This window comes from Anopheles marshallii, chromosome 3 (assembly GCF_943734725.1).
Source record: "Anopheles marshallii chromosome 3, idAnoMarsDA_429_01, whole genome shotgun sequence".
NCBI classification, from domain to species: Eukaryota; Metazoa; Arthropoda; class Insecta; order Diptera; family Culicidae; genus Anopheles; species Anopheles marshallii.
Genome location: NC_071327.1, coordinates 70,804,028 through 70,864,975, shown reverse-complemented (window position 1 = coordinate 70,864,975; position 60,948 = coordinate 70,804,028). Strand labels below are relative to the sequence as shown.

Genomic DNA, 60,948 nt, shown 5'->3' with positions numbered 1-60,948 from the left:
GAACACCTTCTATCCACGCATCTCTCTGATCATTAGCCTCGATTCCCTTTTTTCCTTCGATGGACGGCCGTCCGCGCCTCGCATAGTGTGCTTTGTTGGAGGTTTTCTTTTTGAGCAACCGTCGCAGTGAAGGCTGTTACGGGGAATGGGAAACAAAAGCTTCTCGAACGCACGAGACACGACGAGTGACAGATAAATTGCTTCTTTTCCATCGAAAGGTTTCGATGCCGGTGCGTTGGTTGGGGGTTAGTTGTAAATATCTATAGATCATTTAAAGTACTTTTTTGGTGCCATAATTTGGGAACTAATCTATCATTCTTTCCATCTATGGATGGTAGGAGACCACACATTATCGAAACCTTGTCTCACTGTAACCGCAGATAACATTTGGAAATTGAATATTAACTGATGTATTTCACGTTTTCGTTTTTCCTTCCAGAACCGACACACATAAACAAGACAAACAAAATTAACACAACATAAAAACACAGTCCACGGCTGGAAAGAAGGCTCACACCATGGACGATGATCAGCAGTTTTGTCTTCGATGGAACAATCACCAGAGTACGCTCATCTCGGTGTTCGACACACTGCTGGAGAATGGAACACTGGTCGATTGTACATTGGCGGCCGAGGGAAAATTCCTGAAGGCACACAAAGTTGTGCTGTCGGCATGCAGTCCCTACTTTGCGGTAAGTGTATTAAGGCTTTTTTCTCCGTTTTTTTTTGCACTGTCGTTATGTGTGGCTGAAAGTTATAACTAACAACTACTTTCTTTTCTCTCTCTCGTTACAATTTTTAGACCCTACTATCCCAACAGTACGACAAACATCCAATCTTCATACTCAAAGATGTGAAATTTCAAGAACTGCGCGCCATGATGGATTACATGTACCGTGGCGAGGTAAACATCTCCCAGGACCAGCTGGCCGCCCTGCTAAAGGCGGCCGAATCGCTGCAGATTAAGGGTCTGTCCGACAACCGTAGCAGCTCATCGTCCGGCACGGGCGGTGGCGGTGTGCATCAGCAGCAACAGCAAAAGCAAGGCGATACACCTGCCGCAAAATCACTTCAGCCTCCCGTACCTGCTAGCAAGGTAGTGAGCGCCTTAGTTTTGGCTGTAGAAGTACTATATAACTCATGTGGCAAATGTGCTCTTTGAATATCTCTCTAGGCATCTGGTCTGACGATTGAGAACAAAAGGAACTTGAAGTCGGAGTTGCTCGAGTCCGATATGTCCGGTTCGCGGGAAGGATCATCTAGTCCCACGTCGCGAAAGCGTAAAAAAGTTCGCAGACGGAGTGTAGATACGAACAATCTAATAGGTAAGCATAAACGCCAATCCCCACATCCCGGATTTTCGATATGAAACAACTTCCCTTTGGTTCTCGACCGCATGAAGCACCGCTTTTCAAGCAAATGCAACCTTACTTGTGTTATGGTCTATATCTTATCTTATGTCGGAATTCGTGTGAATCAATCACAAACGCGCGGGCACTCGTTGTTTCTTCATCATTTCGAATTGGATGTGATAAATGTTCACATATCATGTTTTTTGGTGCGTTTCAACATTATCATGAATGCAGAAGAAGAAGGGACTGAATTTTATTAGCACACGGTGACAGTGTGTGGTGCTTGTTATCTGAACGCACTGTTTACCTACAGCTTCTTTGTTGCTGTTCGTAATTGATATGGTTGTGATGAAATGTTTCACAGGAATTTGTGTGTAATCGGCTCAATATAGAAGGAACCGTAGCGTAACTGGGTACTTTATGTTGTCTTTCTTTTTGATATGCCAGACACGAGCCATTTGGGTTGTTTTTTGCATTAATTTTAGAGTCCTTCTCTAGTTTTTTCAAATTGTAAAAAAGCGTTAAGTCTGTTAGTTCCAATGGCGGCAAAGGACGTAAAATTTAGCATACAAATTGAATATACTTTTCTGAGTCTTTTTTTTTCTTACGAATCAATACTTAACATGTACAAATCGTTTCCTTTATATTCGAAGCTAAAGTTAATAATTTTTCTCGATCTCTGTTCAATCTCCACCGATTCAGATAATCATGACCAGCATTCAAATTCCTCATCACATTCAATGCACACCGGTAGCGGTGCGAATGTGGCTGCGCTAGCAGTCACCGGCACCAGCTCCGCCAACGTCGCCGCATCATCTCTGTCCTCGTCCACGGCAGCCGCTGGTAGTAACAGCAGCGCTAACGTGCTGTCTGTTGCCGCCGTGGCCGCTGTCGCCGCACTCAAAAAGACTGAAACCGTTCAACAGGCTGCCGCGGAAACACTGAAACTACAGAAGCAACAGCAGGCGGCCGCGGCTGCAGCTGCAGCCGCCCAGTCCTCCGACGATGATGAACGATGCGGTGGCCCGGGCAGTGTTGCCACCGGCACGGAACACGACGACGGAAATGACCTTTCGGACAATGAGCACGATGGCGATGGCGGTTCTTCGGTAAAGTCTGGCTCGCGACATCATCACATGCGAGATGGTAGCCGGCGCGGTAAAATGTCTACCTCGTCCATGGGCGAAATGATGATCGAACCGAAAAGTGAATACGAAGATGTGCAGGATGAGAATGTTGAGGATTTGACAATGGACGATGAAGATTTAATGGACGAACTGGACCAGCCCGGACCGAGCCACGGTGGCGATGTATCTAGTCAAGGTAAAGTGTGCGGTGCTCTCTTTCGTAAAATTCCATTTTCTAAGTGAAACTAATGAAATTTTACACTCTCTATTCTATTTTTCGATTCTCTCTGGACATAAAATTTGGATCATACATGAATTTTGGCGTCAATATCGCAGGGTATGCACAATGGCCGATGGATCGTGAGCAGAACGAATCGTTTATTAACGCACAGGACGCAGTCGGTGGACAACATCGAGACGCACAAGGTAAGCGAGCGTTTCTAACTCTTCAAATTTGGTCAAGATCTACGATACATAAAACGTGCAACTATCCTACAGTAATGAATATTGTTCAAAGATGCATTTAATCGCGCTTCTTTACACATTAATCTATTAATGTGTGAGTAAATCATATCGAGAGATAATAATTATTATAAAAAAAGCAGATCAGAATGTAATCAACATAATTATAAAAAAATGAAATTTGATCCTTCCATTTCTAAGACATTAAATCTCAAGTTTGGCACAGCTGTTGCAGAACTAGTTGTGTCTCTAACGAACGCTCGTTACAATAATCTTTCTCTCGAATTGCATTTCTCGATCGCGTTGTGGGTGCTTTATGTACCGGTGGTTAATTTTGCTGGATAGTGTCTTATGCATCGTATGTCTTTCCAAAACGAAAAACCCCGTTCCCCCCAAAAAAAAGACATTGTAAATTTGTTATCTCTTTCTCTATCTCTCATAGTTTGTTTGTTTGGTTTTTGTATTATTATTACTATTACTTGCAAAATTTATCTCTTTATTTTTGTTGTTAAACAAAATATATAATTAAGGTATAATCACAATACAACACAAGCAAAAATAGACAAAAGAGCAATTTCAAACAATTTAATCTTTTCCCTTAGTATTAATAGTATTTAGTTTTTGGATTACCTTACCACCTCTCTTTACTTACCACCACCTTTCATTGCTTATCCATGATTAAAAAAAAAACAAACGATGCAAAACATTAATCCCCTTCCCCAACCAATTAATTACTCTGCAACATTATTCCCATCCGCGCATTCCTGCTGCTGTTTTACACGCAACTTTGTCCTGTGTGTATGTGTGTTAATGTCAACTAAATTACAAATAAGTAGCAAGCAAGAGAATAACTCATTAGCCTTTATGTGTGGACGGTTGTGGACAATTAGGAGCTTTAATTTATTTCACCTCTTGCTGCGCGGGCTAGCACTTGTAAGGTTGGAGAAGCTTGTCGTTATGAAAAATAAGATGTTACCTCTGGGTCACAGCCCAAACACCACACCACAGCCAATGGTGTACGAGAAGACACCTTCGCCCAACGAGCAACAAGTGACAGTCGAATATAAATGTCCTCAAAAAGCAACGATAGGTTTAAACTGCATACGCGCAAACCATTTCTACGTACCGAGAAAATGTACTTCTTTTATGACCAATGATCCTCTTCTCCGTGATTCTACCCTTCACTGCGGGGTGAAATCGGCTTTCAACCGATCGTTTCCTCCCATGTTGGGTGTGTACAAAACCAACCGTCCGCTTGCGCGCGGGTAGGTGGCAGTTTGAATTGATGCTATGGCATGGCGAGTTAGCTGTGTGTGCGTCATCGGTCGCTCGCACAAAGAAGACCGGTGATGATGATGGTTTTCTGAGCTCGCATGACCAAAACTCCCCTTCTGCATGTTGTATGTTTTGTAAGTCGCGTAATATACGTGTTTAATGTCCACCCACGGATTTTTCATCGGGTGTAATGCAGCGTTGTGCTGTGCTACTTACAATTGTCCGACGACTGCAAGAGATGGCCTTGTTCGAAATGTGTACAGAAAAATGCATGAGAAAGAACCCTAGCTGCATTTGGAAAGACAAGACTGAATGTGTACTATGGTACGCTGGTGTACATTTGTTGTTTTGTTTTAATAGAAGATAAATTTCTGTTTCGCAAGAATGACACAAACTTTGCCTAGTTGGGCATGTTGACAAGAAAAAAATAAAATGCTAAACCACATTCCGGTGTACCGGGTGGTATTGTGGTCATAATAATGTGTTAAATGTAGAGACGCGAAAAAAAGGGTTAAATTTTATATTTTGCGGATTGGAAGCAGGAATAACACAGAACAAATGCGCGTGTCAGAAGACGATCGTGTCTCACTCGCGGTGTGTGCGATGCGAAGAAATAAATGATCGGTGTTAATAACCTTCGTCCAAAGTTAAGTTAAAGTCATCTCACACACACCCGTGATCGCGCGCGCATACACTTGCTCAAAAATCCATAAAAATACAGCACGTTGCATTATATTGCACTGTTGCAATGAAATATATGAGAAGGAAAAAAAAAAAATGGCGCGTATGACCGCGGCCCCGACAACAACACACCGCGTCCAGCCTTTTTTGGACGATGTGGGGTAGAGCTCTTAAAACATGTGGATTGTGTTTTGTTTTATTTGCCCCCGTGCCTCCTCTTTGTATCTGCTCATCCCTTTCCCCTTTGGTTTCCCGCGACACTTGTATTTATGACTCCTCGATCCGGTCCAACGGGCGCGCGTGGGCGTAAGGAGTAAAACACATCACACGCGCGCGCGCATGCAATGCAACGCCATTGAGGTGTTGTTGCCCGCCGCAATGTGTCCTCTGCCGCATTTTCCGTCGTGTTGTTCACGGCCTATAGAATGACATTTACACCGACACACCATGCAGTTCGCTTGTAATACTCTACTGGCCTTCCTTTTTTCCTTCCCCAATGCAACCGACGGACAGCGTGTTAAGGGTAGTGCGCTCTTGTGGTAGATATTTCTCTGCCTTGATGCTGCCTTTTTATTTTGTTCCTTCGCCTTTAATCTTATTGTAAATCCATACACGTCCACCGATGATGATGGCCATCATCACTGTGTTCTCGCACACCTCTGCGCATGGTTGTTGTGAGTGTTTAAGAATGCATCCGATCATCATTATCACAATGCTAGCTTTTGTGCATGATGGTGATGATGATGATGATGGTGCGCTGTTCTTGAGAAGATGACAAATTAAAATGGAAGTCTCTTCACGTTGTTGGGCGTTTTTTTTTGCGCGAGACACTACCAACTGCCCTTTTTCGCGCAATGCTATTTATTGTTATTGCACCAAGAGGGTCCCGGCTTGTTTGGGACGTTGGTGGGAATCGGTTTTGAGATGAGCTTTGTGTGCGCGAGTATATATGTCAGGTTCAGTGTATTCTTGAGAGGATCCGAGGTGTGTGCCATGTCCTTCTATGTTTCTCCTTAAGCGGATCAGCAACCCAATCCATCGTTAACTGTAATCTTTGGCTTCGGCTTTGTTCGCGTTTTTTTGCCAATGGTGCTGAGGGCGGAGGCCGTGTTTCCTTTTTGGGGAATGTTTTCCTTTTCCGGTTTGCCGTCGCGAACTAAATTTAGGTTGAGAGATAGAAACATAGTGTTCCAATTTTATCAGGGTTCGTTTAGTAGTATGCCTGTATAAAACATTATTATGATAAGTTTTTTTTTGTATAGAGCGTAAATTCCAAATACGACTCGAAAGAATTATATATGAAATGAAGTTGATGTTCTTTGTTATCTGGGTCGTTTGCTTATCCGGCATTGGTCTGGTTAAGAATGGATAAACGGCGTACAGACCGTGAAAATGGCACATTTATTCGAGAAGTCCACTTGTTGCTCATTGGGACGGGATACTTTCACAAGTAATTATTGTAAATTTATAACACATACCTCCTATCAAACTAATGATGCTGATTCTCTTGCTGCTACTCGATACGGTCTTCTTCCTCTTGAAGAAAAGGGCCCTCGTCAAACCATACTATAATCAGTAGACTTTAATGAATGTTGTTATTTTTATAACTAAAACAAACATTTGCTCCTCGCATATCTATAAGGAAGTAATCATATACCTTCGCATTTGCGTATTGTGTACATTTCGTTTTGTTTTATTTCAAACTATTTGGTTTAATAACTGAAAATTTATTTTGGTGGTTGTGTAGTGTTGTGTAACTTATCTGCTCTTATACCGCGTTTGCAAATTTCGATATGCGTAGCACAATTGTCACTAGAAAAGAGTTTATTTTAGTTCATGAAATATTGACATAGTTTGTTTGATAAATGCATTAGTTTGTAAAAGCATAATTTGTGTTCCGTTAAAGATTTCTCACCGCCGCCTTTTCTCCTTCCTTCTCTCGTATGTTCTTTATTCTTCCTATTCAAATGATCCTTCTCATCATCCATACACAACCCCTCATCCTTTTCACTCACGTGTACCTCAAGATGCTTTTTTGGTTTATTTCGTTGTTTTTTTTTTACCTTCTACACACTTTCTTTTTTATCCTCCTCTAATCCTAATGCACTTTTTACACACTGCCCCCCCGAAAAAAACGCACACAATATTGGTTTTGTCTGCTGTGATCTATCACATTAATAGCTTTCCTTTGATTTAATTGAATGTTTTGTATGGCTTTTTTAAGACACAACTCTAAAACCACCCTGTTGCTGTTGCGGCTGTGCGCCACCCCCCCCTCTTTAGTGTGTAAGCTTTTCGTCAAAGCGCGCGGGGTAGCTGGTTGTGTGTGGCGTGGTGAATGGGAGCTTACTAAAATTCCAATGTTGGCGTTTGTGGTGCATTTCCTTTATTTTTGTGTTGTTGTTATTGGGTGATCGTAACCATTTTCCCGGATTGCCGATGCAAATGTGTGTAGGCTTTTGTCGCGCGTGTCGTATTCATTATTATAATATTGGTGGTGGTTGTTTTTTTTCGCGAGTCGAGATGTGATTTGTACTGAAGCCAAGAGGGCCGGGATGTCGCGTTCCCCCTTATTGCCATTCTATGTTGGCAGGTTGGTTGGATACGGTGTATTCTCTCCCCTCTCGGTAGTTTTGTCTATTTGGGGGTTTTATTTTTCGCATAAAACATTATCGCCGGATCAATCGTCAGTTGATGTGATGATCTGATAAGGTTGGGAAGGGAGAACAACGTAATGATACATGATGGGTTATATGCACACGAGCGCGCGTTGGTCAATTCAATTGCTGAACATCTTTTTTTTTTGTATGATCGTATGAGATTATTGTGCTACGAATATAATGCTCACATTCTTCAGAATCTTTAAAGCAAATGGTTATTGCGCGTTCTTATCGAATGTGAAGTAGCAAGTAATGTAACTAGATGATCCTCAAGTTAAAATGATACTGCTAGACACTATGTAGATGCAAATATCTGAATAGAACAATAATGAATCTTGCGAGCTTGTAGGCACTGTACAGTTCAACTGTCGTCTTTTTCGACGACACAATCACAGTTCCTTGACGATGCTTTTTTTTATGCCTAAATTATATTTCCTTTCTCGGATTCCCCTCTTCTAATTGATTTCTAATCTCCTTTCCTTTGCCTCCCTCTTCTATACGTTAAACATGATCTGTTTCGCTCTCACATGCCAGTAGTTTAGTTTAGTATTGCTTTTTGTTTCAACTTTATCACGAATTTTCTTTTATTAATTCTATAATAGTAGCTTATTAGTATGAAAGTTTAGTTGTTGCATGTATTTTTGTTATTTGAAAACTGCAAATCCGTGTTACGTTGCCTAGTTTTTATTTTATTTCATAATTGCACCAAAAAAAGGGAGGGATCCACAACGGTTATTACGTTCGGGTGACAGTAATGTTCGAATATAATCCCAATTTCCGCCTGGTTTCATTACAACACCGCCCCCCCAAAATGCCCTGGTTGCATCACCTCTCTTTCCTCACTTTCTGTCGCTGTGTTTCATCATTTTGCTAAAAAATAGTTATATCAATATCAAACCTTTTCTTTTGTGCGCACACACTCTCTATTCTACCTTGCTGTCATACTATCCCCTAGAGCGCAAATTTAATTTGTTAGTTTAATTTGTTTTGTTGGCATCTTTTTTTTTTAAGCATTGTGGAAGCGCCGCTTATTTCTTTGCGGGGCTGTGCACCTTTAAATCTCTGCTGCTCCTTACTAGGTTGTTTCCACCGTTCGATGGTTGGTTGTTCTCTGGTGTTGTTGTATTGCTGTTGTTTCCCCGTTCGGCGTTGCTCAACAGTTTCAATTTGCTAGTTTTGATTTTATATGTTTATTTGGCGATACTTTGCTTATTTTTTAAAGCATCGCACAGTGGAAAGGAAACATTTGTAGTGGTGGAACCACTCCATCTACTACTTTAACCGCAGATTTGCAGAAGAGTGTCGTTGCATTCATTATTGTTGGTATTGACATGCGAAAGGCGACTCCCTGGAACGTTGTATAACAGCTGTATGACAGTTTTATAACAATTGTACGACGGTTGATTTGCCCCTTTTCTAGTAGATGTTGTCGATGCTCTTTTGATTGTTGCAATGTCAAAGAGTAAATCCGGGATGTTGATATAATCATAACCAATTTTACCAAGTAGTTCTCACATATTCGCATGCCTTGGTATAGAGAATGGGCCTCGTTCCACAGGAAGAAGGCGCGTGATAGCATTAACAAAAAACCGGGTGTGCACAGTGATGTGTTCAACATCCTCAACGTTTAACGAGCGGTTTAATATATATATTTGACAACATATTCTCGTTAGTTCTCCCGTAGTTTTTAATCTTAAGTAAGAGGGATGGATGGGGTGTTGTTGCGGGTACGATTATTCCCCCCGTCCTCTGTCGTCTCGCTGTTGTTCTTCTCACTGTGTTCTTCATTGTTTCTCTATCACTGTGTACGGTCGTGTAGGTAGTTTGGTAGAGTAAGTAATAATGCCCGCTCACCCTGGTTGGCGTGCATGTTCTGTCAAATCTGTCAAAAACGTAAATCTCCAAATCTCCCGCCAGTCATCGGATCGTGTTCGAGAATGCGCGTTCATTTCGGTAACCGGTTTTTCCTGTGTACGCGGTGCAAAATGTATCGTTTTTACGTATAGATGTTTTTTTCCTGTATATTTTCTTTAGTATATTCGCGAATATATTTATCGTGTACGCGTTTCGGTCGATCATGCAATTCCGCGATCGCGCGCTCTCTCTCCCGCTCTCGCCCGCCCGCCTTTTCGCTGTCAAGTTCTCGCGTCCGCGTACCTTTCGTCTTTTTTGCGGTCTTTCTGTTTCCCTTCCATGCCAAAAATCATGCAAATGAGCTTACATCTCATTTTGGCTAGTAACACCACACTCTCTCTTCCGTTTTATGCTGCCTTTGTTCCCGAGGAGGGAAACGCCGGGAATCTGTGTGACGCGCGCGTCAGTCGTTCTGTCAATAAATTGCAAGTGCGGTTTTGTGTTACGAAGAAAACCAAGTGTCTGTGTGTGTGTGTGTGTGTGTATGTGAGGGGACTGTGTTACCCTGCTGCAAAGTGGTCATGTTGGTGATTTTTTGTTGTTGTTTGTTGAGTTTCTTTTCAAAAGTGTGCTGTGTGACCGCGGTGGTGTTTTAGTGGTGTTCTTCTTTACCATATCCGGTGTGTTGTTGTGTGACGGTTTTTGAAGGTGAAAATGGAGTTGATTTTCAAGTCGCGGGATCGGTCATTCAACTTCGCCCCGGCGCTGCATCGATCGCATCATCAGCGGCAGCGCGCGTCGTGTCGATGCAGCTCTACAGCCAGCACAGCGGCAATTCATCTCCTGCGGGTTATGTTTTTGTAGCTGCAAATCGGACTAAAACCCGGTTTGCAGTGAGGTAAATGGTCGGTCGCGTGAGGATTTCTTTGCATACGGACGGGGTGGGGGTGTAAAAAGGTAAGATTTTGGGGGTTAAATTGAAGGTGGTGTACGAAGCAGCAGTACGGCAAGACGTTTAAGAGGTTTATTCTTTCTGCTTTTTTATCAGTTACTTAATGACATGCAACTGATGTGTTCATGTGTTGATTAAATTTGCTAACCAAATTTGAAACTGAAATTGAGCTTGGCATTATATCAAGTTCTGTGATTTGATTTTCTTTCTAATGATGCATTCTAAGGAGCAGATGTATTTAAACAAGGACTATTATTACATGATAAAAATATAAACCTCTTATCCTTCTTTCCGTATTGCTCACATACACGACTTTCTATTTGGCATATAGCGTATTGAAATACACCCGCCGCAAAATCCATATTGCGGCTACGCAAAGAAATCTTGTGAAAGTGTTTCCTGTTGGAGAGTTGGCAGAAGAGAACAAGAGATAAAGGGAAACGGAATGGCAGGTAAGTACGCTTCCTGATGCAATAGTATCGTTGCAAAAATGGAAAATAGTAGTAAATCTTAAGCTAGTTTATGATTTACATTTATTACATGAATGTAAACGTCCTTTTCCTACCTACCCAAGTTTCCCACTGTTCCCCACGACACAAGAACACAAACCACCAATTCCATTTTTCCTTTCGCCTGACTTGAACTCACCCTACACTGGACTATTCGTTACAAATTCTTGCTAGCTAACTATTACATACTCTACTGCAGAAACGCTGTACTTTAGGACATTTTCGACTTGACGTAGACAGTGTTAAGATCGTATCAAATGGAAGTCTCTTTCATTTTCCTTTGTGGAATGATGCACTTAAGCTCACAAAAAAGATCACATAAGTGATCGTTGTGTTGCGTTGGGTGTATCACCAACCAAACCATTGTTTGTTACCTTGTTTGATATTTGATTTGTAATTAAATCAATTGACATTTATTGGTTGTTTATTTTGGTAATTGAGCTTTTATTTTTTGGCATATTTTCGTGAGAATGGCCAAGACCGTTCATGCGTGGTAGTGGCGATTTACTTGGACAAGTTTCTTACATACTGACAGGACATTGTAGCTGCTGAGTTCCTTCCAAATTCCTTCTCTCGAAAGACTTGAATGGCACTTGCTCTGTTGATTGTTGAAGTGAATGTGTGTGAATGTGGGATGAATGAATGTGGTTTGCAATGCGATACAGCTGTCATCGTTGTCCATGGACGTTTCGTTCTGTTTTTAACGCACGGCGTTGTGGAGGATTCCGTTCCGATTTGGATTCGAAAGAATTGGACGACGGTCGTCATGTATTTTGAATAAGGAACAACATATGTAAGTATAACATTGATGCCCGTACACAACACACCGATGATGGATGCGGTACACCGAGAGGTGTTCTTAAAAACGTTGACACATTTCAATAGAATATTTCGAACATCAAATTTTGTTCTGATCAAGAAATAGCGTGCAATGGAAACATTTGTGAAGGTTTTTAGGTTATCATTGGAACTTTACACAAAGAGGAAGGAAAGATTCCAATAGAAGAAATGAAAGGGCCAGTGAAGTTGCACTTGTTGCATATTGTTTCTTTTTGTGGAAATTATTGCACTCAATAATTGTTTTGCGTAATGCCCACAGATACGGCTTTGTTAATGATTTGTCTTCAATCAATGTAAGATTATGTTTCAGTTTGATCTGAAAGTTTAAAATATTATTGAGGATTTGAGCGCGAGAGTATATCATGTGAACTTAGAAATCAAATTTAAATGTAAAAAGTAAACGTATGTTGGGAGCAAATTTTCCGAGCAAAGGATTAATTTCTATTGCTTATTTTCACAAAAAAGCGAATTATTTATTTCGCCTGGGGTCAGCTAAATTCTATTAGATATAGAGGAATATTTAAAAATCAAGCCGTTCATTAGTAAATACTGAGGCTGAGGATAATGCCTAGAATAGGATGATGAAACCGAGCGGGTGTGTATTGATAGCGGCGCCGGTTTTCACACGACAGGACCGGTCCAAAATCCCATTCAGAGCAAACCTCCGTGGGCAGGACGGAATATCTCGCTACGGGTAAATAAAGTCAAAGAAAAACCAGGAATGACAGGCCTAGACCACTTGAGGTTGTTGTGCCGATGAAGAAGAAAATGCGTATTCGTGAGAATCAGAATATTCGAAGATGCGCTTTAATGCCTAAGGGGATGTGTTCCATGCTATACCTATCAGGCATTCCAGGCACTGTTTTTTTTTAATAGTTGGGAAAGTTTAAAATGTGTGTCACTACAACAATTTAGTGCAGGATTTGGTGATCTTTTTAATAATGCGCACGGCGGAGGGATGAGCATCCATGTTGGGTCCGACAGCTGCATAAATCGACGTAAATTTATAGCCAATCGCTAGGCAGATGATGTCTTTTTCTTGTGGTAAATTTATTAAGATTGAAATCCTTTTGCACGGTGTGGAGCGCATCGGGAGATTTGTGCGATTTTTTAAACGTGCTCATTATTGCTAGCAATTGTGTCGCGTTAAGCCTAGGCGCGCGCGCGCACGCTCGCGCCTTGTGCACGTTGATTCGTATGCGGCATTAGTGGCGCACTGTCTCACCATTAGCTGCCCGTGATCACACCGTATGGTGCCCCTTTCATTGGAATATGAGGACGCGGTAATTGAAAGGATTTTTATTTTGAAAACTATGAATGTTTTCGATCGTAAATTGTGTTTCAATTAACGTCATCAGGTATGCAAATATGCATTCGATGCGTGGTGCGCGAAAAAAAAAATACACGAGGGTTGGCGTTCCCCTAGTGGTGGATGACCCCATCCGGATTTAGCGTGCCGTGCATTATAGTAACCGATGCGGCCCCAACAATAAATTACATACCTGTAAATGTTTACTTTTATTAGAAAATCTTTGTAAGAAAGCAACAGCCCCAAGGGTGTGTGCTGGTAATTGGCGATGGGGACTCGGCGACTCGATGTTGCTGGCTCCGGCGATCATTGCATTTCGCGGACGGAAACTTATATTTATTGATCATTATAGAAAAGAAGGCGGAATGGCTTAGGCTTGCTTTTCAGTATCACGGGGGACATATGCGTATAACGATCCTCGTATGATTTTGCTGAAGCGATGTGGATAATTTGCATCTCTAGTGTTATACATGTACTTGACATTCCATTGCATAGTCTCCACGCGCTGGTACGGATTACTAAAATCCCATCTATGCAAATGATCAATTTAACGCGTTTTGAAGCGCGCGAAATGTGATGCTGTCTTGCGTGAACTATCCCCTGTTCATAAAGCATTAGATAGAAAAGTTTATAGCCTCGTTTGCAAGGGACCCTGTCCTGGCCAATTGGATAAAGCTAGATGGTTTTGATCGTCGCCCAAACAATTGCACTTAAAGCATAAGGATATGTGGCGATCGTAAAGAAAGTAGCCTTGTGGTTTGATGTTCCAAATATTCTATAACACACGCAAACGGGGTGTGGTGTGGTCGTCTTACGTTTTACTCAAAAAGTACTGATTTCTTAAAAGAAGAAGATGGTCGAAATAAAAAGATTTTGTTTTCTTTTATGAAAAACTAATGAGCAAACAAAGTTTTGTGAAGCGTTTGTTCAATGGCACAATATGAAGAAGGGTAATATCACATTCAAACGAAATTTTAAGTTTCTTCTAACATTTGTTTGCTCGTTGTGCAGGGGGTGGTACCACCAACGATAGAGTTCTGTTTCGGCTCGATATTTGCTGCTAGGATGAGTTTACCCAACATTCGATTGCTATGAAATTGTTCTTTAAAAACGGTGTCAGGAGTTTTTGTTTCCTCGCTCTCTTATTCTTTGTTGCAATTTGTTTTAAAATGTTGTTGCTTTTAATGCCTCGTTTACTGTTTCCATCTACATGCTCTCCCCCTTTCTTCGCATATGTTTTTTGTCACACGGAAAAGATTCATTTATTTTTCATCCGTTAAAGTACGGAAAAGCAGTTGAAATTGATCATTTTTGTAAGGAAAGCTTTGTTGAACAGTGCAAAAGAAAGCAATGCTCGCTCGTGCGCGGTACCATACATTCATTCTTGTTTCTGTTTCTCGTACCAACATTTTTGCGATAAAAGGTGTTTTATATAAAATGGTTTAAAAATCTATCTGTTACGTGTATTTGTTGAAGAGTTTTATGCATAGCGTCTAAAGCTTTTAAATTGTTTCGTTCGTTCGACATAGTTCGCATCTCCGTTCACGCAACACACAACACTACCACCCCATTGTATTCTTTTGGTGGAAATCGTTTTCATAACATTTCATTTTCAAATTAATTTTGCTTCATTGGTTTTTTTGTATGGTAGACTCAGATTAGTTGTGTGGAGGAGAGGAAAAAGCTAAATTATAGCCCAATTGGTCCCTGACCTCTCAGGTCTTGGTAATTGAAGAGATGGATATTGGAGGTAACAGGATAAAGGGCACCAGAAATATTCCCCAAAAATGTATTTCACCGGCACATCCTCCTTTGCTAACATCGTTATTGAGATTGTTTTATAGTTTGTGTCTAAATGACTTTTGAACATCGTATACGAAAATCATGCGAAAGATGAAAGCAGCAATATTTGCTCCGTTCCCTTCCGTTCTTACTGTCCCTGAGGTTGTTATCAGTCTCCACGTCTATCATCATTCCGTTCGATCTTTTTCGATCTTCGTGTCGATGGTTCTCTACTTTCAGCGCTGACCACGGCGGCCAAATCAATGAAACATCCGTCCATTACACCACCCTGCCTTATGTCGCCCGATGTCTGCGGGCTGAGTAGCGTTTGTCCGCGTACCCACACGCGACGACTACTGAACGCTACGCTGCGTGCCGCGGCAGCAGTCGCTGCTGCCGCTGCTTCGACGACACCGACTACGGGAACCAATCCCATTTCCCAGCCCGCATCATCATTAAACCCACCGGAGGCGTTTGCGTGCTGCAGCAGTGACGATTCTGTCTGTGCCGGAAGTGGCAGTATCTGTGGCGGTGGCGAAGCTATCGACGAGCATGGAAGTTGCGAGTCAACCGTGACCGTATCGACTGTTACGGTCGCAGCATCGACCAATGCTACGTCGTCAGCAGCGGCCTCGTTTAAGTGTCCCCGGTGTCCCCGTGCTTACGCACTGTCGTACACGCTCGAGCGGCACATGAAGTATGAGTGCGGCGTGGCCAAACAGTTCGGTTGCTTCAAGTGCGGGAAACGGTTCTCGCGCAAGGACATCCTAAAGGCGCACATATCCAACACGAGGCTACATTGTGCCGCCGCTGTTGCGGCAGCCGCTGCATCTGCCGCTGTTACCGGCAGCGCTCTGCCCGAGGATGGCCGCCTTAGCCCAACGCCAGCGAATTCGCGTACAGGCGATGAATGATGATGGGCTTCCGCCGGGTGAACACTCCGGTCGCGGCGAATTTTATGATGTAAGGATTGTTGTTTTAATAACCGTTGCGAATGACATCCGTTTGAAAAGAAGAACAAAAGTCGTAACAAAAACATTCCACTGTTATGCCATTTATCCTTTTTTTAATGCGTTTGTGTAGCCGTTCGTACATTGACCTGTTGGTTGACCTGTAATACAGGGAGAATGGTGGTTGGCGGAAATGTTTGTAATGACTTAAATGCGCAATAAAAAGAAATTACACCAAAACGATAATTTTTTGTTTGTCTTTCTTTTGAAACCCCTCTGCAATGATGGTCCCTGTCACTACTTTGTCCCTTAGGGAAGAAGTATCCGTTGAGGTATCACGACGGGCCCCTTTAAGGCGAAACCCCTCTCAACCATAGATTAAATAAGAAACCAATAAGTATATGCGGTAAATAGAGGAAAAAAAACATCAGGTGAAAAGTTATACACTTGTGTATGTACAAAGAATGATATATATATATATAACTAGAAAAGGATAGGGAACTATAGAGGCCTTTTACAAAGCAACTGTAAAGTAAATCTCTCGTGGTGGTTTAATATGCTTAAGAACATCTCTGTAATATCTGTTTTGCATCTTTTATCCTTTTTTTAAATATAAAAGCGCACTCACGAACACAATCACACACACACACACACACCTCTTCCTCTCTTTGTGGGGGCGGACTGATGGTGAATCATTTTTTGATAACTTATTTCCCATCTTATGTGTCCTTCTTGTGTTTTAATGGGGGATTTTTTTTAATATACATATAAACGAATCGATGAATATTTATTTGGTTTAAATATGCTAATGTTTCTTTTCCTACTTTTGTTTTTAAATTTTGGTGAACTTTCTTCTTTCTCATATAATTTGCACACTCGCCTGTTCTCTCACTTGTGTTGGTGTATTTATATTTTTTTTGTTGATCTAATTTTTGTTGTTACAAAAAAGGACGTAGTGTGCGCCTTGGGTGTCTGTATTTCTATTTAGAATCGTTGTTATCCTAGTTCCCCCACTACACATTTGCCCCCTTTTTTTTGAGTGCCTTGACATAACTATCTAAATATGGTTATCGAAAAAAGGACATATTGTTGCAAGCGAACGAACACTGAGCGAGAGATAGAGAAAGAGAAAGATTCAGACCCCACCAAAGGTTGAATTGAACAATCTTTATTGTTTCTTTTTTGTTCAAACTTCAACGTGCTGATTCCGTTTGCTTATGCTTGTTGGACCCTTGCCAATGGGTGTGTTCTTTTTACCATTTTGATTTTTCTTCGATAGATGCACTTGCAGGCATGATGCTGTCCGCCTACCATCACCATCGCGACGCATCAGCATTGTCCGAGGGACCTATTCCAATGGCCCCGGCCGAGGTGCTGTTGCTTTCGCTGTCCACCTCACCGGTACCGTCCCTGGCACGGCAGGAACATCAACCGCACCAGCAACCGCATCAACGGCATGCGCTACCATCCGGAGGTGTCGATAGTAGTACCGGTGGTTGCTTTAGCGTGAGCGCTTCTTCTTCATCGTCTGCCGCCCACGCGGACAGTCCGCGTGGGAAGCAGCAGGGACAGGATTGGGTGTGCTCCTCCAAAGTATCCGCGGGTCGTGATCGCACGCTGGATCCGCTAAGGATCCGGTCGATCATGCCCAACCATGGCAAATCCACACCCGGCAGCGCGAGAAACGAATGCTCGGCACTGCTGTCGTCCACCAAAAGCGATGAGATTAGTCTGGTGCGGCAACCGTCGGGACGGTCGACGGTTGCACGCGGTTCGGCCCGTATCGCTGCCAGCAGCAGTGGCAGGATAACGGTTGCATCTGGCCTACTGCTGCAGGCTGGTCTGCATGCGGCAACCGGTAGTGATTGCGGTACCGCTCACGGCAAACGGTTCCGCTGTGATTACTGTCCATTTGCGTGCTCTTGGCGCTATGATTTAAAGCTTCATCTCAAACAAAAGCACGGCATTCACAAGAAGAACGTCTAAGTTTGGATCGTTGGAGGGAGGGAATGCGTTGTTTTAATTGTTTTTATTTATGTTTTTTTGTAAACATAAAAACTGTTCCTTAAGTGCTCAATTTAGGAGGGGAAAAAACGGGACGAATTTAGACCCAGACAGATTTAGTGTAGGAAAATGTAGGAAAATTGTTTCCAGTACGCTTTTTGTCTTTTAAGCTTTTTATTTTAGAACAAACGAAACATTATTTATAAAACACACACACACACACACACACACCGGTGTTTACGCACACTAGCTTGTGAGGTTGTTGGTTGCGCAGCAGCAGCATACGTTAGCGACATGAATAAGTTAAATAAAACCAAACGGAAAAGCTCAACCAGATGAGGCAGAAAAGAAACCCGGAATAAGCGTTTAATGTACTGCAAAGTAGTAGTAAACCCAACTTGATAATAATGTACATCACACTTGGTATAGTCTTTTTCACCGCAATTTTCTATTTTCCAAATATTGCTTATGTTGGTTTTATTCTTCACTACTCTCTCCCTTCTCGTCTTTTTCGACTTGTTCTGACTTGTTTGATGCATTCGTTTCGCGATATAAATGGGCCAACAAGATTCGTTTCGTCGTTTCTCCCGTTTTGTTGAACGTTTACTGTTAAGTTACAATGTATTAGTTAATTTGTTACCTTACTTTCTTATTATTATTTTGAAGTTTTGTTAAGTAGATATTATTGTTTTTTTTTTGTCTCATCACGTTGTGCACGCTATTCATGCAGCGATATTATTAGAGACGGGTGTTGCCCATAGAATGTTCTCGCCCGGAAGATGAATGTAAATGTATGTTGGAGACGAGAGAAACTGTTGTTGTTTTGGAGCAATGCCCCGCTCATCTAGCCCCCATAGCCAGGAGGACCATAGTTTCCGTATTTAGTTTAGTTTCTCCGTTTTATGTTTTGATTATGTTTTAGTTTAGTTATTGTTTTTTTTTTGTTAATGTTGTGTTATGTAGGTTGTGCAGAAGAGAGCCCGTGTTACGTTTGGTTATGTTTAGTTTACCGAAAGAACTATTTCCCCAACCCGTTCGAAAATGGTTACTGTTTCTTCGATAAATGGAATGTTTTAGATGTTGCTAGAAACATACAAATCCTAGGTTTAGCATATAAACATTGAGAGATAGTGCCGCGTCGTGGCCAGCTCTACTTGTCCTTTAGTGTGTTTGTGTGTAGTTGGTTAGGGTAGATCAAAAAGAGATATTGCTGAGCCAACTTTCAGACATTATGTTTTCGTTACAACAACTGTACAACCTCACTCAACACCGTTTCTGGTATCATTTCGTTCTTTTTTTCTTCTCTTTCCTCTTCCGGTACCTTTCTCCGTTCCGGTTTATGTACGCGTGTCACCCGTGGTTATGATTTCGAACAAACACGAACGTAAAACACGTATGGTTTCATTATTGTTTCTGCCGTGGTTGTTGTGTGTGTCTGCAACCGCAACGTTCTCATCATCATCACCATCCATCGACGTCATCACCAACATCATCATCATCATCATCTTTAAATTATAATAACGCCTCATCGTCGTCCTGTGTGATTCGTGCCCGTGGTCATGAACATCTTTGTTGATTGCAAAAAACAAACAAAAAATCCCACACGTCCGGTATGTTAACTTTGTAGATTATAAAATGACTAGCCTCCTGTACAGTAACTTCCTAGACATCACGATGCAACGGTTCCGTTGTGCGGTGTGCGATAAAAGCTACCTGCGCAAACGGCACCTGCAGCGGCACATGCGCGACGAATGTATCGGCATACCGCCCCGCTTCCACTGCGACCACTGCGAGTCCAAGTTCCGGCGCAAGTATCATCTGGTCCGCCACATGCTTTCCAAGCACGGCATCCAGATGGAACCGGGACCGATGAAACCGGGCGGTTCCGCCTCGAACGGTGGCGGCTCGGGCAGTGGTACCGAGGGTGGTGGCGGTGAGATAAAGTTTACCAAACGTTCGGCCGCGGATGCCGAGCTGACCGATGGCGATGGTGGCGATCTGGCGACGATCACGGCAGTCGCGGCCACCGCTGCGAAGGGCAAGGGCAAGGGGAACCGGATCGGCAACAACGGTACGGCGGACAGTCTCGATGAGAAGTTCGCGGTCGGTACGCTAATGGTGAAGCAGGAAGCGCTGGAACCGGTCAGCACCTCGCAGACGATGATGTACCAGAACTTTAAGAATCTTTTCTTCGACTATGCGCTCAAGAACGTTCCCGCCCAGATGCAGTAGTGTGTAGGAGTAGAAGAGGAAGAGAAGGAGGAGGAGGGAATGCTGCGTGCATTAGCAAGAAGGATAGGAAACGCCGAAGAATGTGGGGCACAGCCAGGGAACTCTCTCCCCCCCACGTGTGTGTGCCATTTGTGTTTATATAAGGATCTTACTTTCTGCTTCGGTTGTGCTTTCAATCTCGCCCGTTCCATTCACGGGGACGGTGTGACGATATCTCAATGTAATGTAATGTGTGCGTTTACTTCATTTCGTTCTACTCAATCGTGTACGGTCGTTTTAGCATTATTTTCTTCTTCTTCAGTAATTTATAGCCGTGTCGTAAGCTGCTTTTCGCGGCTCACACACATCACTACCGGAAGGAAGAAGGAGTTTACCGGAGGCTTTTGTTTTTTTGGTAGAGCGATTCTTTCTTTGAGACTTTTTTAACGTTATATAAGCTATCGTTTTTTTTTCCAAACGTGTATACCTCAGGATGTTAAGAAGAAGCGCGTGTACTCTGCAGATAGGAACGGATGCATTGGAGGTTAAGATATTGTTTTTTTTTAAACAACTTGACACGTCGCTAAAGTGATACGAAACGCAACTACTGCTAATTCCCACGTGCCTATTTCTGCGCACACAAAAAAAAGCAAGCAAAACTGTCCTGTACCACGACGGTGGTTCCCCTGATATATTAATATTAGCGGACAGTAAAAGGAAAAGAAAAGCAAGAAGTAGAAAGCATCTTATTAATTCCCGGTAATTAATTAAACCCCGGTATAGCAGGGAACGATTGATCTCACTTTGTCGTTTTGGACGGGCACCGGTTATTGACAATCTGCACACCAAATTTAACGTAAATATTGCGCCATATCTGCTTATCAATAGGATTACGCCTTACGACGACAAAGAGTAGCATTTAAACGCAAAAGCCTAGTGGCTGGGGATGGCAAACAAAAAAAAAAAACAAACAAGCACAAACAGACACGGGAGTTACACGGAGTTTAGGTAGCGAGGTAGCGATATTGATAGTTCTAACACTGTGGAGGCTCAATCGTATTAAGCAAATGTCAAGTCAGATATTCAGGAAGGGGCGCATCAATTACTTGCACAACAAACCATTTCATTTCACTCTGTTGGTTGGCCATATTTTACCTACTCTAGTTATGGAGGAAAGGGGGGAAAAACTCCCTTTTTACAAGTGATTCCTGAAAGTGTATAACTCACTTCGAGTGTTCTTTTTTTTTTCATTAGGAAGAGAGAAAGTGGAGGAGAAAATTGTCGATAGCGTTCGATAGAACCGCAGGAGATTAACATATTCGGGCAAACTTTATATTTAATGTAGCGTGGAGTAAAAAGCGCTCCCCTATCCAACCATCCCATTTTTATGCATTCTTTTATACTACGTAAGGTTTTTTTTTTATTTTTATTTTGATAACATCTTATGAGGCGCACTCACCTTCATAAGGTTTAAGATCTTTCGTTCGCAAAGCTTAGCACACTTATCGGGAGATGAGAGCTATGATAGGTTAGCATATACCGTAGGTTATGAGAATGGAGACTAAAGAGAAGGAGGAGGAACAGGTGACAGCAGCGCGGAAGTCTTCATTTATGATATATACATATACATACATACCTAGAGCCGCGCGCCGTCTCACACCCGCTGCTCCCTCCCCCCCCAAAATGTCGTAACTGAGAAAACCATACCAATAAATGTGAGCCAAATTATTTTACGATAAATTGTAACTAAACAGTAAAAAAAAAAAACCCAGCCAAGCGCCAGCCGTCGTTTTATTTTATTTCACCAAATTGTCCCCAAGAAAACGTTGTCTTCGCTGTTCGTTTGGCGGTTTTGTCTGTTTCGCTAGTTTAGCTTGCGGCCGAGTTAAACGAACGAACCCGTGTTGGGGATCTTTGCTACATAGCTATAGTGGGTTGACTAATGTACTGTTCTTCAGTTTCAGCCTGAATTCTCTGTCGTCCCCAGATGGTACCCTTCAATCATGATCGTGATCATCTCTCGCATTCACACCTATCCGCTCGCGCCATACCGAACACAATACACACACAACATCCACCGTAGAGTGTGATTAAAACCGCCTAAAAGTCCCTATTTGTTGTGTGTGTTCCGAAAGCTAAACAAATCCTTCTCCTTGCGCGCGTTTGTCCTCCCCACAGGGGGGCCCGCCCTATATCTGCAGAATGCCTATCTAGTGCGTGTGTGTGTGTTTGAGCCTATTGTTTGAAGGACGCTGTGATGGCTTCAAAAGAGCACAAAAAAAAATCCACCACGTGGAATAATAATAATTGAAATCATGGTTTTTGTTTTATAGGACACTTAGGCGCGCATGTGATCTTTCGTGCGTTTTTGTGTGTGTGCGTGCTGTGTTTTGAGTGTTGTTGCTCCATTGTGCAAGAATACATTTCGCGTGGTGTGGTGTCTCTCCCCCTTTTGTGTTTGTTGTATTAGCTCAATCTCTTCTTCGCAAAGCAAACCCTGATAACAAATAGCTTCCTTTTTTTTTTATTCTAAATCGATTAATTGAATTTATAGACACGCATTTATGTATTACTTATGATCGGATGCAATCATTGGAAACACACACACACACATACACACATCCTTGAGACGCTTAGAATTATTTATCCCCTAGAGTGTCCCAATATGGAATCAATAGAAGATATAGCAGAAAAGCATTGTTATTGAGGATTGATGTTGGGTTTTTTGTTTGTTTAATATATGTGTTCTATACATAGTATAAAGTTATGAAAAACAAAAATCTCCTCCCCCGTTACCCCACCCAAATTCACTTATCCCATCCCTCCTTCCTTCTAGTATGTTTTTCAATACATTGTGTCGCGCGCGTGTGAGATATGTTACGTGTTATTTAATTGTTTTAAGTAGCGTGCTATTAATGTGTGCGTGTGTGTGTGTCCCTGCGTGTTCAACACATGTGCGGCCAAAATGTGTGTTCATTCTTTACAATAGTTCCTTATTCGTGTATTATTGTTTTTGTTCAATCAATCATGATGCCCCCATCCGTCCCCCCCTCCCCCCACGAAAAGAAACAATTCGATCGACAGGGTTAAATACACACACACACACACACTCAGAGAACTCATCCTGAACACACATGTTTTTTTTCCACCCACCAACCCCCCCAGTTCCATTTGTGTTGTGTACGTTCAGTGTTTGCGTAAAAAAAAAAACAAGACAGTGAGAGGTTAGTTGTTGAACATGTGTTCCTCCTGGATTCGTTTCTCCCTTCTGTTGCCTAATGCAGGTGGTTCGGTGGTACCGTCATCTACTACGACCTCATCGTCCTCGTCCTCGCTGGCGGTGGTTGCTGCTGCTGGGACTGGTGGCGGTCGTCGCGGTGGTGGAGGAGGAGGAGGCCCCACCAGTACGGCGCTGTCGGACAGTGGCCGGCGGAGCCTTCTGCAGTTGAACGACTTCCTGTACGATGTAAAGTTTTCCGATCTGTCCAAATATCTGAATGCCGTCGGGCGCTACGAGTGTCCGCGGCGTGATTGTGATAAAAACTACAAAGATGCCAGTTCGCTTCAGCGACACATCAGGTGAGAGCCTTACCGGGCAAGCCGTGGAAAAATGTGTGGGTGTGTGAGAGGTTTTGTCACAATAGGTGGGAAAGAGGTTATTAAGAAAGACTATTACGCGATCCAGCTCCAGTATTGAGTGATATAATTTATTTCTTCTTCTGTCCATTTCCTTCGTTCTCATAATTTGCTCGTTCGCAGGTACGAGTGTGGCGGGATGAAGAAATTTCGATGCGTCATGTGCGGGAAAGCGTTCTCGCAGGGATCGCATCTGAAACGCCACCTGGAGTCAGGTGTTTGCATTAAGTACTACTTCTAGCAGCGTCAGCAGCACCAGCAGCAGCAGTATCTGCATCATCAGCCCCAACACCGTGCTTCGCCTAGTGATCTTTGTGCGTTCATTTTAAGTGCCAACCAGCGGGTGGACAAAGCATGACTGAAAGCGAGAGAAAATGAACAAACAAGTTAGAAAAGAAAAGAAAACCACCTATATATAAATATATACTTTTTTTATAAAGCAGCAGTGGTGAGGCCGTTTGTGTGCAAAGGATGTGCAAACGTTATTAACATAATTATACCCTTGCTCTAGTCGTTTTAGGTTCTAATTGCCCGTAAGCAATCTAAACTTACGATGGAAACAGTGACAGAAAAACAAAATTTAAACAAAGCAACACACACACACACATACAAATCGGTTAAGATCGGTTCACTTTACACATATCATTTGTGTGCGGTAATACGGCGTGTGGATGGTTCGCGAGCTTATTGTGTTGTGTATGGTCAAGGGTGTACCCCACAACCGTGTTGTTATTTATTGTTTATAGATCAACATTGCGTACTGATAGGAAAACAGGAAAACAGAAGACAGCATTAGCTAGGGGAAATCGTCTCTCATCGGTTAACTATACTTCTATACGGCCATATTTTACGCACATTAAAGACGCGTGTGTGCAGCATTACTATCCCGATCGGTTTTGTATATCCCCATCCGTTCCCTTTACTTACGCGGGGTGGTAGGGCCATGTGTATAATATGCTTTGCGACACGCAGATACGATCGAGAAAAGATATACCTAGTAGAGAAAGTGTGATATATATCATAGATAAAAAAAAACACCTCATTAAGTCGTTTTGTCGGTAGAATTTTGTGCCAGACAGTTGTTGTTGTTACGTTTGAATAATGTAGTATCAAAAGATAATCATCCGTAAACCAAAAAAAAAAAACAAGGTGAGAACACAGTTGTGTGTGTAGTGCAATCGTTAAGAATGATTTGATGCCAAACCCGTGCAAAACGTACGGATGCAGGGAAGGAGGAAGAATGGGAGGGGCAGCAAGAACAAAATAGTATCATGTCGAATAATTAGTGCCATGGGGCGGTTTGAGAATTTAAATACAGGAAACAGCTGATGCTGATAAAACAAAGACAAAAGCAAAGCTGTACTTAAACGATCGTTTTTTTTTGTTTAATAATTTGAATTGTATTAATTTTATGTAGGATAGGGTTTATATGTGTTTTCCTGCAGCTGCTTCGTGCCTGTATTCATCCGGATGGGTTTGTATTGGAAAGTGTTTTTTGTAGACACACACTGTAACTTGTTGTATATTCTTGATTCCTTCTCATATGCTTTATGTTTATTTGGCTGATAAATAACATTTTTACTTTCTCTCTTCTCTTTTTCGGTACCGACGTTACATTTGTGCGTGTATGTGTATGAACACCCGCTGGAGGAAAATGCTAGGAACGGAACGGATATTCCTTTTCCAAAGAATATGGAACCATCTCATCTAATGAACCTGCAACTTCGAAAGGAATAGGTGATGGATGCCCCTTTGGCGTCGGGTAAAATGTTTGTTACGAGGAAGAAAAACAATAATGCAAAAAGAAGACCATTGGGCGAGGTTCACTATTTACGTTCGAATATTTATTGCCAAACTGACATACACTCATTTTGCTAAATTAGAATGACATCCGATGTGCATAGATCATGTAGGGTTTGCCTCTATCATTAACTAGCATTGAGAATTAACAAGAGTAATGCAAATCGGTGATGTTTTGCACAGCAAAGATAGGTAATTGCCCCTTGAATGTTAATGCAGTTGGCAATATTACTTTGAACTTTCTTTAATCCAGCCATCACATTGTCAAGATACTTGAGAAAGAAGGGATGCTAATACATTGAAAAGTGTTATACTTTCCCCTAAAGAGAATAAATAAAGCTAATACAACAAAATTGCTTATGAGATTTGCTTGTTACATATCGTTATGTGTAATGTATATCTGTTGATATAGTTTTGATTTTTTATAAATTTTAATTTCAACATTCCATTCCAAAATTTCCATTCCATTGGCTTTTAAATATTGTTAGCTTTAACTGGGTGTAACACTAATTGTTTTTTTTCCTAAATAATTTTCTAATAACTTTAGCTAAGATGTTGCAATATTACAGTAAAAAAAGGAGCGTAATTTGTGTAACAAAAGAAGTATACCGCGTGCGTTTGAACATAACACGCAATTGTCTAAATAGATGGGGCAATTTGTTTTTCTTCTTCTGTAATATAACTATCCAAACTGGGAAAAATGTAAGATCGTAGCCTGAGAATATAAGCTGAACAGCAAAAACCAATGCGGTGCAATAAAAACTCGTTCTCAAAACTTCTGTTTGGCCGTGTGTTGTGATGTGATGTACATAACTGTCCATATTAGCAAGTATTATTCAGTTTTTGTTCTACATTTCAGAGAACGCAATACCTGGTTTATTAGTACAAGCGGATATGGGCTCTCTCTCTCCCCCCCTCAATGTGATGGATACACGAAAATATGTCAGCTTAACTTATAACGGGTGTTTGTGTCGTACAATGCTTCTTTGGCCAGACATGTGTTGATTTTTGTTCGTATTTCTTTTTATCTCTCTTTCTATTTCCCTTTTTTAAATTATCATGTAATTGTGCGTTCCGTGTAACAGATATCGTTCGTCCTACTTTTAGCTTTGTATTTTGGTTAAATGATAACACAAAGTTTGAGTTTTATGTTGCCAAATCCAAATGTTTACTGCACTAAAGGGTAAAGAGAATTGTGGTTATAAGTTTACAAATCCTTAATGAAAAAAGAAATCCTTACACACAAGAGTTAAATTTTTTTTTGTACTATTAAAGTTCCTCTGAACAGTAAAAAAAAACACTTAAATAGGTGCTAAACACTGAACCAAAATGAAACATTAAATGCAGTATGTGTTTCAAAACAAACATGTAACAGTGAAAAGTAAGATAAAACACTCATCCGGGTTACACAAAAACCCGGAACACATACAAACATCGCACACAAAAGTGAACATAACGCGTAGCAATTGGTGAAAGTAGCTATTTGTGGGGATGTGTACAACTCTCGATGGGTGCGACGAATGCATCAGGTGTACTAACGTCTCCCAACCATCTTTGTTTCGTTGCAGGCAAACGTAAAGTCGTGATACTGTCGTCAAAGAGACAGGCTTCCGGTGGTTCATTGAGTGAGGCTGGTAGTGTGACCGGTGCGAAAAAGATAAAAACCATCACGGTTACAACAGCGGAACCTGCGCTACTGCTAGACGAGAGCGATATTCCTATCCTTACCCACCATGAAGAGGTGCGGCAACTACGGCAAACGGACCGGCAGCAGACGAACGATATGCTAGGCAGTAATGTGTTGTGCGACACTAGCGGAACGTCCGCCGGTACAACCATGACCATAACGGCAACGCTGGCCGAACCGAACGAGGGTGGTGATGTTGATGCGACACCTGCGACGCTTATCACACACGCCACCCCGGTCGTACTGAACGACTGTTTGCTGGAGAGCAAAAACATCGTCGTCACAAAGAAGGACAACAACTACATCCTCTTTACGGCCGATCCAGATCCTTCGCCGGAACCACCGAACGGTAGTAGTGCCGCCGGCACGACGGTTATGTTGCCTATGCGTGGTGCGACCCTGGTCGCAACTGGTGGTGGAACAACGGCGACTGGTAATACCACCACGGCCACCATTATCGACGCAATGCGGATAGAGGATCTGCTCAAGAAGGAAAAGATTATCAAACAGACGGAACTGCATCCAGACGGCACGACGGCGACGACGTACATATTCGATGAGTGCGGTAATACAAATCAAAAAAACACAAACCCCACCACACCACATATACTCTCACACAGAAAATTCTCCCAAACATTGCTATATACTATTCTGATATTCGTTCCTTTTTGCACATTAACTCTCATCTGTCGGTTTCTTGTTTTTGGTTTCGCTTAGAAACATTTACATGGTTTTATATATACGCGCGGTGTATGATTACCTGATCATACACGGGCAATACAAAGCTCATACTGTTTTGTATGAACCACCTGTATTTTTTTTTCTATCTCTTCTCTACACTACTCTACACTTGATCGCGATCGCTGATCGTTAGCCAGCACCCTGTCACTATAAAACAAAATTTTTGTATTACATTATTGCAAGCGACAAACATACGATCGCTAAAGAACATACATACACTGCAGCATACTTCACATCACGTTAATCTTTTGTTTGTTTCATTCTCATCGAAATAATTTTATCATGTTATTTCTTTTTTTTTTGAAGCTATTTGTTTTTGTTCACTTTGTTCTGTTTATTTTCGTAGTTAAATATCCGTAGCTTGTTATTGTTCTGTTATGTGATATTGTTTATTTGAGAGCAAATTGCATAAAGTACAGCTTAGTTTTATTATTTCTTAAACAGGGAAATTAATTGTGATGTGATATGTGCTAGAGTACATGTTCATAAATATCTCTTTATTTTTGTTTCAATTTTGTTCTGATGTTTCGGATCAAATCTTACTGCTAGTAATATGATAGCCACTTTCTTTTCCCACTAACACTAATTCACTTAAGTGATAGATAGTTCGTTTGGGTTTATGAAACATTGATTGGTGATTGGCGGTTGTACCGGCGCACGTTATTTCATCATGGTTCAATGATGTTTGGCTGCAACGTCGCACAACTCTCATGCTTTACTAATCAATGGACAAACGGGCGGGATAAATCATGCCAATTGAAGCTCTCTTTATAACACATTCTCTTCATGTAAAATCATTTGCGTTTAATAGTTTCTAATAAGAGAAGCGGGGAATTGTTAATTTCCCCTTTTTTAATACTAATTTTGTGGTGGTTTTCCCCTTTGTGTCTCTCGTTATTGGTATTTATTTTTCTCTCTGTTATTTCCGCATTCTCGTTCTCTTCTTTTCGATTTTCGCACTCTCTGTGATTAGGTGATTTGTTTAATGCATTAATTTCTTTAGTCGGTGGTGTTCAACTGTGTCGGGTTCTCGAATAAAACATTTCATCGGTGGGGAATTCTGTTTGTATTTTATTCTTTTCCTTGCGTTTCTCCAATTATGGTTATCTATGGTTTTTCTTTTCCTGTGGTGTTGCGGTACTTTTATTTATTATCTGCAAATATTTATCGGGTGCAGTTGGGTTCTCTATTTACGGAAGGTTTCTTCTAATGTTTAGTTTATAGCATTAATATTTATTAGCTGATAAGTGCAAATAGTACATTTAACTAAACAACTACAAAAAAAAACAACAAACTTTATTTGTTTGGCCATGCAGCTATTGAATGTTGAGATGAAGAAAAACTGATTGCTGCTAATAATTTGGTTATGTTAATGGCGATACTTATGTTGGATTTAATCTTTTCGTGTTGTTGTGTGCATATGTTTTGGCTTTCTTTTTCGATTTCTCCGTATTATTGTATTGATGCGCCTGCATAGTGATTCGTTCTAACAACTTTTGTATTTGTTTTTCTTTTCTTTAATAACTCTTTTCCATTCTATTATCACTACTATTATTACTTTTAACTGTGTTTTCTAAAGTATCTGCAGTAACATACTATGACATAAGGCTATCAGATTTTTGTTTTTTTATTAAAGGTATGAATTTTTGTGTGAATTTTTCTTAACTTTCTTTTCCTGTACTCCATATGTTATCGTGTGTTTGGCTTGTGATGCTGTTTTAAATCATCGCGTTTTCACATTTTTATTTGTTGAATTGTACACACTTACACTACTTTTACACACTTACATCAAACAAAGAACATTTTTCCACACGTACAACCATTGTTTTCTACATAGATATAGATAACTTCTAACGCAAAACAGAAGCAATAATTTCAGCGCTCTTTCATAACTCCTTCAGAGAACACTGGGCATAGATTGTTTGCTTTGCGAAAAGCATAGCTCTGTGCCGTGTTTGTTCTCGCTTGAGTTTGAACAGTTCACATTTGTTAATGTTAAATCTGTTCCTGCCGCACACACACACACAAAATATGGTTTACATCTGTTCTGTGCTTCGTCAAGTGTGATCTAAACGGTTCTCGTCCTTAAGTGTACGATTGTACTATGGCACGTGTGTGTGTGTGTGTGGCAGTGCATGAAAGTAACATAACAGTTTTCTTCAAATTATATTAAATAGGGTTGCGAAATTGTTTGTTTCTCAATTTTCTCCATAGAGTTGAGAAGCAAATAGTATAAAAAAAAAACAAAAAACCCAACGAAAAATCGTTTAGAACATGTATATTCATGGTCCCTTCTTTTTCTTTCTTTTTTCCTCTCTCATCATTCTCATTGGCTTGTTGTGTACCTTGTGGGTTAATGCGGCCATCCTTCGGCTAATGTAGATATCTTGCCGATCAAAACAACGACCGGTACCACTATCGCGAAAGGAAACGTTACACTATCACCGGGAACAGTCGGTACGGCGATGGTTGGCAAGCGCGTAACGGCCGGTAATGGTACGTCTACGGCGGGCACCGTCGCTGGAACATCGATCGTCAGCGCCGCTGGTACCATTGTCACCACACCGGTTGCTATCCACAAGCTGGAAGCTTCCCCAAACGAGCTTATTGTGCCGACCGTGCTGAAGAGTGAAGGAGGTGGTGTGCGGAAAATGGTACCGCACGGTACGCTCAGTGCACCCGGCAAACCGTTAAGCCATCCTCGCATCAAGTATTCGCGTGTAAAGAATCCTTACAGCACACCGGCGGCAATAGCGTCATCCACCATAACGATGCCGATCTTGACGATCCCAACCGTAACGCCATCGCATGCTAACGCCGGCAGCAATGCCACGGTACAGTTGCAGGAAGTTTCCCAGCAGATCGTTCCATCGACGACGACCACCGCGACGGTGGCAGGGACAGAGCGGCAGCTGCTAAATTTTTCCCTCTCGCGGAAACTGCCTCAATCGCAACAGCACGTCACGATTACCGGTGCGGGAACACCGGGTTTGACGGCGATTAACGCTTCGGCCATACAGCAGATCCCAATAGCGGCAATTAGCGCTAGTGCACGCGGCAGTTCCGTCACTACGCGGTACACCGTGAATGAGTACGAAACGTCCGGATCGAACACGTCCCAGAGTGCCGATTTTCCGCCGGGCATGATCGACGATCTCGACTATTCGGTGATCGAGGATATCGATCTGTCCGATGGGGTGTCGGCGAATTTTAGCAACGTCGTTGCAGCTGCCGCCGCAGCAGCAGCCAACACCTTGACGTCCTCCGGTCAACAGCAGCAGCAGCAACAACAAACGACACCGTCGACTATGGGCCTCGTTACCGGGGGCAGCAAAATGTCATCGGATGCGGATAACAATGGATCTCAAAGTGACGACGATGATCAGGACCTGATGGACGAGGGCGGCGATGATGGTAGCGGTGACCTGGGTGACGACGATGACGAACACATCACAAAGTACAGTAGCAAGATGATGAAGTTGAAGAAGGATTGCGGCCAACCGGGTGGAACGAAGCTGCTGAACGCTTCGGCAGGCGATAGCAAATTTGCGCTGCTTGCGAATCCGAACATCATGCGCAACTTCGAGTACACGGTGAACGAATCGACGGTGGTAAGTGATACGGACGATGGGGAGGTACGCCAGTATGTGTGCCGGCACTGTGGCAAACGGTACCGGTGGAAGTCAACCTTGCGGCGCCATGAAAACGTCGAGTGCGGTGGCAAGGAAGCGTCCCATCAGTGTCCGTACTGCAGCTACAAGGCGAAGCAGCGCGGCAATCTTGGAGTGCACATACGCAAACATCATGCCGAGATGCCGCAGCTCGAAAGCCGCCGCAGATCGAACAAATCGCGCCATTCGATGTAACCGATCAACTAATGTTTCCTTTTGCTCCTGCGCTGACGCAACACGCGCGGTGTTGTGGGTAGCTTCCCTTTTCCCCTTTTTAGGGACATTTTCTGATCTCTATTACTTACCCTTCGATAAACCCGAGACCCCAGTGAGCTTTCGCAGAATGGTGCACACTCTTCTTTAAATTAGTTTATTTGCTTTTATTTGCAACTACGCAACCCTTTTGGTGTTTTTTGACTTGCGGAGTCTCTAATAGCGTTAGCGTTGAGCCGAGAAATGACTTAGCGAAATCCTCACACTGATGAAACCTGTCTGTTGGGAATTGATCGGGAGAACTAGGTAGAATGTTGGTGCATTCATAATCCTGACGCGGAACGAACAATTTAGAAGATTGAGATCATTGTTTTGTTCTAAACGAATGAAATCTCGATGAAAATGAAGGCATAGACAACAACTGGTGCTTGATATATGGCACCTAATGGCTGCGGTTCAAGATTTGCACTCAACCCCGAGAGCGTCAGTTATCAAGTCGATCATTGCTTTCCATGTCCACGCAAAAAAATCATGTGTGGACGTGTAGAACTGTTTGGTTTCAAAATATTGGTTTTAACGTAAGTTTTGCGTGTTTTTTAATTCGGTTTTTATCATTATGACGTAACTAAAAAGAAAATGTAAACAAATAGCATGTCGGAGAAAAGCTATTGAACATACATTTTAAAGTCTGTTTTTTTTTCGTCTATGTCTCGACACGACCTATGTCTCTGTTAATTTTTTTTGTCTTTTATTTATGTATACTTCCGGCAATGCGTATGATATGCCTTTCGGTGTCACCCTATCATTTATATCTGCTATTAGCAACTAGGAGGGAAGGAAATTCCTTGACGCGTTTACGTGTAATACTTGAGATTTTGCCATCATTATAAAAAGAAAAAACGCGTTTTATGCAAACAAAACGACGACGGAGCCAAATTAAGGCGACTGTGTGGGTGTGTGTTTTCGGTGCGGTTTTGGATGCTCTCGGATCGGGCGGAAAGTGTTTCTATTTCACCTTCCTCGAAAGCGGAGAGCGTTGCATTTCCGGTCCACCACACAGTCGTGCTACATTTAAACGCAATCTTTTCTTTACGATTAAGTGAGCACTAGCGATTAAGACGTAACCTAATTTAAGTATTTTACTGATTGCTATTATTCATATGTTTGCTATATACGTATATAAACAAGTGTGTGTGTATGTGTGAATGTAGTGTGCGCTAAGTACTAATGCGGGTGGAACGATATTCAGTTTCCTACTTTGCGCGATGCGGATTTTGCGTCACCATTTCGGGTTTGAAACAATGCAATGGGTTGACGGATACGTCCGCACCGCTCCGCTCTCACATTTCGCTTTTCAAAGAAGTTCTCTTGCATTAAAACTTTTCACTAAATAGTATGTAATCCATATTGAATTGTAGCTTCCTCTCCCCCCTCTCTTACCCGTACATGTACTTTTTGTGTGTTGCATTACAAAACCAAACAAATCGTTTAAATGCATTTGAATTAGTTGCGTTTCTGGAAAGGAGGATAGCGGTCTTAATTATCGTTATACGATATACATATACGCCAGGAAGCATAGCGCGACGATCGTACATCGTGGTTGCCTCTGTTAAGTGTTTGTGTTATTTAAACTTACAGCGACACCGCTGCTAACCATTTGCTGGAGGTCGTACGATTCAAAGTATGCCTCAGGAGGGTGCATTTGTAAAAGCTGGAGCACACAATTACGCAAACAAAACACTACAGAAAGTTTATCCGTTTTTTTCATTCATTAGTATTGCATACAATTGCCATCTGCATTTTGTGTTTTTCTATGTTTAAGTTGCTTTCTATTTCACAGACACTGTATGTATATCACTTTATAACCTTAACATAAACAATGTTCCCGATTGATTTCATAATGATTGATGATCGCTCACACACACACCCACACAAACACAGTTAAAGTGACCGAGCGAGGTACGGTGAATTTTGTAGCTTTTGTGTGGTAATTCAGCAAACAGCAGTCAGTCACACATTGGACAGCAACAAGTAATGCAAACAAGTATTTGAGCTATAATTAATGTGGACACATACAAATTAGATTCTAGTGCTGGTAGAGACGCGCAACCGAGCGCAATGTTTAGCGGGATGTCAGAGAACAAAATATTTACGCAGTGTACGCGACAGTGTTATATACAAACGAAATTATCATCCTTTATCACATGACGGTGAATTAAAACAAAAAGAAAAAAAAAAACAAATCCACACACATAAAATGTAAAAAAAACACGATATTTTGGCCGAATGAAAATTTCGAATTGAAAAACAAATGAGGGAAGAAGGTGAACCAGAAGCAAACAAAAATGCACCAGTTATAAAATTATGAAGGTAAATGCAAAGAGATGTAATAATGGAAGGGTTTGGAATCAGTTGTTAGTTTCACCACACACAGAAAAAAGGGCATTAAAGTTAAGAATTTTATAAAACTCTGCCCCTTGTTTGCTCGTGCCCCGTAATAAGTAACATATAGCTGAACACGTGTGTATGTGTGCGCGTTAGCAGGATCAGCAGAAACTTATTTTTGTGTATAAAATAATATTGTCGTGCGTGCATACACATTTTATATATACATATAAAAGCTACACACACACACACACAGAAAACAAACAGCAAAACGAAGCCAAAAATATCGTCGAGTAGTGGGGCCGGCAATGAGAAAATATATCGGCACACGAACGTGTGGGACGATGCAAAAACCGTGCAAATAGTTGTAACAAACGCGTAAACAAAAAAAACCCAGAATAGAGCTATTTTAAACTCATAACATGTTAGAAAGGTAATTACATAAATGGTGAAAAGGAAGAAGAAGAAGAAGAAGAAGAAGAACACCGGTTAAAATGAAAATTAATATTGATCACACACACACACACACACAAACACACAAAGTACACAGATCATATAAAAAAGATTAAAAAAACAGTTGGTAAAACTAAAGAATTCATCATGTAAAACCAGCTTAATCTGGTACATCCAACTGCAACTCGATTGTGAGTACAAAAATGAAAGCAAACGTAGATGAAACCGAAAAAGGGCAAAGGAAGTAATATAAACACAAAGCAAAACCCCCTTCCTCTGAGTAGTGAAAATGATAAAGCAAAGAATCACTCGGAAGTGGAAACGAAAAACGGAACAAATAGCTGCGTAAGGCTCCCCAAAAAGAAACACATATATGAAAAACAAAACATAAAAACGGAAAAATGAGTTATCACAAAACGAAAGCCACGCGATGGCGTGCGTGTGTGTGTTTTTTTTAGTATTCAGTTCTTTTTTTTTTCAATGTAAAATCGCTTATTAGTAATGGGTGTGTAGTGTGTACGGCAGAGTGAGATACGCCTAAGAAACAACAAATATCACAAGCCCTCTGGTTCCATTTCGCTGTGCGGAAGGGGTTTTTGAGTGCTTGGTACGTCTGAATGGCAGGAGTGAATGTATGTGAACCTGTGTGAAAGTGGTTAGAGCTTAAGGAAAGCTTCCCAAATCTATAAAAAAATTCCCCGCGGGTTTCGATAAGTGGGGGTGGGGACAAAAGACACGGTACGATACAGTTTTATGAATGGTCAATGTGCTCTTGTTGTTGAATGTGTGCCTCTGACATATTTGTTCGGCTATCATTTATCATGTGTTGTTTTCATGTACGTCTTGCCTGTGTCGATGGAAAACATCATCATCTCCACATAGTTCCCTGCTCCAACTGCATCCCCACTCTCTATACCTTTTCCTTAAAAAAAAAAAAAAACAATGTAAGACGAAAATAATGCAAAGCGTTTTGTGCTTGTATTGGGCCATTTCATGTAGGACGTAGTAGAGGTTGTTAAACAATTTTACTAACATAAATCTTTTCTCTTCTTTTTCAGGTAAATTCACAAGCAAAATAGCGAAAAAGTTGCTGCATGAGAGAAGACCCCGGCATATACAGATGTCCAATGTGTGTTGTACAATGCCCAAAAACATAGCGGTCTTGTTGATGTTGATGTCAGCGTGTGGTGTTTAATGGAATAAACAAAAATAGCCTCCATTCTTATCTAACGCATGATGTATTTTTTTCTGTTTCTCCTGCATCCTCCTATTCCTATCCCTAAACACCTTCTACCACATTTCCACTTCAACACCCACCTTTTAGGACACTTCATAGAACCAACGTCCAACGCCGCGATGGCAGCAGCTGCAGTGGCAGCAGCATTGGCAACAGTAGCGAATAAGTCATCGTTCGCATCGAATGCTGCTACTGGGAGCAGCCTAAACGGGGACGATAATCATCACCCATTGCGCCAGCATGCAAACCAACCCTGGTTGGTGTGGAAGTATTTGGAAAACAAATACTCCCACACCTATACCGGTGGTGGTGGTGGTGGTGGTGGCACTGTTGCCGAAGTGGGAGCTCGAGCAGAAGCCACATTCTATAAATGCCGACAGTGTGGCAAGCTGTACCGTACCAAGTACACCTGGAAGCGGCACGAGCGTAAAGAGTGTGGCGTTAAGCCACAGTTCCACTGTGTACACTGTGATTTTGCAACCAAATACAAGCACAATCTGAAAACGCACAACCGCATTAAGCACGGCGAGGACGAGTGTCCCCAAACGCATCATCTTCCTAGCGATAGCCAGCCGGTATCGTTCGGTTTGGGGCATTTGGTTGGTGACGGCAGCAACATCAACAGCACCGCCGCCAGTTGCATTAATGTTCGGTGCGACGATGCTAGAAATTCTATCGAAAGCGATATTACGGCGGTCCCCATACGCATCAGCACAGCGAACGATGATAATAACATCTACGCTCATGATGTTGGTGCTACCGATGTGGTCGTCGCTAGTATTGCCGAAGATAGTAACCAAGCGATCGTTGGTACAGGCTCTGGCCGTAGTACTGCAACCAATACTATTAGTACCGTACCGTGTAGGGATAAAAGTAATGATTACAGCGAGCAAACGTTAGAACCAGCCACGTTGGCTGAAGTAAATGTTAGTGCCTTGTGTGACGTTAGCAGCAACAATAGTTCGAGCAGTAAAAGTTGAATACTGTAAAGAAACTTCGCTAGTGTCTAGATATTCGATAGCTAGCTCGCTTGCATTACAGATATATTCATGCTTTTTTTCTATTACAGTTTGGAGTTATCTTTTAAGTGCAAACCACGGGAGGCATTAGTTATTGCAGGATTTTGGTGAAACATGCTGTCTAGGGCCATTCCTTCAAAGTATTTCATTAGTTTCAGAAAAAATGTACTGTATCGAATGAGTGAGGGTTATTTCTACTCATATATTGTCAGTTAGATGTGTTATATTGTGTTACAGTGCTCATTTTGTTATGTTGTATGTTTTCAATTCGATTAATACTATAGTCGTCATTTTGTCTATTTCATATTGAATATTCCATTGTTAAGTTTCTTTTGTTGATTTTTTTATGTGATATCTGGAGCTAATTCTTTATTTTCCATGTTTGTTTCCTACTTAAATGGAATGCAATTTTAGTTTTTGTTTATAGCACTATTTTGAACATCCTAAACAGTTGTATAAACGGTTAGCATGTTAGGTAGAACATTTAGTAAGTAAAACACCAGAAAAGGAATAAAATTCAACCAGTCACACTATCGGAAAGTTTAAAGACCGTGTGCCAAATAAGCTTGAAATGTTATCAAAGCTATGAGTCTTACAGATACATGAGGAAGTGCATGGGAGAAATTTCTACCGCCAAGAAGATTCATTTCTATATCTGCTTTACTGTTTTGCAGCAACTTTAGTCAGTAGTGTAAGGGCAGTTTCGTGTGGTTCAACGTACACCTAGACAAATAATTGTAAGATCAACGATATGACCAAGCAACGCCGCTAGCCGCCAAAAATGAATGAAACGGAAGACACATTTGTAATTGGAGAGGGACAGGAACAAAATTTGATTGTTGGAATAGATACCCCAAAGAAAAACAAAAGGGGCAAACTCCCCCGAATAGAATTATGTGCCTATCTTCACATGTTTTTTTCTCTCTTTTACTTAATCTATAACCTACTGTGCCATTTTAGTAGAAAGTGCTTTCGCAAAACAATACTAATATACCTTTTGCTTACAATTCCAGGTGATGTGTGCAATTTAGATGATTCAAATTTTAGCTTCTTTTTTATCAACTGTTCCCGAAACGCTGTGCAAAGGAAAAAAAAAACAATTAAACCTGTATATATGGTGTACTTTAGGGGCTTGCAATTACAGATATATTAATAATTTCTATTGATAGTGAGTTATAGTGTGGGCTATGCAGTGGTGCTATTTCGTCCCCTAAAAGGAAGAAGCTTTTTGCTTTTTTTTTATATCGGTTTTCGGTTGTAAGGTGTTCTATGATCAAATACTAATACTTTCTTGTGCATTCTGTTTGGTTTATCCAACTGTTATTAATCGTTCTTTTCTCTTGTTGCGAGATGCGATGCCATTTATAAATCGATCGCACTACCTAAAGTTCTCTTTCCCTCATTATTGCTCCTTTGATTTTGTTTGTGTGATTGTGATGTACTTGAATTGAGTTTGCTTCTGTTTTTTTTCGTTTCATTTTCTCTTCTTAATATTTTAGATATAATTTAGCTAGATTGTTTTACAAAAACCCCCCTCCCTCCCTCCTCTTTAGTATGTATTATCCCTTTTCTAATTGATGTTTTCTTTTTTTTTTCTTTTACTTTTTTGTACCGTTTTTGTGTGTGTGTGTGTTGTTTATGATGTCGTTTTTTTTTGTTTGTTTGTTCCTGTGTTTGCGTTTGTGTTTTTGCGTGTGATATATACATGGTATGCTGTGTTGTGTTACGGTTTGCCGTCGCCATATTGGAATGCTTTATATTACGCCATTATCACACGGCGGCGCGCACCATCTTGCTGTGGGTGTATTCGTGTTGTGTGTGTGTGTGTGTGCAGCGGAAGATTTAAGCATCACAAAGCTTGCTGGTTTGACCTGGGACCAGCTGGACGCGCGTCTGTCCGGAGCACTGTTGACTGCGACCGGTGGTGGAATGCCGCTCATGACCACACTGCGCGAGGGTATCAACCCGTTGGTATTTCCCCGCGACCCAAGCGTCAGCCCGGTCAACGTGAAAAACTTCTCCGCGGTGTCGCCTGCCTCGTCGTCCGGCGGTGGTAACGGCGGTGGCGCCAGCAGTAGCGTTAGCAATAGTGGCATTAATCTGCTGAACAACAACAATAATACCACGAGCAACAACAACAACAACAACAACAACGGTGATCGGGGCGGCGGTAATAGCGGGGGCGAAGGTGGTGGTAACAGCAGCAGCAACAGCCTGAGCGCATCGTCGCTGCACTGTCCCGATCTGTGCGCGTTCGCCTGCCCGGACTGTGGCCGAACGTACAAGCTGAAGTCGTCGTTGCGCAACCACCAGAAGTGGGAATGTGGCAAGGAGCCCCAGTTCCAGTGCCCGTACTGCATATACCGGGCGAAGCAAAAGATGCACATCGGGCGGCACATGGAGCGGATGCACAAGGAGCGCTACTTCAAGATGGAAGGCGACAAGGTGATAGCGCTGGAGGATCCGGCCAGCGTGAAGTTGGAGCTCAACCACACGGTTTGAGTGGTGCCGCGCTCCCACCGATGTGCGATGGTCGCGCGGAACTTTGTTTTCCGGAGGAACATGTGCGCCTGGTAACGTGCGACATGCGAAAGGTAGGAAAGCTACCAATCACCACAACCATTAAACATTTAAGTGACAGAGTAATTATTTTCACTCGAAAGCAGAAACAAAACGGAAGTAAGGAACTACCGCTTTGCAGCCGGGACGGGCGGTGAACAGTGAATGAATGCCATTTAACATGCTTGTGTTTTTTTCTTCGATTCAGCAGGGAAAAAAAAACAACCACCATAAGCAGGAGAAAGTTTGTCAGGGAAGCAAAGGTGTGTGTGTGCGTGTGTGCGGAGTGAAGTACATCGGAAGCCATAATAACTTTTCACAAAAATTTTATTAATCGATTACAGTTAGGATGCAACAAGTATATATAAACGTATATATATATATATATCTATATCTAATAGTAACGACTTAGAGCGAATCGTCGATAAACTTCTCGGATGCACATAACAATGTTTGCAAGAGAGAGGGAGAGATATGTTTAGGAGATATTACGCATGTTGCTATCATTGCCATTTTGGGAATGAACTGACAATACAAACATTCAACTAGGAATAGTAACTGTCGACGGCCATTCCTAACCATGCAGTACGAAAAGGGACAAGTGAATTAAGGGGTAGAAGTTTTGCATTTAGTCAGCGTGTTTCGTTTTTGGGTTGATGAACTTTATTCATAAATTAAATTTGCTCCCCCCCCCGAATGGGTCACGCCATTACATTGGCGTTTAGTTCTATGAGGGATTCTTATAAAAGGACATCAGCATATTGTACACTTGTCGCAAGCCGCGCCATTGTTCGAACGAATTGCGCTATTGGCGTAACGAAGTAAGCGCATATCTCCTGTGTCCCGGGGATTGAACGGGAGCTTTTGCTCAAGCTGAAACTGCACATTAATCTGTAACATGTGTATACTTTACAACCAGTCTTCCACAGAGTGCAAAATTCAGTACACAAATTGCCCCTTGCTCGCCGTAACGAGAGAACGAACGGACGGACGAAACAAAATAAAGGAGGCAAAAACGTCAAGGCAAACATTTCATACATTTGTTGGCTAACTACGGGTTAAGTAAGTGGTAATTGTAACACTACAGTGTACAATTGCGCAGTTTTGTTGTATCATTGGGTTAGGCGTATTCTGCGTATCAAGAACTAAATCATTCCAGTAAGCAATTTGATTGATATAGTAGAAGCAAACAAACGGAACAGGGTTGGATGAAGTAGAAATGCGATAAATCAATACAGAAATCGATGGACAAACCATTTTGCGGGTGCGGTATATGTGTAGAACAGTACAGTGTCTTCTTGTATCGACTGTATCGTGGAGGGGTTCTTCCGTTTCTACACACGATACGATATTAACCAACGATTACGATATTACTAGAAAAAAAAACACAACTCCATCATTCGTACAAAAGACAAAAAAAAGACACGAAAGTAACGGAGCGCTGACACAGTCTTAAAGTTTATGAAACTTTACATACAAATACATTCCCTTTGTTGTTATCGATCGTAAAGTCGAGTAGCGTGTGCAGCACGACACAAAACTTCCATTTCCCGAAATGTCGATACATTTCACCAACAAAAAAAAAGACATTTTTGACGAGTGTTAAGCTGAATTTAGTTGTTTCTGTTTTTTTTTGTAGCAATTGTCCACAGGTCCTTTAGACGTTACGATACGTTACGAGACATTTGTCCACGTTCGAAAGTTTGGATGGTTTGCTATATATTGAACCCCCCCTCCCACCGGCCCCTTCAATGGGTGGGGAGGGTGACAAAGTGAAGCCTTTTTTTTAAATGAAATCTTGTTTACATATGATATCAGTATTTAGCATTCAGTGTAGTTACTTTTAACCTACCGTTACTCATATAGTTCCATAAACAAGCAGCAAAAGAAAGTATGCGAACGAATCAATCATTTAGGTTCAATCAGTTAAGTTAAACAAAATCGATCAGTTTACGGAGCAGAACGTTACGCGACTGAAATGGGCGCTTATACCAGAATTTATACAGAAGCGATGCATTTACACAAAGATACGTTTTTAACAGCAAGTAAATCAATTAGTTCAACGGGGATCAACGTGTGTTGGTCTCCAAAACGCGACGAAAACTTCCTTTAACCCTTGTGCACATCAGGAGCGTTTAGTTGCATAGACGAGGGCAAGGCCTCGTCTGCTTGTAAAGGATATACCAACCGATCAACACACTATATGCAACAACAACAAAAAAAGTGTGGTTTAACATTTCCATATTTTTGTTACAACAACTACCTACATGCTAACAACATTGCGCGCGCTGCACTGTGATAAGCACTTAAATCATATTTAAAATGGATTTTACGAAATCAGCGTTAAAGACCGAACGGGACAGAAGGGAGTTAAAGGCATAACAAAACAAAACTCACAACTAGTTCAGATAATTATCACTGTTAGGTTTAGTGCCAGGGCGAGGAGTTGTAGAGTGATGCAAAAGATGCACACCGGACAGTTTTGTTGGAAATTTGTTACCGTTTTACACACCCACTTTTAATTAATGTTAACATCTTTTTTTCCTCACTCTGCCTCTCTCTCTCTCTCTTTTCCCTCTCGGTACGATATAGTGTCAAATTAGCGAAACCTTCAAACAAAAGCAAAAAACAAAAGCAGGGCGGAGGGAATTATAAAGTTACGAACAATTAATTTATAATGCGATACAAGCTTTGTTAAGAAGGAAGGAAAGAAACAACGTTTTACCTCAACAATTATGTAATGCAGTAGGCTTATTACCTTTATTAGCTTTTCGTTTTCTTGTTTTTTTTTTATTTTGGTTCCATTTTATCAACTCTTTTATTGCACTTCCGCGCTAAACGCATACTGTGGCTTTTTGTTTCATTTTATAACTTTGCTTTATGCGAATAAGCTTCCTTGTTTATATATATGTATTGTGAAGAAAATATTTCTAAACTGCAAGAGACATAAAGCAAAATGTGAAAAATAACATATTATTATGAGAAAAAAAAAGAAAAAAAAAGGAATAGTTAATTGGAGAGATTCGATTTTGGAAGTGCATCGTGTAACAACACAAAATGCAAACAAGATTTACAGACGTTAAAAATGGAAGGGTAGCAGCAAAACATTAGAAAAAGAATGTTTAAAAATTCGCAAATCAAGAACAAAAATCTTGAACACATGCAAAACACAAGACAACAACAGACACACAAAGAAGTAGATAAAGAACGTAAGAACAAATACCGAATGAACGAGGTTGGTGAACGATGTGTTTTTTAAAAATGTAAGCGAAACAGTCTATTTGTGTGTTTTTGTTGTTGTTATTGTTGTAAGCCTTTATTGTATACAGATGTTTCCTACCATATGTGCCTTTTTCTTTTATTCGTTATTTGCATTGCATAGGTTTTATTTTTTTTACATAGATATCTAAATGTTTTAATCTGGATTAAGGGAAAAAAGGGTTTAAAATCTCTTTGCAAAAAAAACAAAACAAAACAAAAAACAAAAACAAATAGTTAAAGATAAGAGTAACGCACACCCCATACGTGGAGATGTTTGGGAACATTATTAGTCTACGCTGTGCCACAAAGGATCACAATACAGACATTCCGGTGTCGATGCGTTACGGATAGTGCGGGAACGGAGAAACAAAGGCGAAACTATATTAGGTGGAGATTCCAGAATTTTATGAGATTCCAGACACAGATACCCACGGTAAAGACGCGTGATCATTTGCAGGGGAAGGCAGGGCGCCGCATAAACACACGAAGGGGGGAAGAAAGTGTGATTAGTAAGGGAGAAAGGTGTGGATGTATGTATGTATGTACGTATGTACGAAAACGTTACGACGCTGTGCGTGTTCCGTTTGTTTGCCATGATATATAGTTGTGTAGTTTGCGTGTAGGTTAGCTGGAACATTCGGTTATCTTTCATGCTAAAAATTCGACCGTTTTGTGCATCTCAACCAGACAAAACATTACATTCGTTCGTTCGTTACTTTACCACTAGAAACCAGTGGTGGTCGGTGGTCCAGAACAGAGAACAAAACCATATTTCACTCCAATGGTGTTCAAATTTTCCATTCCAGTTGCATTGCACACGCTTATCACAATTACCTCTCCGCCAATATTATATTCATCACTCAGTGAAATCGAAATAATATAACTAGTTTTAAGATACAGCCGTAGCTACAAACGCCGAGATATCCAAACAAATGCCGCACAAAGGTGTGAAGAAAAACGCACAGCAAAACACGTCAAAAGAGGGTATAAATGAATGGGAAAGGAAGTGGAAGACGGACAGATCGTTATGATGTTAACGTAGTGTTAAGTATTTTTAAGAAGCGTTTTATTTTTCTGTCATACTATCAACGAAAACAAGAACCCTCGAAGGGAGCATAGAACGAAGCCTCGGAGAGCAGAGCAACAAAAGGATGGTAGCAAGCAAGCGCGAGATATTAGTGTGCACTAGTTGAAATATACCAGTTCGAAGTGAACAACAGTTTCAACTCGTCCCCGCCTCTTGAAAACACCCCCGCGTATCAATAGTAATACGCGCTAGTCGCGTGTTCTGTTGCAGGTAATGCGTGTGCGGTTAAATTGTGTCGTCTTGCAACCAATTCTTTTTTTTAAAATTGTTGTTATACTGTCATGTTGCGGTAAGAAATGTGCGATTCTTATGTAAAATTGGGCAAGGAATGCGAAACGAAAGCGATGGGTGTGTAAACATGCACAGAAAGCGGGTTGTATGCCATAAATAATTATTTGTTTGTTGTAAATAAGAGCCGATCAAACGAGAAAGGAGATTAAGGGATGAGGAGCAAAAAAGGATGAAGAAAAAAGCATAACAAAAGTCGAAACACCACACAAACTCAATCAAGAATTGTTTTTTTTTGTTAGATTAACAAAGAGATAAAAATGTCGGCAAACAAATCACCTTCTCAGGCAGGGCAATGTAATGGTAACGCTTTGGTAGCAAACACTAGTGTAGAAAAGATGAAAATCGCCACTAGTGATGAATTGTTTTTTTTCGGATTTGGTAAGACTTTGTATAACTTTCGATTCCGTTCGTATGCGGTATGTATTTTCACCTGTTTTATACACGCTTCGGTTGTGTTTAAACGTAGTTTCACGTATTTAGGTTCATTTTTTTCTATTGTGTCAATTAAGGCGAAGATTTAAATCATTTGTTTCGCTTCTGAAGTGCAGGGAACCGAATATATATGCGTTTCTTAGGCGCTTTTCTCGCCACAATCGAGTTGATGTTTAAGTATTTTCATTCTGTTTTTTTTCCTAAGACAAAAAAAAACCCTTTTCAAAAGTGGGAAAAAAGCGTTTTGTGAATCTATCTTGCGATTTTTCAGATACACACACAAAACACTAATCGAAGAATAGGTTTTCTTTGGTGTTCCAGTGAGAACACCGCTTAAATATTTAATTTGCTTCTATTTGTGGTACCCGTTTTTCGAACTCTGGTCGATGCCTAATAATTCAAACAAAAAAGGAATATAAAAGGTTTTTGTTTTACGATAATAATAATAATAACAACCCGAAACGAAAACATACACATCTGCGTTTAACAGTAACAAAAAAATCGTAATTCATAAGAGCAAGATCGATGTAAAGCAATATATATATTCATGCCTCGTATCGGGCAGCAGAACAGGTGCCTCTACTTCATATATATTTTCTACCTTACTCTAGTTGGTTGCTTCCAAGGCAATGGTTATCTTTATAAAGAAAGCTCTTATTTACTAATGTTTCATTGTTTTTTTTTAGGTACGCGTATTCTGAATACTCATTAATTTAACTCAAACAAAATAAACGAGGTCGGTCGAGGCATGAACAATTGAGCAAAAGCAAAAAAAAACATACAAGAAGATACATTCATTTAGGAAAAAAAAGGTGCAAAATTGACAAACAACGATGATGTCTCTTTGTGTGGAGGTTTACTATTTCGCAAGAACAATTCTTCATCACACCATACAACCTCCCAACATTAGGGCGATAGGATATATACATATATATATAAATATACATTAACAAAACAAAAAAGACAATTACATGAAACCACCATCAAAGCAGAAAAACATTCGCAGAAAAAAGCGTATTTCACACCTATCATTCCATCACAAACAAACAAACAAAAAACAGCGAACCGTTATAAAAAAAATACAAAAGTAAACAACGATTACGTTAAAGGGGCGTAAATAGCCATAGTAGTTAAAGTAGAAACAAACAGTGAAAAAACGAACGATCGGTGTGTAAGGTCGACACGGTCGTATGTGTTTTTTTTTTACATTAATTGTAATACATCATTACCATTTTCTAGACCGTAAGTTGTTTTATGCATTATAAAAATATTAAAGTAAAATAAAAAAGAAGACATTCGACGTGATGTATAATTTTACATGCATTTAATAAACTTTCTTTACAGGTTTTTTTTTCTGGCCCCAAGGAATGGGAAAGAACAAAGTATCTTCTGTATGGACGAGCCATAACCTACACAAAAAAAATGTCATCCTTCGTAGTTATGGGTGCCATTCAAGGACATTAGAACAGACTTTATGACCGCAACGACGATACACAGAACATTCATAACGATAACAAGACACTTTTCGGGACAAGCATTCAAATATATCAAAGTGACTTGATATAAACCCTGTATCCTCTCCTCCTTCAACATTCCTATGAGCTCGTCTTCCCTTTTTGGCCTAGAGCTATAGGCACTGCCTTTAATTCCTTTTATTAACATATTTCTTTTCTCTCTTTTCAGGTTCGTACGAACGGTGGAACAAACAGGATCGAAAAAGAAAGAACACCGGGGTTCCATCAACATAATTTAAGCAGATCTGGGTCGGCATCGGAATGATCGGTTTAAATCGGTGCCAGTAACGTTTGCATTATTGCGTCCAATCCAATGTTATGAGGATACGGTCGGCAACGGTGTAGCGAGTAATAAAACTGGGTGATCTCTGGATTCGAAGGAGTGTCCCCGGCTAATCGTTCCACTTCTGTTGACACCGTACCTCATACCTTGATTGTGATGGAATAGCATAATGATAGGTGATCTCGACTAGATCCTGTAATGGCGTTGACAGCAACAACTTTCCCTGTTGGGAAACCAAAACAGGCACAATACCAATCATTCCTCCTCCTCCACCCAGCGAAATGGCGCGAAGTTTTACGACCAAGAAGTTCGTTGTGTATACGCTTGAAGGTAAACAGGAACTTACACGATCACTGACATTCGAGGAAGAAGGTATCAAGATTGTTAACACACAGCTCGAACTGCCTTTCGAATTAACTCAACACTACTACTACTACTACTACTACTACTGCTACTAGAGACAGTGATGGTTTACCTACTATCAGGTGGCAATGCAATTAACACCATGTGTGTCCAGTAGAGGATGCCGTAATTGATGCTAACAAACAATTAGTTGAATAATAAAAGGACAGTCGTAGGGGTTTTCTCTCTGTTCGTTGTTTTGGACCAGCAAGAATCTTGGGAACGTCACGGTTACACTGCTTCCTCTAGTTCGATTTGTTTTACTAACACCGACTCATATTGGAATATTGGTTAGGATAACCAACGAAAATGTTAATAGTACTCAAATCTAATGATTGGTTGGGATTTATGAAGAGACGAAACAAATATCTTATCAGCAAAAAAAACACTCAAATTCTACCAATCCGGACGACAACGTCTGATCTTTTATCTGATCATCTGTTTCATCAGTGCGATTGAATAAACTCTTTCCCTGTGGTTGTTTAAATCTAGAGTCGCAATTCTCCCTAAATGCGCCAAATCACTTCAGTTTTGCATTCATCTCAACACAACATCCTCTTACTACTCCCCGAGAGAGTGTTGTATCATATCAAACTGTAGCGACAACAATCCTCTCCAGTATATCGCGTGGTTACAGTTTTATCTTCTTCATATCCATGTTTCATGTTGTGCACATCTGTATGTTTTTTTGTGTGTGTATGTATTCAATCTGCGACAATCAATTTATATGTTTTTGAGTGTGTGATCATTAATTTATTGTGTTTTATGTTTTTTTCTTTGTGCGTGTGATCAATTTGTTACAACAAAGTTTTGTTAATGTTTTTCGTTTCGGTACATTTTTTCTTACACCAAATGTGGATTGCCTTTCATTAGCTTTTTGTTTTGTTTCCCTGTCTTGTTTTATGCTGAGAGTAAACATTTAAGTGAATGCGTGAACTAATTCTATTAATTGTAGCAAACCAACATACACTTATCCATATATTTATAGTATTATTGGCACTAACGGCAAACTAACCATAACATTTTCTCTCTTTCTCTGTTTCTCTCTCTCTCTTTTCTCTTTCTTATTTATCTACCGATCCCGTGTGGACATTATCTTCAAATTGTGTATGAAATGATGTTAACAACACATGTGTACCTACCGTTATGGGTTTCTTCGCGCACAAACAAACAACAACATCGAAACAACAACAAAACCATCAAAATTATATGATTATAAAATGAAACACACACACACACACACACACACACACAACTAACAACCCTTGGACTAATCCGCATAATGGTTTTAATTACTATTACGTATATTTATCTACTATTAATATGCACTTACGATACGATCTATTAATCACTCGATCGTATTCCTTCTGAATGATATGGGTATGTGTGTGTGTGTGTATTTGTACGTATGCATACAGAAGATCCCGAGGACAGTAGCTCGCTTGGTGGCGGTATTACCAAAATCAAGCTGGAAAACTTCTGGCACGATAATGATCTGATCGCGTTTGCGGAACCGGTGCCGAACCACGGCACGGCGGGAACGATCGTGACGGACGCGAAACCGCAACGAACGATTACCACCACCAACGCGACCACCATCCCGGCCTGGCGCTGCAAGAAATCGACCGGAAAGATCGCACTGGCCCCGATGGTAACCACGGTCGGTCGCATGATGGTGGCGAAGAAGTCGTCCCCGTCGGGAGGTGGCGGCAGTATGGTAGCGTTCATGAAGCCACTGAAATCGACCGGTAACGGTAACGTGATCCTCACGTCTGCCGGCTCACTGATGGCAACGACAATGTCCGGTGGTTCGATCGGCATAGGCGGCGGAGGCGGAGGGAGCGCCAGCAGCAACGGTAGCGCTAGCTCGCTCGGTTGCCGCAAGGAGGAAAAGATCATGTTTCAGCACGAGAACGATGCGAAGCCGTGGAAGTGTAAGAGCTGCGGCCGGAACTACAAATGGAAGAACAGCCTGAAGTGTCACATCAAGAACGAGTGCGGCGTGCCGCCAAAGTACTTCTGCGAGCGCTTGTGTGGCTACAAGACGCATATACACAGCAACCTGAAACGCCACCTGAACTCGAAGTTCTGCAAGCCCAACTGAGAGCTGGTGCTGGCGGCGACCGCGACGACGACGTCCGGTGCCGGCAGTGCTGCCGTTGCCTCCACATCGTCGTCTACGTCGGCGTCCACTTCGTCCTCCGTCTCCTCGTTCGCTCCTTCCTGTTCCTCCTCTACGGTCACCTTCATCAGTAGTGCCTCCGCCGCCGAGGAGGTTAAGTTTGCCGACCCGTCACACGGTGGTGCGTCCGGTACGAGAGCTGCCACTATTCTTGTTGCGCCCGCCGCCATTACGGAGGTGGAGGTCGAAACGGAAGCTAATGATGAAACGCAACCAAGAACGAGACTGTCGCGCAGACGCATCCGTCGTGTGGTTGCCGGCACGGGTATTGGCGGTGGACAACGTGCACACATCATTTACTACTGAAACGGGTCCCAGAGACGCCACGCATGCTGTTTCGCTTAACCTGCAGCGTTGGAGGGAAGAGAAGAAAGTCAATATGACCGATTATTAATAAATATTCTGCCCCGGATAACAAACAGAAAGGTTAGGTGATTAGGTGTGATGTGTTTTACGTGACACGAACAAAGACACAATCGAAAAAAGAAAACAAAACAAAAGACAAACAAACCACAGGAAAACATTCCTTAACTAGTTGATTAGCTTCGGTTAAGTCTGTACTGAATTAATTTACTAAACAATCACATAATTTGCGAGCGATGCGAAACAAGAGTACGGAGGCGAAAAGGGACAAACGGAATGGTTGGTTAGCATTATTTAAAATACGTTTAATTTAGCTCAATATATTTTTTGCCCCTATTTATTCTACCAGACTTAGTAGTTGTAAACGCAGCAAGGGTTTTGCCGTAGTATTTTAATGTATATTGCGGGCGCGAAGAGTAGACGGACAAACGCGGAAAAAAAGAGCAGAGCAAATTGATACCACCGCGCGCGCGCTGTATGGTGCTGTGTATTGGGGAAGCGAAAGGCTTTGTCCCTTTTTTTTTTTTAATGGCACCAATGCGATTTAGTTCGCTTATTTATTTCAAATTGATTTGGTCTCGTTGATCTGCGAGAAGAATGTACCCATTCGTATATCTTCTTTGGATCGTAACGTTTCGAAAACAGAGAACAGAGATAGGGAAAAAAATTGCTCAATCCGATAGAATTGGATTCGTGAGTTTTTTTTGGTTTGTTTGTTTAGTTCAGTTCTTTATGGCTGGGATACATTTATCGAAGAAAAACAAGCGTGGTTTAGTTTTTAATTTACCAAAACATTCCTGCACTGTAGAAGCGGTGTTGAAGATGGAACAGGCGCAGCGATTTCCTTACTGAATGAAGTAACTTTTCGTGTCATAAATTCATTCGCTTTAAGGGCGGCATAAAAAAAAAAAATTCGTACGTATTGTTTAGAATCATAAGTTAGCGGCTCTCGGATATATCAGGATGTGCAATCGGCCATTAGCATGGAAACAGCAGAGGCAGCGGCACCCCCTCTTCCCCATTTCATTAACAAACGCCATTGAACGGTTTGCCATTACTCGAAGACTTTATACACATTACACAATTATGCAGTTATAATGAACGCGCATATATACAAAGAACAAAACCAAAAGAGGGAAAACGGAAAAAATGACCTTTACCCATTCCCAGCTTAGTGCCATACTCTGGGTGTGTGACTGTAGTCAAAACATGGAAAGTAATATATATATATAGATACATAGAGCTGTATGTATAGTTTCCTTATATTTGATTGTTTTATCAGCAGGAAAAAAAGAAGATAATTAAGTGAAGGCTGAATGGAGGCTGCTAACTGCAAATGCTAACCCTAACAGTTTTATTAACTTATCTAGTCGGGTGTACTTAACCTAACATGTAATTATTAGTTTGTTTTCGTTTTTTTTTATCTTACACTGTAGGAGAAGTATGTTTAGTGGTTTTTTAGTTGTGTATTCTCTTCGCGCCCATTTATTATTATTTCTTTATTATTTTGTTGAACGTCGTCTACACATGTAAGAGGATATGAAAGATTCTAAGTAAGGCAAAAGAAAAAAAAAACGAAATCATTCCAGTGACAGAGCATCTACAGAATACCAGCAGTGTAAATATCTGCGAGTCAGCAAAAGGAAAAAGCAACAGAAGAAAACTGTTGGATGATACATTCACCAACCATTATTCCATTTCTCACCCCGTGTTGTATGCAGAGTGTGGTGTATTCTGTATTATAGTGCATAAGAGTATGATAGTACGCCAGTAATACCAAGCAAAAGCAGCTGGAGTGTGGAAACGTTTTTGACAGGGTGAAAAAAGGTAAACCAACATGTTGTAGACCAAAAATTATGAACAAGTACATCAAGGGGTACGGGTGCGAGTAAAAGCTGGTAGTAGCAGCACACACATCGGAATGTGAATAACAAACAACTGTGTTTGCCTAGAAACAAATATGTAACGTGCGTGTGTGTGTGTGGTCTTATTGCTGGCTTATGCAAAGAACAAAAAAAATGGTATAGAAAAATAGGGTAATTAGGCCGCCATTAACACTCCGTTTTCTTTTCAATACCACCACGCATATTGAAATATGCAAGCAGCAAGGAAACGTTTTGATCAGAAACGGTGAATGAGATACATGCTCTATTCGTAGATGAAAACATCCTTTCGTGAGTAACACACAGATATATAAAACATCCAGCACGGGAAGATACAGTCAGAAATAGTGAAAAACAGGATAGAGAAAGCGAAAGAGAGAGAAAGAGTGGGCAGCTTTAGATATATCAAACATTCCACTGCAAAAAAAAAAAACGAAAAAAACAAAACATTCCGTACACTTGTACATCACACATACACAATAGAACACAAAAATTTGCAAAGTTAATATTAAATGGTAAAAAAATACACCTTATATTGTAATAAGAACTCTATTTATCTGCTGCCTGAATGAAAGGAAAAAGAAAACAACACAAGTGAAGATAGCAACAGCATATATAGCAATGGGCAATAGAATGGCATCGTAGTGTAAAACAGCAACCACAAAGAAAAGGGTGAAAACAAAAAAAAACATGTTCAGTTTGCTAACAAGTTAATGAAAGGAAAACAGATAGAACTGATATAGGTGAACAGCTGGGTAAACTGTGCGGTGCAAAAAACGCGGATATAAACAAACAAAAAAATCAAATAAAGTAAATGCACAGTGCAGTGTTTGCATTTCATTTTGCGCAAAATAAGCAACCGGTTTTGTATAATTAAATGTACACACACCCCACAGGTCGATACACCATATATATTGCACATTGCTAACAACAAAGTCTGGGAAAGTAACGCATAAATGAGGTAAACTTATGCTGCCGGTGTGCGTTTGCGTGTGTATTGAATCATCAATATGTTTGTGTGTGTGTGCGTGACTTAGATGTTGTACGCAGGGAGAGCAACAAAAAAGCGGCGGTTTATTCAATTTTTTTATTAACATGTTCTATTTTCATTTTAGGGTCACCGTCCGTAATGGCGCCTGGTGGATACAGAAAGGATGGTTATGAGTGTGGGCGGCTTCTCCCCGTGAAACTGTGTGTCCTTCCCCATCCCCCGTTGTGGTACATGGAACACTCTGGACTCTGTTTGTGTTTTGTTGCAATATATTTAACAACGCATGCTGTTTACACACATCGTATCGGACCGTTATGCTAAAGCAAAAGAAAAGAAAAACCCCAATGGGAGCGAATATGACGCATATATAGAGCAACGTGTTGATCCACACTTGTGAATACAGTGCGCAAAATACTGCCCAAAATATTATTAAAGCAGATAGTTTGTTCACTAGAGTTGAAGATCCGTTTGTATTTTAGCGACCATCGTCTGTATCGTTGTTGTTGTTGGTTGTAGAATTTTCCCAATAAAAATACATACGTCCTGTTTTGTTCTTATTTTGTACACGTCGACGCCGGTACACACGCACGTTTGCATTTGCGCGGTGCAATGCATTTAGCTATGATTTTATGTTTTTGTTTTAGTTGTTAGCAACCTTAGCTCGGCAAACGTTTATTAGGATTAGCACATTTCGGACGAGAATTGAATAACGCCAAAGAAATAGCTCAAACAGCAAAAGGTTAGGTAAAAGTTAGAATAGAAACAGCAAACAAACAGCAAATAGCAAAAACGCAACTACCATACAAAAAGTAATGTAGGATAAATCAAACGTTAAGGTACGTTCGTTTGGCCAGGGATGAAAGGAGCGCACTTCGATACCGTCAAACTACTACTATACCCAATCGATCAACTGTTCTGCCGTGTGCGACCCTTGTGTGTACTTTGCGTGGAATGAACGAGCGATTGTATGTGTATGTGGAATGTGTCACGACAGTCGCAGATTTTGTTTTTTTTCTCTTCTTTTCCACTTACCTACTGTTAGCTTTGTTTTCGGGGGAATTAGCATATTGAACGACTGCTAAAATGATTATAAACTTAGAGGAGAGAAGAATTTGCAACAAATTAAACATATTCCACCTTCACCCTGCTATTACTTCATCGTTCAAAATCACAACAACCAAGCGTGCGCACGCACAAACACACACACACACATGTTGTCTCCACTTTTATCTATATTATCTCTTAACGTTTCTTTATGCAAAATATCATATACATCCCCCTTCTGCTCTCATTTTGCAATTTACACACACGCAACTTAAAAATGGTGGTGGCAAGATGTGGTTTTACGCCTTATGTACTACTTATCAATAACTTTTGCGCGTACATTTCACACTTCAACGTTTTGTTTTTTCTTTAATTCTTCGTGCTCTCTTTCTCTCTCTGGCGTACTTCTTTTCCCTGTATTATGCGATAAGTTATTTTTTTTTTCATGTGTTTCTTTTTGTTTTTATACATCTCAGTTTTTGTTTTCTCTTTATCTCTCTGTTTTCTTAAATCTGCTATAAATGTATTTGTTTGTTTGTGTTTTATATAAATATATGTGTATGTGTCTGTATCTGTGTGTGGCGTGTGTGGGAAAGGGAGAGGGGGGGAGGGGGGGAAGGATTAAAAGGCAAGGTGCTAGGAAGGGGAACGCGTGGGAAAATGAAAGAGGCTTCGGAAAATGCTTGTTATTTTTTTTTTACATAAAATTGTAAAAGAAAATCTGAAAAAATACTTTGGTGTGTGCGCCCTTTGTGCGAGTGGATGCGTTGAATCATACCGCCAGGGGTGGGTGCCTTTAAATGTGTTAACCAACTTGTTCATTTTGCTATAAGCTCGTCGGCTCTCCTTAGTGACATTATAACGCACCGAAGCTTAAGGAACAAATTTCACCTTCATGTGTTGCATTTAGCCACATGATACGATGCACAGCAGGAGGAGACGTTTATATGCACACGGTTACTATTGCAATACATAATTGGATGATATAATATGATAATATAAGAACAAAACACAACAGTAAGACTATCAAATACGTCCCATACACACACTGTTTGGAAGAATTTGGGTTTTCTTATCTATGCAGTCAAAATTGAAAACAAAAGTACTTTGTGCATATGTACCTTCACTCTATATGTGTGCTTATTTGTCCTTTCCTTTTTTTGTTTTGCTAATCACATGTATCTATGGTGTTTTATTAAATAAAAAAAAATGTTAGCTTTAGGAACCATAAACCGGACCCATATCTGTAAGACGCAAATGATCTAAATATGATAAAAAATGGTTTCGTTTAGATCGATTTTTTTTTCCGTAATGCTTCTGAAACTAAAGAAAGCAGTTTGACAAAATGGAAAAAATAGAAAAATAATCTTAAAAATCACAACGAAATACTAATACTATTAACGAATGCAAATTGTTTAAAAGTTCAAAATTTAAGAAGTAAAAACGAAAGAGTTTATAACAAATTTGTACAAGCAAATGCTAAACAAACCAATATTAAAACAATTAAGGAAGCTACTAATTAACTCATGAACACAAAAGAAAATAACAAAAGAAATCATTTTAAGGCTAAAAAAGATCATGTGTGTCGAGAGTAAATGTCTAAAAATCACCAAAAAAAAACCCAAAGCCAGGCACAGAGATAGAGAACAGAAATAGAGGAAGAGATAAAATGAAACAATTAATGATTGAAACACAGAAACACATTAAACCCCAAAAAACCATTAATTACCTTTCTTTACGCAATTTGCCAAACATTTTTTGCCACACTACCACGGGGAAAGGGGGTTGAAATAATAAAAAAAAAACAACAAACAACAAAACAAAACTGTTAAACTGTTGTGCGGTTGAAGAAATGTGTTGAACCTAAAACCATAACTCTACTTGTTCAGTTTCTGTACCCGTAGGTGAAGCCGGCGACACCGATGGAGGCCGTCGCCCATTGGCCGGTGGTACTGCGGCCGGAGCAGTGGCAGCACCGGAAGAGGTTGATACCGCAAACGAGTCCGGTAGTGATGGAGCTGCTGCGCCGGTACTAGCCGGTACCGCTGCGCTGGTCGGGAACGTTGCGAGCGGCAGTAGTGGGTGCGTCGCGACCGTCACTAACAGTGGCACGACGGCGGGCAATAGTGTTGATAGCAAGGGTGCACTGATACAGGGCTGCACCGGCAGCAGCAGTAGTGCGAGTAGTAGTAGCAGCAACAGCAGCAGCAGCAGTAGCAGCAACAGCAGCAACAGCTGCGCCGGTGTCGGGAGCGTTGCGACCGCCAGCAATAGCGATGCAGCGGCAGCAATAGCCATGGCGCTTAATCAGCAGCAGCCGGCTAACGTCGGGTCGGTCGGATCTTCGGCTGCGGCCGCTGCAGCAGCGGCGGTAGTCGCCTTCGTTAGTGGACCGCTGATCGCGGAATACATCAAAAGCGATGTGGGTGTGACGTTTCCATTAGCTGCTACGCAACACTCACCACCGATCGGTAGCAGCGGCGGCGGTGGTGGTGGTGGTGTTGTGGATGCAGGCGAAGGATCATCCCACAAGCAGCAGCTGGTGGCATCGCTGAAGCTTCAATCTCAAGCCCAACCGTTGGCGCTGCAGCAGCAACAGCAGCCGCATACGGTGGCACTGCCGCTGCTGTCACCGAAATCGCCACCGATCGATGAGCAACCGTGCGATCTGCGCATGCTGACACCGGCGACCTACCTGCGGGAGTTTACCAGCGGCGTCAAACCCGAATCGTATGCGGCTGCTGCAGCGAACGCGATCAAGCTGGCCGCGACGGCGAACACGGGTAGTGCGAGTACGACCGCCGCATTGCCCATGCCCATGTTTAAGGGCATCAGCATGACGACACCGCCGCCGCAACCGATGGCCATGCCATCGCCGATCGTTGGCGGTACCTATTCGTGTACGCGGTGCGGCAACTCGTACGCCCGGCCGCACAGCCTTAACCGCCACATCCGGTTCGAGTGTGGGGTCGAGCCGAAGTTCGAGTGTCCCGTGTGTCACAAGAAGTCGAAACACAAGCACAACCTTGTGCTGCATATGCGCACCCATCAGCATCGATGATTGAGGCGTTGGGATGGCGTTGTGATGCACCGTGTGTCTGTGTGTGTGCGTTTTTATTCGGAGGTTTTTCGAGCGAAGGAGGCGGGGGTCGCATCGCTCACCCACAACGCTTGCTTTGTTTGAAGCTTGGTCGTGATGTGAGTGATCGTTCAATTAACCGTTGTGCAGCTAAACCGGGATCCGGGCACTGCTATTTCCACTGCAACCGTGGAATGATGGACCGTGGAGCGGAAGAAAGCCAACAAGCTGTGGAAGCGTAATTGCGCGAAATGTAGCAAAAGCGAGCCCATACATTGTTATAACTGTTATACTTTTTTTTTTAAATTTCGCCCAGCGCGCGCCCCCCCATTTGTTTTGTCCTTCTCTTATCTATTACCGCGCAACTGTTGTTACCATTATCTAACGTTGTACATTTGAGTTGCTTTACTATTTTATTTCTCCCTTTTTTTTACATAATTATTATTATTATTATTACCATCTAAATTATCGTTAACATGGAATTGTTTGTAGTCAGAAATAACCAAAACCAACCCCCATATCCATAAACGGTCTGGTGTGTAAAAGCGCACCGGGACACGGGGGAAAACCGGCGCGCGTGTGCCGTTTTGTTGGACACCGACACACCGACGGCAATGGAGGAGGTGTAAGTCTTCGTGTTTTATAGTCAGATGGCCGCGCGCGTGTGTGCGGGGGGTCACGAGATGGATTAAAAATCACATTCTAACGAAGTAGTAACACACGAATCCGTAGCGGGATGTAAAAAGAAATTGAACTAATCAAATTGGATTTGACAAAGAGCTGTTGCAAAATGTGTAGAAGGATACCATGATTAAGGTTACCGCCGAGTGCTCATGTGCCAAGCAGTTGTGAGCATATCGTGTAGCAGGGGGTAGCGCGACACGATCGCGTGCGTATTGCGTAAGAGGGAACTGGGAACTGGGATAGTAGTAGTAGTAGTAATGTACTGCAGGGCAGGTCATATAAGTAACGGAACAGAGTTGAATTTGTGCGAAACATGTGCGTGTATAGTCCGGGAGTATTCATCAAACTCGCGGACGCGTGTGTGAGGGTTAAACCATTGGAACTTTAGTGATTGCAAGGACTTTCTTTTTGCTTTTTTTTTGTTCGTTACTGGTACTAAGTACACACCAAAATCTGCAGGGCGTGCAATACTTTCATGAACTCCCGGTACACAATATTAATCATATTCGAACACCTACAGAAACGCGTCCCCGGAGATAGGTGGGACAAATGGAAACACAGCTTAACAAACATCATCGTAATGGATGCAATCCAAAACGAAGAATACCGTAATGAATAGCCGCGCCACAAACAGGTTAATTGCACTGCGAGTTGAACAGTTGCGCAAGGGTCTAAAAAAAAAAAACATATACTTATAGGCATACATTTAGTTTTAGGTGGGTCAGTTACTTAACATTCTTATTTTTATGGATTTTGTTTTACCTTAAACAGTTCTTATAAAGAGTTTTGCCTGTTTTGCCGCCATATATGTACACAGACGTACCAGCCTACACCAATTTGCAGTTTTAATTATTGCTTATCGTACTAGTTTCGAACGTCATGTTATTAAAAGTAGTCAACCAAGCAGCTTCAAAGGCACACACACACACACACATACAGATCTAACGAATTATCAATCGGTTACAGTTAGTGAAAGTGTTTCTTTTGCTTTCAATCGTATTGTGAACAATATATTGAATTAAAATACACTGCTAATTGTGTACCACACCACGCACAGCGGATTGGACGCGTCCAGTAATGTGTCCAAGGCAGGGTAAATAAGCTATTTCCGCATGTAACGCATTCGAGTCATTTTTTTGTTAAATTTGTATATGAGTAAGATTTCTCTTGTTCTTGTGCGTTCGGAGAGAAAACAAAAAAGACCCAATTAGGACACAACAAAACCTTGGGGGAGGGATGTAAGCGCGTTGAAAACGACTGCTCCTGTAGCTCTAACGGTTCCAAAATTAGCTTTCGTGCAAGTGTTGTACCATTGCATAGCATATTTATGATAAACTCCAGCAAAAAAACAAGGGTGAGCCAAGCTCCCAGCTTTTACCAACAAACCATGGGGTGTGACAAAGTGACAAAAGGGGACGAATTAATGCGTTTCACACTGTTAATCTCGTTTGAACAACACACAACAACAATCGGGCGCAATTAATAACCTTGTAGGCAAAAAAAAAACCGCGGCCCCACCACTACCCAACAATAGTCAGGATGAGTAGATTAAGCGTAAATTGGAACGGGTTAACAATATACTGATAGGTCTCTACCGCCGCGGGTTATTATAAGGGACTCTCCGAAAGCGATTCCTTTCCGACCGCAACATATAAAACAAAACAAAAACATAGGGTGTGTGTGGTGTACACCTTTTGAAAAGCTTCCTTCTGTGTTGAGCACATAACGGTACGGTTGAGGTGGAGTTGTAGGAACTTTGACGGACCCGTGCACGTGTTTTTCGCGAGGTGTGTTGTGATACTAGACGTGTATGGACTGTGTTATATAGTCTGAGCGGAGTTGAGATGGATAGGGATATTTATTGCGCGCGTGGGATCAATTCATAATGGTTAGTACCGTGTTCCAAGAACCAAAAAGAAAAACCATTACGAATTGAAACGGGGGAAGAAGCGATCGCTTATCGGTCCCGTGCTGTGTGAACGGACATTGCAGTGCAATAATGGATGTAAGATTTAATTAGGCGAATGAAAAGTTGGGTTAAAGAACGTGCCGAGGATTAGCGACACACACACACACACAGTAACGGTTGTGCAGCTTTTGGTTGATTTGTTTTTTTTTTCTTTTGCTTTGTTATTAGCTTCCGATCGTTTAACTACTTTCGCTTGCAAGTGTGTGCAATTCTATGCCAAACAACTTTATTGTTATAAAAAAACACACAAAACACAAACATCGCTTTAGTTCAAAATTCTAAATTTCTATAATTTAGTGTCGTACATTAATAGTGATCACCTGTTGGCAAATGGGCTTTGTTGTTCCAAGGGGTTGTTTTTTGTTTTGTTTGTCGCAGTCAGGAGACCGAGGAGAACTAACTAACGTGCAGTAAAAAAAAAACCCACACAGAGAAACAAACGGTTACCATTAATTGTTGTTAGCGCTTCTGTATATGTTTTGGGGTAGGAAGGAAGGAACACACAAATAATATGTTGGATTCGAACGGATTCTAAAGTATCGGGAGTGGGTCCTACTAATTGCAGGGCAGGGCGGCGGGTGAGCGGTAAAACACATAGCGTTGTAAGCTGTTGGGACACAACATAACGAACGATGCGGAATAGATAGCTTTATGCATTTATTGAATAAAGCATAGGGGGCCCCCCTTTTTAGTGGTAAAATATATGCGCATTAACTGCCTCCTCCCCGGTACTGGGTGGGTAGTGCAGGTAGTAGCTGTAGGCAGTAGTGTGATGGAACAAGCGCCGAATGATGATGATGGTCAAGGAAAAAAAAAACTGAAACAATTGGATTGTGATATTTGCAAAAGAGTATAGTCGTTCTTTATTTAATTTTTTCAAGCGAGAGAGAGAGAGTGTGTTTGTATGCGAATGTGGGTATATAAGGTTAACGCGTCTGCACAGTTTGTGTGGAAGAAAAACACTTTAGGAGAATACGATACACGATAGCTTAGATTTACAACCCGATCGTCAATAATTTAATCGCGCCTGTTGATGAAACGATCAGGTAGAGAGAGGGAGAGAGAAAGAAAGAGGGAAGCATCTTACTGGTGAGGTATATTAGTTGGGATAGACATATTATTAACTCGCATACTACTTACTAGAAACGAAAACGAAAACATTGTCGAACACTAATCGATGAAAAAAGAGGGGGGGTAAAGGAAAAACAAAAAAAAAACAACAAATGTGTGAGGTAGAAACGAGCCACTAAACGATCCGCATGACTTCGATTAGTTTTGTAAATAGTGGGGGGCAATCTGCAATCAAGCGTTCCAGGCCAGGCGAACGAACGTTCACGTAAAGCGTACAGGCGTTTTCGGAACACACGGAACTACGAAAAGCTTTGAGTTCGCTCCTTACCCATCCGCACACACACACACACACTACCACCACCCCACTCACTAGGACAGGATTCTGCTTCCAGGCATAACACATACACACCACCTAGACCAAAAAGAAAAACATGGAAGAAAGATCACCCACTTTCGATTAGCGCCCACGGTGTATCGCCACCGCACACATGTTTACCCAAATGCCAATGCCTGGTATAAGAGACTAAATTCAAAAATCAAACCTAGAATGCAACAGTTACTTAAAGCAAAACCACAAAATGGACGCCGATGCCGATTTTGCGGATCCCGCTTTGCGTGTGGCCAGTTGATTGGGCGGCATTTTGCTGTGCTTGCATGAGTTCGTAATGATGAACGGTTAGGAATTTGTTAGTTTATTTTATCCCTTTTGTATTTTGATATTAAAAAAAAAAACAGATCATCATGCGAGGGGGTTTACCAGCCTATACTGGGCGGGTAAAAGCGTATAAAGCTTTTTTTTAAATCAATGCTACCGATGCAAACATACAACTGAAGTTATGAAACGATATGCAACAACAACAATAGCAAAAAAAACTGCTTGAAAAAGTAAATTTACAACATCAAAACAAAATAAAACACACAAAGGAAGATAGAAAAAAAAAGAAACGAAACAACAACAAGAAGAATAAAAATGATAAAAAATAATGCGCTGTGAATGGAAATATTGATGTGATTTTTTGTGATCGTTATTGTTATTACGAAGA

The 60,948-nt window shown here is 41.3% G+C and overlaps 2 protein-coding genes across 2 annotated transcripts; both read left to right on the top strand.

Annotated features, from left to right (window-relative positions):
* The first annotated feature begins 443 nt into the window (after positions 1–443).
* Positions 444–31,717, top strand: LOC128712105 (longitudinals lacking protein-like). Its single transcript, XM_053807001.1, has 7 exons — positions 444–692; positions 803–1,096; positions 1,175–1,325; positions 2,055–2,675; positions 2,816–2,905; positions 26,973–27,656; positions 30,215–31,717. The coding sequence occupies exons 1-7, from the start codon at positions 519–521 to the stop codon at positions 31,696–31,698; spliced, it is 3,498 nt and encodes a 1,165-aa protein (XP_053662976.1). The 5' UTR covers positions 444–518; the 3' UTR covers positions 31,699–31,717.
* Positions 31,718–48,287: 16,570 nt separating this feature from the next.
* On the top strand, positions 48,288–48,743 carry LOC128712106 (longitudinals lacking protein, isoforms A/B/D/L-like). Its single transcript, XM_053807002.1, has one exon. It carries the CDS (start codon positions 48,288–48,290, stop codon positions 48,741–48,743), a length of 456 nt encoding a protein of 151 aa, XP_053662977.1.
* The last annotated feature ends 12,205 nt before the right edge of the window (positions 48,744–60,948 follow it).

Excerpts from the sequence above, each read along its gene's own strand:
- LOC128712105 (XM_053807001.1), top strand. The coding sequence starts at position 519 with ATGGACGATGATCAGCAGTTTTGTCTTCGATGGAACAATCACCAGAGT. Across the intron at positions 693-802 it reads CATGCAGTCCCTACTTTGCG|ACCCTACTATCCCAACAGTA; the intron begins GTAAGTGTATTA and ends TACAATTTTTAG. Across the intron at positions 2,906-26,972 it reads ACAACATCGAGACGCACAAG|GCAAACGTAAAGTCGTGATA; the intron begins GTAAGCGAGCGT and ends GTTTCGTTGCAG.
- LOC128712106 (XM_053807002.1), top strand. The coding sequence starts at position 48,288 with ATGGTAACCACGGTCGGTCGCATGATGGTGGCGAAGAAGTCGTCCCCG.